The following is a 72089-nucleotide window of genomic DNA, read 5'->3' as shown; positions in this document are numbered from 1 at the left end:
TTCCTGTATAATGTTTATTTTGTTTTGTTTTTTGACTTTGTCTTTATCAAGTTAAATAAGTATCTTTCCATTTCTAGTCTGCTGAGGTTTATGTTGTTATTCTGGTTACTATGAAAGGATGTTAAATTGTTTCATGTGCTATTTTCTGTAAATATTGAGATAATAAAAAATATTTTGTCTTTTAATCTATTAACAGTAGCTTACATTAAATGTTCTAAATGTTTTGTCCTTTTTATACTTGAAACAATTAATTTTAAAAGTACTTATTGCATAATACTGTGAACAGGTATCTCGGCGGTTAGGAATGGGAATCTAGCTTACTCTTCCCAAATCTTCCAGAATAGTTTTTCAAGGGTTCAGAATATATGTAATTCTAGAAAGAGTTTTATTTTTGATTCACTAAAAATAAATAATGTATATTGAGCAGATAGCACACACTCTCTAAAATAAAAAGAAAGTCTGCTTAAATTTTTTTTCTGTATTTTGGAGAATCTCTTATAAATAAAAATATTTCCCTATCTCTAATTAGGTATCATTTATTACACAGGTTACCAAAAACCAAAACAAAATAACAAAGTACAGATAATACCAATTTTAAAAAACAAAATTGAACAGTGGATCTCAAAAGTTTTGGTTTCAGGAACTCTTGCAACTGTTAAAAATTATTGAGGATATCAAAATATTTTGATTATCTGAATTACATATATTTATATTTACTGCACTAGATGTTAAGACAGAATTTTTAGATGGTTTCTATTTTTTGTTGTTGAAGTATAGTTGATTTACAATATGTTAATTTCTGTTGTACAGCAAAGTGATTCATATATATGTGTGTGTGTGTGTGTGTGTATATATATATACACACATATACATATTCAGATTCTTTTCCATTTAAGGGGAGGGAAAAATTAGGACTATGGGTTTGACAGATGTATATATATATATATATATATATATATATATATATATATATATATACATATACATATATATATATATGTATATATATATGTATATGTATATACACACACATACATATAATAGGTAAATGACAAGGATCTACTGTATGACACAGGGCACTATATTCAATATCTTGTAATAACGTGAAATGTAAAACATATTTTAATATATTTAATTAATTTAAATATAATTTTAATAACCCAGTCTTTCTTAAACTTTCTGACCTTCCAAAGTTCTATAATGACAATGTTTTGAACATCAAATTTATTTTATAAAGTATCAACATTTTTTAATTTGATGTTTATGATTCCAGATTCTTAAAAAATTATTATTGGAGTATAATTGATTTACAATGTTGCATTAGTATCAACTTTTCTTTTAAACTAGAAGCTAACATTTTGTAGTTATACAATTTGTAAACCCTTATGTATGTTTGATTTTTAATATCAGAAATTTTATTTTACAGTGTATTTTGATTGCATTAGAATGTAGAATTCTATGGAGAAGAGAACATTGTATTATTTATAAGTTAATCTTCATAAAAATCCAAGTTCTGAAATATTGGAAGCCCTCGGTAAATATTTGTTAGTAATTGAAAATTTGATAAATGAATGAATAAGGTAACTTAGATTATCTTTCTCCCAATGACACATTTATGTCATTGATTTCAGAGTCACATTTTTCCTTTAGGATCAGATGGATGCTATAGCCGCTCTTTTGTTTGCATGTTTGTGTGTGTGTGTGTGTGTTGTGTGCATACACACATGTATTGCAGGCAACATCATGTGCTTTAGACACCCCTACAATACCATGTTTTAACCCATCAGACATCAATGGACTTCAGGGTTAGAATGAATGTTTTGGCCAACAAAGAAAAAGCAATTTATCTGAAGAGGGGCCAGAACTTGTCATGTAGTCCCTACCCTTTCCCTTAACTAGCCCTCCTGTAAATTTAACTCTACAAAATAGGCATTCTCTCTATGCTGATCTTTCTCCCAGCACTTTCCTTTTTAGGATTATCTGTCTAGAGCAAAGAGATCATTGGAAGGTAGACTTACAAATAAATACCTGAGAGGCAGTGTTCTATGTTTCCAGGAATTGGTACATATAGCCCCTGCTGTTCTAAAATAATCTGAAAATGGGACTCCCCATGTCTGCAATGATCTTCCACCTTCTCAGGCCTGATATATCTATCTGTTCTACTCTCCTCAGTGGGGAAGCAAACAAACAACAACAACAAAATAACAACTTTGGTTACAAAATTCTAATGTAGGTAGTGAACCACTGCCTGACTGAACTCTTGGGATTTTCCTGCCTGTGTACACACAATTCTCCAGGACTAGCACCAATGTGAAAAATTACATGTATTTATAATTCTCTTTCAAGTTAAGAGAAGGAATATTAAATAAAAAGTTAAAGGAATAGAATAATTGAAGCACCAGATTTTACAGTGTTTCCAGATATAGGGCTTCTCACCCATGTGAGTTAATTACTGAGAATAAAAATTAATGGTCTGCCTAATATATACACTACCAAATGTAAAATAGATAGCTAGTGGGAAGAAGCCACATAGCACAGGGAGATCAGCTCCGTGCTTTGTGACCACCTAGAGGGGTGGGATAGGGAGGGTGGGAGGGAGACGCAAGAGGGAGGGGATATGGGGATATATGTATACATAAAGCTGATTCACTTTGTTATACAGCAGAAACTAGCATAACAACGTAAAGCAATCATACTCCAATAAAGATGTTTAAAAAATAAAGTTTAAAAAAAACAAAAAAATAATGTTCTGCCTAAATGTCTCCCACATTCACTATGTTTATAAGATTTCTATTTAGTGTGACTTTTTGGTGTATATAAATGCAAGGGTTCCAGCTGAATTATTTCCCACATTAATAACATTTATAAGGGTTCACTCCAGATGAGTTCTCTCATGTCGTCTAAGGTTAGTGGTTTGACTAAACACCTTCCCACACTGATGAGATCTACTTGGTTTCTCTCCAGTATAAATTAACTTATGTTTATTCAATGATGAATAAAGGCTAAAGGCTCTTCCAAATTGGTTGCAAGCATAGGATTTCTGTTCTGTGTGAGTTAACTCATGTGGAGTTAAAGTTGAGTTCTATGTGAAATCTCCTCGTATACACTACATTCATTGGGCTCTTCTCCAATGTGAAGTCTCTGCTATTGACAAGGAAAGGAGAGGCTGTTAAAAGTTTGCTCACATAATATTCATTTATTTATTTCTCTACCTGTGAATTCTAGGTTGCTCCCTCAGTGACAGTCTCAATTTACACCCCCCCACCATGTTAGTTATACTCACATAGATTCTTACTTTGCTGAATTCACATAGATTTTCCATTTTGTAACCTCTTATTGGTATAGTTTTCTTATTAAGTATTAGGTCTTCTTTAATTTATAAACACTATATACATGAGCTACATTTAAGCAATTGTCCTTTTGAAACTCAGGGTACAGTGTGACTTCAGGGCAATATCATTCCAAAGTGTAAACTATTCAAAAATTTCTGCTGGGACAGCACTTATGTTTAAGTTTACTTTCAGTCAGGCGGTTCTGATGAATTCCTTTTCCTCCAATATCATGTTTCTAGTATGGACAACTGGAGTTCATCCTCATAAACTTACTTTTGACCTTCAAACAAATAGGTTCTTCCTGAAGTGGTCCTTTGTAAATATATTTAACGTATTGATTTTTAACACAGAGAAGAGACATAAAATGGAGGAAAATACCAATAATTGGAAACATATTATAGGATATTGACAATTAGAAAATATCTTTAAGTATAAAACAAAAGAGAAATAAAATGGGGATGATTTCTAAAGATCTTAACACTCAACCATGTTGATTTAAAAATATTTCTATTGCATGCTATTTGGACATAACTAATCTTTATGCATTTAATACCTCAGAGTGGGTAGAATCTAAGTTCTGGGTTCTCCTCTAATTTGTCTTTCATAATTAAGAAAGGAAATCTTGCGCCTTCTGGAGTCTGTGTAAGCAGTGGCCTGGCACACTCTGCCTCACTGTTCCCTGTGCCCATGCCCCTACAAACCTGTTACTTTAGGGTAGGTGCTGATTATAACAGATGAGTCAGCTGCTTGTTACAGGTAAGAGACATTCCATCTCTTCATTAGGTAATTTCCCCCTTTCTTACTCTCCTGGTTCTTTAATCACCTTGAGTTGTTTGTACCATAAAAAGAGCAAGAAAAATCTCATATCTTTATATACACCCTTTGCAACTCCATTTTTGTAGTTGGGAGATAAATATTTGAGGGGAGAGAAGCACCTTAAGGGTATAAGAACAAGTAATAAGGCCTAATTTAGAAGGTGGCCAGATCTACATTAAGAAAGATGTGAACCCCCTCCCTAATGGTGGGGAGGGGGCGGTATGTGTGTGCTTGGACTTTTTATAAAGTGTACAATAAAATAATCCATTCTCTAAAAAAAAAAATCTCTCTTCAGAGAGATTACGGTAAGGAAAATCAATAAAAGGGAGGGACTGAAAGGGTGTTTTGTGAAAGTTTAGCTCCAATATAACAACAGAACCATCCTTTTCTCTAAAGCCAAGGAATATACAGAAGTCTAGACTAATAAAAATTGATATGTTCAAAGATTTATGACACTATTGGAGGAATATTTCTATGCTGACTTCAACAAGATGTCAGAGAAACTATTCCCTCAAGGAAATCTGCAGTTGGCATTACCCCGGTTCTGGGTGAAGTTCACAGCCACATCTCTTGAAGGTTACTGATTCCTAAAAACATAGCGGACATTCTGGTTCTGGATGCCCCATCCCCCCCAAATGTCCAGAGGTGATGGCTGAAGATGACAGCCCTGGGAAAAGGCAGATGTGTGTAACAAAAGCTCAAACCCTGTTTCAGGTCAAGCCAAATGTTCCTCTGGGCTGAATTGGCATATGCCTTTCAGATTCATCACAGAGATATGCACACTCTGAGTACACAACAACCTTCATTATAAAGGAATATCACATGAGGTGTGGTGTGAGGTAACCTGGATGTTCCACAAAAGAATGTAAGTTCTAAGCTCTTGACTGGCAATTATAAAATTTGTAGTTGGGAATTTGTACCTTCTCCCCACTAATTTAAATTAAAACTACAGCTTATAAGCTGTGACTATGGGCAAGGTATTTCCCAATATAAATCTCACTATTCTCATGTATGAAATAGTTTAATAACCTCTTGACCAAGTTGAGTTATTAAATGAGCTAACAAAACACGTTGGAACATGTTTGTTCGTACATAACAAAATTTAATAAATAAAATCTACATATGTATTATTCACTAAAAAGTCAGAGAACCTTGATGCAATGCCCACTATATTGTGTGAATGAACAGACTGTATATATAACTTGGGGTCAGCAGTTGCTGCCTCTCTAACCTCAACAGATATCATCCATTCATCACCAGATGTGAGGACAGACAGGTTTAACTTCACAAGCCAATGGTCCTCGGGCTGCCGAACTGTAGGATGATCCTCAACTGACCCTTCCAGTAAGTTGAAGTGTCTCTTTGCCTCCTACATTCTCAGGGATCTCACAGCTTTGATTATCATTGTTTCTCCTGTAGCTTCATCTTGTCTCCGTGCTTACAGAGTAATAGGAGACTCTTGATGGGTTCAGGTCTTTCCAGTGCTTCAAAAAATGACCAGAATTTTCTAAATTTTACTCTACTTACTATACTCTCCCTCAATATACCAAAAAAAAAAAAAAATCCTATAAATTGCTACCAGTTTTTGAAAAAAATGTTGCCTATAAAGGGGAAAATGGGTGGTTTGGAAAAAGAAAGTTAGGGAGTATTTTGTTTATACTTTTTAGAGTTTTCAAAATGTTCAACTGCTTTGTAAGAAAACAGATTAAAATTGGGGGAAAAAAGCAAAATTGACTCAATACTGCCCTTTGGGCCCAGTCTTATAGAAGTGCTTCTTCTCTTTCTCCTGCTCCCTCAATCTTGCACAGCACAGCTCTCCCGACAGCACCTGTAATCCTGGACTGATTGAACTCACCTACTGATACACCATGTCCCCTACCAGACCTTGAACTTCTGCTCTTACTCATCTCTCCACTTGTCTCCATCACATGACAGAGCTCACTGCATCACAGACTCGGTTATGGAGTGAGTCACATCCCCATCATGACCATGGCTAAGGTGATAGAAATATAACCTCTCATGAGCCCTCTTTACAAGCACAGCTTTCATGGAGTCTGGAACACTTTCCTGTAAATGTTGGCAAGGAGACTATTGCTGCATTAGCAGTTGCCCCATCCCACAATCCTCACAGAGATGCAAGACGACAGGACTAGTGCTCAGAGCCTTGAATGGATCCTGGATACACTTAGAAGACTCAGTCCAAGAGGTGACACGTTTTTGTCCACTGGAAACATAGTTATCATTTCAGGAGAAAGAGCAAGTCCCCAGTCACTTCGGGATGCATTTCCAAGAACTTAGCTGCTAGCTGTTTCCCTCTGTATTCTCTCTCAGAGACAGTGTGTACTCTAAGCAGGCAAATCTGAGGAAATGAAGGAAGCTATGAGACTTGAGTCTTATCTACAGTTTTCAGACCTAATTGTCATGAATCTGTAAACCTTTACCTAGGAGTGAACAACCACCCCACCTGCAAACGTGGTCTAAGAGAAAAGGGGAGAAATCTTGCTTTCCAGGGTCAAAACTAAGAAGGCTTTGGATACGCCTTCTCATAAGGGGAATATTAGTGTCCCAAATTTACTTATAAGGAAATAAAAATCATAGAGTTTTTAAGATAATTAACCTATAATATTCAAAGTTGTTATTCAGTTTCTTCTGTGACCTCAAATGCTAAGAGAACCTCCAGTGCATTGACCTCACTCCCATAATCATCTATGCGAACCTATCTTCATTTTTATGCCAAGTGTAATCAAACTAAATAACTTCAACATATAATTATGAAGACCAACAATTTTCATATTTCTCTTACCTTTTATCACATCTGCTGATCAAGATTCCATTCCTGGATGACTCAAGATACCTGCTTTTTCCCTAGTTGAAACTAACTAGGATCTTAAATCTGATGAGATTCACAAATCTTCCAACATCTTTCAAACATCCCTGGCCATTGTATCGTATCTAGATAAATAAGTCATTCTATGCCTCACAAATATTTCAGGCCTTCTCCATATCTTTCCATTTTTAAACATTCTCAGCATTTCCCTCGCTCTTCACAAAAGGAATCATTTTCTGCTACATAGATAAATCAGACAATTTAAGGAAATTCTTCAGCTCACTGTCATAATATCTACAAATATTCCTAACCCATACCCATTGTTTATTCCTAAGGACATAATAAGGTTAAAGAATCTTCTCTTTCTTGACCAAGCCCAATTTCTCCAATAATACTTTTCCTCTCCTGTGTCCTTGGAAACTTCATATAATTCATTATAATTTAAGTGTTATTTACCTTGGTATTAAAATATGAACATTTTATAACCCTGAAAATATCTTTCTTGAATGATATCATCAAAAAACACTCCTCCTTATGTAGAGCTACACTGAACTCACAGCCTGACAGACTGTAAATTAAACCCATTTATATGAAGATGGACTCTCTTGCTGCAAATTCTCTTCAGTACTTCCCAGAACTGGCCACAATCCACAAAACAGTGAGGCCTCTGGCCAAAGGCATCAAGGTTGATTTTGGAGGCTTTTAGAATATTACCAGGATTAAAGGATTTCCCATACTTTTCTTACAGGTATCTGAGTGGTTAACCAATTGAGAAGGAAAAGCCTGTGTTAAGGAACTTATTCCTTGATTAGATTTATCTTGATTGGCATCCAGGTTAAAAGAGTTCTGTCTTTAGGATTATAAAACTGATGAGGTTATTGTATCTATTAAAATGGAGCCCACAGACAATTCTATGCCTGGCTTGAGAGAGAGAATAAAGCTCTGAAGTCAGGAGAGTGGAGACTGCAACTCAATAAAGACACAAACTCAGTTTTCCAATCCATTTTGTTTCTGGTAATTGCTGGAGAAAAATTTCCCCAGGAGGAACCAAAGTAGTCATCATGTCAAATAATTTTTAATCTAATGATGATCATTTTATTGATTTTTTATTAAAGACTTGGTCACAGGACATCTGAGAGCAGGTTAGGTTATTGTGTACATGGAATTTCTGTGGATATACAATTCACATGTAACAGTCAAGAGAAACCTGCCTTATGAGTCTGCAGTTGACTTTTCTGCAATTTGTCCAGTGGGGGATACAGGAAATAAATAAAGAAAAATCCAGATGAATAAGGATATAGTGAGAAATTAGACGTGTTGCCTGTAGACTATATTCAAGACAAGAGGGAGGGGAAAGTTACTTAGGTAGTAACTTCAAGAAGGAATCTCTGAGAGATTGACATATAACCTGAAACTAAAGCAGTATAAATGTAGCTAGAAGTATGTATGTGGATAACAGTGTGGAAATGAACAAAGATAATAGTGCTCACTGTAGAGATAAAATCAATGCTTGATTGTGTTTGTGTAGTTTTGAAAGGTTACGTCAAAGATTGAACCCTGAATATAGTGGAGCCACTACCTAAGATTGGAGACTAGAGGAGAAGTAGTTTTTATATGAGGAGGAAGTTACTGGCTTCAGTTGGATATACATTTCATTTTAGGTGCCTGTTTCCCATTCAGGTATAGATGATATTTCAGAAATCAAATCTAGACATGAGTTTTTAGACATCATTTTTATCATGGAGGTAACAGTGTAAGATTGAGTAATCACATGAGTCTTTTCTTCTTTTTTTCTTTTTCTTTTTTTAACATCTTTATTGAAGTATAATTGCTTTACAATGTTGTGTTAGTTTCTGCTGTATAACAAAGTGAATCAGCTATATGTATACATATATCCCCATATCCCCCCTCCTTGTGTCTCCCTACCACCATCCCTATCCCGCACTTCTAGGTGGTCACAAAGCACCGAGCTGATCTTCCTGTGGGATGCAGCTGCTTCCCACTAGCTATCTATTTTATGTTTGGTAGTGTATATATGTCAATGCTACTCTTTCACTTCATCCCAGCTTACCCTTTGCCCTCCCCATGTCCTCAAGTCCATTCTCTACATCTGCGTCTTTATTCCTCACATGAGTTTTTGAAGACAGTGTATAGTAAAAGATAAGAAGGGCTAAGATGGAGCCTTGTGTTCAAGTAGTATTGCTTGAGGAAGACCTTGCACAGGACACTGGGAAGAATTGATTAGTTTAAAGGCAGTGGGAAGTTTGCAATATCACAGAGTCCTAGGAAATATAAAGTTCCTGAATGAGGTCATAGTCCAATTTTGCTTTAGTTCCAAATTAAAAAATGAGAAATATTCATTGGATTTAATTATGAGGAGATAACTGTAATGTTATCAAGATTTATAAATATGCATATCAATATTAACAGGGAGATTACCTTTTGTAAATCAAATTGTGGGAGGGGAGTTCGGAGATTATAACTAACCTTGCACTGCTCTTTCAGTTTACTTTGGAAAGGAGGAAATACATTGGGCAGGAACTAGAGATAAATTTGTCCTGAGATTTTTTATTTCAAGAATGAAGAAACTGAAAAAGTTTAAAAGGAATGGATAGGGACGAATGGGCAGTTTGTTGGTAACTGCCATTCGTTTGTTGAGCTTCAGTTCACAATCAATAGTAAAACGTTCTCCAGAGAGCAGGAGAGAAGGGGATACATCTGAGAAAATGGACTTATCCGGGCGTAGAAATGACTTTCATTTTAAACAGGAAAGGTGTCACCAATGGGTGGAAATGTGGGAATGTTTGTAGATTTCATGGCTGAGAGCTGAAACATTTCTTCAGATTATCTAATTCATCCGCGTAGTAGGATTTGAGGCCACTGTTGAAAGTGAGGGGAAGGTTGAGGATTTTAGGGATTCAAAGAACAAGGGGAACATCTGAAGTATATACAAAGCATGGGAGAATGATTTAATTATCATGTCCTGGTAGGATACCAGATATTTTTTAAATCCATTGTGATGTATGTATGACAGATGCAGCCATAAAAGGGGAGAAATTTGTGGTCATCTGTGATCTGGGTCTTGATCATCAGGTGTGCTGAGAGGTCAGAGGGGCCTTGGAATTGTTCGTCTGGGTGAAACTGATTCATAAAACTCAGGAGAGGTGGGGCTGATTTGAGAGGTTGGGTCAGTACACTGGAGGATTCCTGTGGTGGGAGCACCTGGGCATGGGAGTCATTGTGTGAAGAGTCTGGAGGGGAAAGGTTGTGATAAGAGGGAGGATTCCATTTACTCATGTGAGAGCTGACAAATCCAGGTAAAACTTGAGTCTGGGCGCCACCTTCAATATTTAGGAATTTGAGATTCAGAAACAGGCTGAGCTAAGTTTAAATTCCATCTCCATCATTTTCTAGCCACATGATTTTCTCATATAAGCAATGAACCCAACTTATGTCACTTGTTTAAAGGTAACTAATCTGTAAGTAACAGGATTGTAGTAAAGATTAAATGAGCAAATACAGCTAAATCTCAATCATAGGTTCTCAATTAATACTCCAGAAATGTTTTCTCTTTTTAGGATTTCAGGATCAAAGGACTGTGATCCACCCCTGTTCTTGACACATTATCAGTAGGTGTCCATGCAGTAGTTGATGATTAACATTGACTTAGGTAGTACTTGACAGTTTACAAATACTTTCCTATACAAAAATCATGAAATGAAGAATGTTTCTGCCAATGATATTTAGTAGGACAGAACTCCATCTACCATTTCACTAAGGTATCTGAAAGAGTCAACTAAATTTCACCCCAAAATTAACTTCACTCTGTATTTGATGAGTTTGTCTGCCCTATGGGAATTGTGCTACCAACAGTGGACTTATGAGGTACATACTCCTGTTTCTTTACTGTGCAAAGGATTTTTAGGGCCTATTTCTCTGACAAGAGTCACTGACCCTCCAAAAAGACATGAGTCCTTGGATTGTTTCACCCTCCATTAAATAGATCAGAGTGGCCTGGTCACATGTCCAAGGCCATAGAGGGCAGAGCTAGGGTTGAGGCTCTGATGTCACCTGATGCCCACATGTGGAAGAACCAAGGTGACTGAGGGCAAGTGCATTTAGATGGTGGGGGCAGGGAGGGAGGGTGGGGGACTCTAAAGCACTGGGGTGGGTACTGGAGAACAAATGCTGGTGCATTTGACCAAGAATTATTTAATGCAACGTTTGGCAGTAGTGTCCTTGCTGTGGGGACCAGTCTCCCCAAGTGATCATTGAGAGGGTTTCTTGGGGCTTGATATAAATCCTAGGAATTTACTATTAATGAAAGAATTTTGAGCAAATAGGTCTAATCAAAGTATAACACCCTGCAATTTTTATTTTTTATGTGTAAAATGGAAATATTACTATCTTGACTATGTGAAGAGTAGCCAACACTGCCTTACTTTTGACCCTGGAGAGAAGAGAGTTCACCGTATCTGTGCATGCCTGTGGTTTGGTGGGAGAAGGGTAACTCCCAGGGGCGTGGTTGGAGATTCATGCCTGGTGTATCTAGCAATGCTTTAAAAGACTGGATTCTCATGGTTGTTTTCTCTTTCCTCAGCTTTATCTGCTCAGTTTTTCAACTGTCCCTGCACAAGAATACAGAGGAGGACAGGTGATGGCTGAGTTTGTGACAATGAAACGATGAGTGAGAGGGACACACTCACATTCCTGAATTGACCCATCTTTTGCCAAAGGGTCAGATTTCTCCTTTTGGCCTGGATCTTCCAACTACATCCAGGAAATATTAATGCCAGTTATGCTCACCACCCTGTTAGGCATATGGAAGGTCAGGGACTGATGTGGAAACAATCTTCTTCTGTCATTCACACACTTGTTCCAGACTACTTTAAGCTGTGACTTCACAGAACAGATGGTAGAGGTTTTCATTTAAAACAAAATACAATTCTTAGGCTCAGTAGAGAAAAATTCTCTAATTTACCTTGTAAATGTTACAATGGCCTTTGACATGTGGTGAATACAGGTGATAGCAGTGAGTGAAAGAAGTTTTGAGACCAGGGTGAATCCTGTGTGAAAGGTGCTGGGGTGGAGGTGGGTTTTGGGCAAGAAAGAGTAATGAGGAATTATTTACTTTCCCTAATTTTAAAAATATTAGCTTTTTAAAGACTGTATTTGAACATTTGCATAGCTACAAAAGAAGATAAATTTCCTTATAAAACTTCTTCATAATAACTCAGTTTTCCTCTGTAATCATAACCTTTGTTCAAACTTGAAAATTGAATGCAATATATGCAGACTATTATTTTCTTAATTGTGGCTGTGTATTGAGTAGAAAGGGTCTAATAGACAGAATAAAATGTAGGGTACTGGACAGCAAACAACCGACAAGGAAACTCCGAGTTCTCACTCCCCCACAGTGACATGAATAAAACAACCAGGATCTGTCAGCCCTGGGGACCCAAGAAGTGTCAACAATGATCTCTTTTCTGCTCTCATCACTGCCAGCCCTGGCAGGAGTATGGATTAGCTCCGGGAATGTGTGTGTGTGTGTGTGCAATTCTTTTTTCTTCCTGCAACACCTGGAGTTGCTAAGTGAGCCTGGATATTTCAAGTAAGCAATGGCCATGCCATACAAACAACACAGTGGACCCTCTGTCACTCTTGTGTCTTTGGGACTTGAGTGCACACAAAGTTTGTATGATGGGTCCAGGTGTGAACTTCCAGTTGTCTACTTGGCTCATACCTGCTTTGCAAGGGGAATGATTTTCCCTTGGAAAATCAGCTCAATGCTTAAAGGAGAGAAGGGCTGCACAGGTGTAAGTTTGGGCTAGCAGTCTTGTGCATGGACGATTGGGCAAACCAAGTGAATTCCCTGATATGAGGGAAGAGACTGTGGACACAGGGATCCCAGGTGTGCAGACTCAGGGTTCTTGTTGCCTGTGGGTGTCTCTGGGTCTGGGTGGAGCAGAGAGGTTGAAGGGCTGGGATGCCAGCTGCCTGTCTGGGGACTCTAATAGGAGGGGGCAGAAAAGTGGGAGGTGTGGCCCATCTTTGTTTCTGAAGACACTTGCTTTTCTGGCTCCTGCACCAGGCTATAGGGAAGACTTTATTCTTGTTTTTCAAAATTGCTTTAGCTATTCTAATTCTTTAATTTTCAATTTAAGTTTTTTTTTAAAGATAAATGCATATGTGTGTGTGTGTGTGTGTATATATATATATATATATATATGTACACATACATATATATATCTCATTTAAAAACCATCAATAAACCAAAACAGAAATTGATAGTATTGTACTGCGTGAATGTACTAGAAATTTACTTACCTAGTCCCTCTTAATAGCTATGATGTCCAAATGTTGTTATTATATTAAGTATTGCTGATATCAATATTCTTATTACAAATGTATTTATTTGCACAAATGTTCCGCATACACCACTTTGTTGTCATTTGATTTTGCCTGTGGAATATGTAAAGATCAATTGGGTGGTCATGTTTCCTTTATGTCTTTTGGACCTGGATTTTTATGCTTTGGTAAGATATTCACTCCGAAATTATAGAGTAAAATGATTCATTCATGTTTTCTACAAGTACTTTCATGCCTTCTGTTTACAGCTCACACAGACGAACCCCCTGCACAATTTTCCACGTTCGCCAAGGAATCCCGTGGGGAAACCATCTCCTACAGGGCAGCCACCCGCCCAGATCTTCCCAGAGGCGCCCCCCCTCCCTCTACAGCCAGGGTCGTGTCACGCCGGAGGTGCCGAGCCAGGAGTTGCTCCGAGGATGACGCCCCTGGACGAGCTCGGGCGTTTGAGCGGCCGGCGCTGCTGCGTCCTCGGTGGCAGAGGATCAAGATCTGTCCCGTGAACATTTGCGCCGGTTTTCAGGCGCCACGTAGCAGCTGCTTGTACATCGTCCCTTCCCTCTGGAGCTTTGACGACCTTCTCGAGGGCTGAGACTCAGCCGCCAGCCCAAGGCAGAATTCTGGAAGGCTGGTGACACTGGCGGCGACGTCCTTGTCTGACCGGGTCGTCTGCATGTCCTGCTGTCGCCCGAGATTGAACGTGCAGGGCTATGTGGTGTGAGGTCTCTGCTGAGCTCCCTGCAGAGGGGTGACATGGTCTTGAAGGGGGTGGGATGTTGACCAGTACTCCCTGGTGCCCTTCTGCCCGTGGGAACCTCTGGGGCCTGCTATGGGGTATCAGCAGAGGGTGCCCTACCCGATGTCGTCCTCCATGTGACCGTACTTTCCCCATTTTCCAAGTCTCAGCTGGAGATGGTCTTAAGTATCCTTTGTACCTGGAAGGCTCCAGGTTTAAGCCAGCCTTCCCCCATGGGTCCTGCTGCTTATGTTTCTCCCCTGAGTGGGGTCTGGTCTAGATGGCCAAAAGAAGGAGGCACTTGCAGGGTGAACTCAGGCCTCCCCACCCTTCTTCCCAGGGGATCGAGGGGAGGGGACCCGGCCTGCAGGTGACCTGGTGCATCAGTGCTGACTTGGGGACCCAGGTCGGTCCTTGTGCCATTGCAGTGTTGGTGCTGCATTCTCTGTGAGCCACTTTTTAGTTTCTCTGGATTCTGCACAAAGTGGTCACAGGGGTGGATCTGGCCTCGGTGCCGAGTCAGGGTCATGGGACACATCTCTGCTGACAAGATCCTCTCCACAGATCTGACTGGCATGTATGTGGGGGAATGCCGGTCATCCTCACTCTTCTGTTCACCTCTGCCAAGGCCTTGGGTTTCCACCACAAACACAGGTCCCCCCAAAGGCGAGTAACTTACACACATTGTCTGAGGCAAGCAAGTAGGTTGCTCAGGGCCTGGCCATAGTCCCACCTGGGGCCCATGGGTCCAAGGCACCTAACAAATGGGAAACAGGGACCGATATAGGCCATCCAGTGATGATGGGGAGGAGACTGGAACCTGGCTGCTGACTGGGGTGGGGTGCAGTTGTTGGAGGCTCTCCCAGGGAATTTGATGTCTCCCACAACGTCCTCTGAACCTACCTGTGGTTCGGGGTGAGAAACGCAATCTATGGTTGACATGGATGAGGACAAGTGCCAGTGTTGGCTGTGTGTCTTCTTAGTCCTGAGACCCAGATCTGTCCCAGTAGCTTTTTCACCCTGTGGTTGTTACCTGGCATCCTCTGCAACAAGGTCCACCAGGTAGCCAGACAACCATGTTAAGGCAAGAACAAATTTCAGTGAACTGAGAATTTTTGTTGTTGTTGTAACAGATTCACTGCAATGTAAACACTAGTGAAATAAGAAATCCTGAGATACATAGTAATGAAAATTACCATTGTTGATGAACATTACTGTAATTGTTTGTAATTGATGATAAAACTGAATAAAGTTTATCCACACAGTGGCTGATTGATTGAAAATGATCAAAGAGGAGTTATCATATTTCTAAATCTGCCTAAGAGCAGGGGAATCTGTCTCTACAACTCATGAGGTCCTGACCCACAACCTGCAGCAACCAAGCTGGAAAGCCAGACCCCAACCACTGCAGCAATAGGCCCCAAGTGTCAGGACGAGATCAATGAATGACAGTTTCCTCATTTATAATATTTTCAATTTAGAACCAAATAGGGGAAAGCCAAATCTGTTCCTCTAAGCAATCAAGTAGGCTGCCCTGCTTCCTGTCAGCCTGCCTCTAGCTTCCCCACATCACAAGCTCTGAGCAGGACATGCCTTCCTTTTTTGCCACCAGAAAGCTTTCCCACTCCTGTGTCTGCCCTGAGTCTCACCTCATGCAAATTGTGGTGGCTGACTCCCTTGTATAGAGAAGTTCAGAATAAATAGTTCTTGTTCTCATTTGGGAGGTCTTTGTTCATGTCTACAGAGCTTAGTAGAGTGAGAACCAAATAAAACTCAGTATGTATTTCTCATATTATTTAAAAAAATATTAATCACTATTTTAAAATTTGAGATATAATTTACATACCATAAAATTGTCCCTTTGAGAAATGTACAATTTAGTGATTCTATGTACAAAGATGTACAACCATCATCATTATGTGATCCAGAACATTTTATCACCTCACAAAACCTAGTACCAATTAAACTTCCCATTCCACCTTCCCCATAACCCTGGGCAACTGTATGTTTTTGTCCCTATGGTTCTGCCCACTGTGTAATCTCAAGCAAGTGGATTGTGTAGTTGTGAACATTTATGTCTGGCTTCTTACACTTAACAGTCATGTTTTTGAGGTTCATCAATGTTTTAGAGATAAAGTTCCTCAGGCTCCTGGCCCTGAAAGGAAGGAGGGAGGGGGGAGAAGAAACAGACCTTTGGTGAATTTGACCTATATATGGCCTGTTCAATTCTTTCACTATTCAGTCATTTAGGCAGCATTACATTTTTCTGAGCTCCTTTCTCTATTTGGCCCAGTGTTCTCACAGAGCTCACAGGCTGGAGATGTAATCAAAGCATCATCACAGCACTGGGGGTGGGGGTGGGGGTGGGTGGGTTGATCCCAGGTGAGGCCAGAGACAGCAAGAAGGGATGGGAATCATTAAAGTCTTCATGGAAGAGGAGACATCTATACTGGGTCTTCAAGGTCAAGCCATCATCTAGCCAGGGCTTGGAACTGAGAAGGAACCAAATACATGATGGTGAATAAGTGAATGAATGAATGGGCATCCCTCTAAAAAATCACTAGGAACGGCAGCCTTCCAAGGTCAATGCATAGAAATGTAGGACGCACTGGGAGAACAGTGGGGAGGAGCTGCAGTGTGATACCTACCTGATCCCCTGTATGGGCATCTCTGCTGCAGTAGCCTGTGTTCTGGCTGCTCAGGGAGCCCTTGTCTGTCCTCTGACCTGGGATAATACTTGTTGTTCCCAGTAATACCTGCCTGTGTGACCTCTGTGTTCCCATCTGCAATTGTTCTCACCTCAAGGGGGGTTTGTGAAGAGGAAGAGGAGGATGTTCAGCCTGTGGTTAAAAGGTGGAAGGAGAGGATGACAGGGAGTCCTGCAGCAGTGGATTCATGGGGTGGGATACATGGGAGGGGTGGGGTGGGCAGAGGCTGTGCCTTGGAGTTTGAGGATGGAGTCACTACCGGCTTCCCTCACTGATGGGGGCTGCAAGAAAAAGAGCAAAGGATGAACTCAGATTGGAGCTCAGTGACTTTAAGAATCTTGGGTAACTTGAGGTCAGAGATGTCTGGGAGGAGCTGGATGTAGAGGACAAAGGTATGACAGAGGGTGAGAGTTGGAGCTTGTAACTCAGATGAGATATGGAGGGAAGGGTGTTGAGGAAGTTTGTTATGTGGTCCTCAAGGTGAAGACACATCATGTTCATTTCACAGCCTCCTGGTGCCTAACACAGTTACAAGTCCAGGGAGGTCACTCAGTAAAAATGTGCTGACTTGACCCAAATTCACTTCTGTCTCCACTTTGAATCACTGGAACTGAATTTGCTGAATTCAGCAGATTGGTGACCCAACTCAAATGAATTAGCTAGGAAAGTGAAACCAAGGTTTAAAATAAAAACAAAACACAGATTAGGAGGAAAACTAAGAATCTGCACAAAAACTATCATTCTCTACCTGCAGCCTACTGTGGCCTCAGCACATTTGTACTTGCTGTTCTCTCAGTCTGGAACACTCTGCCCTCTTCATTGGTTGCCTGCTAACCACCTTCAGGAATTTGCTCAAATATCCTTCCTGACTTTATTTTTCCCCATGGTACACATCACCACCTCATTTTGTGCATACTTTATTCATTTATTTTCCTCTGTCTCCAATATGCATCTCTCAGCTGAATGAGAATGGGGACCTCCCTCCTCCTGCTTCATCCACTGCTGGGCCCTGGGCACTGGAACAGACCTGGCACACAGTAGAGCCTCAGTGAATGTGTACTGGGTAAGTTAACACTGTGTAGTGAGGACAGTTGCATGTCATTGAGCATTGTCCTAGGTCTAGAGTGAAGGGGTCAGAAGGACAACCTGCTGAAGGTCTTGGTCTCTTGTTCTTGGCCAAAAAAGTGGGTCGGTTATTGCAAGGTTACTTTCCTTTAGGGGATAGTAGGATCTATCATGCAGGTTACTTAACTAGTGCTGATGAGAAGGTTCCTGATTGACTGGCTCAAAATTCCATTTCTGATGGAGCCAAAACTGTATTCAGGTTGTCTCAGTTTGGTGACATGAAGCTTACCATAAGCATCTCCATTTGGGGCCTGTTTTCTTGTTTTTAATGGTCCCTTGAGGGCAGTAGCAAGCTTTATCATCGTTGGGTCCTTCTGTTAAGCACAGTGACTGCCATGTACATTCCAAAATGCTGATTGAGTATCCACTATGTCCTAGGGAACAGGGATTCAACTATGACACATCACAGTCCATGACATTCCAGAGGCACAGAGACATACCCAACAAGGAAAACACTGCAAAGAACATTTCATGTAGTGACATATGTTGTTCATTTGCTGTTTATCAAGTCTCTACTATAAGCCCGACACTGACCTAGGTTGTAGGCACTGAAAAAAAAATAAAACAGGCAAAAACAAGTACCAAAAAAACCCCCCAAAACTGCTACTGCTCCTGTGGATCTCACACTATGAAAGGAAAACAAACAATAAACATAAAACAACATGTTAGAAGGGCTTCGTGGTATGGAGAAAAGAGCAGGGCTCAGGGAAATCAGGAGAGAGGGAATGAGGATGGAGTAGGTCTAGAGAGGACACTGGTGGGAGAGGAGATCTGCAGTCCTGTGAGGACTTTGTCTGTGGGTGGGGGGAACCATAGTCAGGTTCCAAATAGGGGAAGAGGCCCTGAATGCTATGAAGGAGCAAGGTGGGTATGGCTGGGGAGACTTAGTGCAGTGGAGGATGTTAGTTTACATTGCATAGGCAGAGAAGGTGTCTCTGTGGAGGTGACATTTAAGCTGAGCCCTTGTTTGAACCAAGTTTCTAGCTTCTGTAAACTTCTTGCCTTAATTTCTGCTTACATGCTTATGCCAGGCACACATTGCTCTGGACAACACTATAACATGTGCAAGTCACTTTGCTTTGGCCTCCTGCTTCCACCTTACCCCCTCCTTGGGTAGAGTTGACTTCCTTGGGTATATGTGACTGCCATATACATTCCAAGATGCCGATTGAGCATCTACTATGTCCTAGGGAACAGGGATTCAGCTATGACACATCAGTCCCTGACATTCCAGAGGCACAGAGACATACTCAACAAGGAAAGCACAACAAAGAATATTTCAGGTAATGATAAGAGCAAAGTACCAGATGGGTGCAGCAGGGTGTCAGGCAGATGTTTCAAACCTCAAGAGGAAGGTAAAAACAGGCACACATCTATATTCAACCCACCAAATAATGTTACAGGGAAGAAAATATCTACATTTAAATAAAATTACATTTTTTATTTTACATTAAATTAAAAAAAAAAAAACTTCTCCTTAGAGAAGAAAATTCTCCTTAGAATTTTCCATTAGTTGGAATCTCCATAAACATTCCATCCAAAATTGAAAGTAACATATTGTTTTGCATATATAATTAGCAAGGACTCAGAAAAATTGCTAAAGTCAAGGTGGTGATGATACAGTGTAGTTGGCATTCTTAGATGCTACTCTTGGAAAAATGTGGGTGAAACCATTTTTTTGGGAGCATCACTTAGCAATATGCAGTAAAAAACTAATATGTTGGGGGGCGGAATCAAGATGGCATACTAGGAGGATACGGAGTTCACGTCTCCTCACAATCAGGGCACCTACTAGGCACCAGTGCGGGACCACGGACACCTAAGGGGATAGGAGGAACCCCCAGTGACTGGGTAGGATGTGGGGCATGGGGGGAGTGAATGGGGAGGAGAAGTGGAGGAAGAACGGGACTGGCACCCCTGAAGGGTGGCTGGGGTAGGGGAAGGGATCCCACGCCCAAAAGGGGGGTCATTGGGAGGGCAGAGGATCAAAAGGGAGCGTGGCCATGTTTCCCCTGCCCACTTGGGCCCCCAGGAACCTGCTGAGATCCTGGGCTTGATCCTCTGCTCACCGAGGCCCCTTCCAGCCATGCGGGTCCTGAGGGAGTGGGAGGGAGGGAAGGGGGAACAAAAATAAAGGCCAGATCTCCAGGACCCACAGTCCTGAGGGGTAGCTGGGGGAAGGGAGGAGTTCCTACACCCAGCGGGACCTACTCACGGTTAGGGGTCCAGCAGCGACGGGGGAGACCCTTGGAGACACAGTGGGGGAGGGGCACGAAGGAACGGAAGGGAACTCGGCCAGTGCTTTCCCTGTCAACTTAGGCACCGGGGAGCCTGCTGGGCTCCTGGGCTTAATCCTTTGCCCTTGGAGCCTTCCTTCTAAAGTGCAGAGCCCAAGCGCTGCCCCTATACCCCCACCCAGGGCCCTACCTCTACACTCAGAGACCCCCCTCCAATGAGCTGAGCCTAAACCCCACCCACACACCCTCACTCAGGGCCCTCGCTCCAAACTCCGGAACCCCACACTCCAGAGGCCCTCCTTTCGATGTGCTGCCTCTCCCCTTCCACACAGGTCCTAAGCAGAGGCCCTGCCCCACACTCAACTAACGAACAAATCCCTTCACTGCCCCTCACTCGGCAGTTGATCCCAACAGTCCATTGTTCACAAGTCCAAGAAGAGACTGGCAGTCCATTGTACAGGTCTCAGATCCTAGTGCAGACCCGCTAGTCCTAAGAGAACTGAAACTCTTCCTAGAGTTAAAACACCACATTGACTAAGACTGCATGGAACCTGCTTCATGCTTACCTCTGTGATGAGAAAAACTGAACTTTGCTTGAGGCTAGTGGTCACATGTGGTTGGGCCATTCACTAACGATTAATGAGGGATGAGCACCTAGCAAGGAATTGCAACTTTGAGGTTTCTTTCATGGAAATTCACTTGTCCTCACAAAGGCAATTCTGCAATGAAGAGAAGATGTGCAACAACAGTGTTTATCAGGTAGCAATGAGCCTGCAACTCTCTACATTCCAATAAGTAAAGTAAAATTTCCCATTAAGCCTCAATTTCCAACGTGACCACACAGCATATTTCCCTGCCAATTCTGACTCTCTATTGGACATCCACGGGACCCACTGGACCCTTTAATGAGTAAATATTGCAATGCAGGGAGTCGTGATTGTGGTGAAAAGATTACCAAGGTCATGGTATAGTGGGGCCTAGGTGACACTGCATCTCTCGAATACCTAGCAGTTAAGGGAATCTCTGTATTTTTTTAGGCTGGACCTAAAGACTAGTTGCCACTTGAGGTAGAGAGACATCACATATGAGTATCAGAAGGAATGGCAGGCCAGGGTTTTTTCAGTGCAGCTGAGGTTTCCTCAGTTAAGCAGACCCGCTTTGGACGAAGGAAGACATAGAACGGTGATAATTGAGTTGTTTTCAAGCTGTCACAATCTAGCTGTTTAGCGAATGAAGCCTTTCACTACCCATCACTCGGCATATAGTTGTTCCCAACCTTCCATTGCTCACACGTCCCAGAAGAGACTGGTGGTCCATCGTGTACATCTCGGATCCTAGTGCACACCCGCGAGTCCTAAGAGACGAGGAATGCTTCCTAGAATTAAAGCACCACTTTGCATTGAACCTGCTGCATGCCTACCTCTGTGACGAGAAAAACAGAACGTCATCTTGAGGCTAGTGGTCACATGTGGTTGGCCCATTCACTAACGATTGCTGAGGGATGAGCACCTAGCAAGGAATTGCAACCCAATGTTTCTTTCATGAATACTCGCTTGTCCTCACAAAGTCAATTGTAAATGAAGAGAGATAGGCAACTACAGTGTTTATCAGGTAACATTTAGGTGGCAAATCCCTACATTCCAATGAGGAAAATAAACGTCCCATCAAGCCTTAATTTCCAACGTGATTGCACATCATATTACCCCGCAGTTTCTGACTACCTATTGGACATTCATGGGACCCAATAGACCCTTTAGTGAGTAAACTTGTGATGCAGGGAGTCGTGATTGTGGTAAAAGGATTACAAGGTCATAGTTTAGTGAGGCTTAGGTGACAATGTATCTCCCAAATACCTATCAGTTAAGGGAAACCCTGTAATTTTTGAAGCTGGACCTAAAGTCTAGTTGCCACTTGAGGTAGACAGACTTCATGTATGAATTCCCAGAAGCAGTGGTAGGCCAATTGTATTATTCAGTGCAGCTCAGGTTTCCTCAGAAAAGCAGACATCATTTGCATGTAGGAATGCATAGAACGGTGATAACTGAGTTGATTTCAAGCGGTCACATTCTAGGTGTTTAACCAACGAAGTCCTTCATTGCTCATCCCTTGGCCTATAGTGGTTGCAACAGTCCATTTTTCACTACTACCAGAAGATACAGGCAGTTCTTTTGTACGTTTCGGATCCTAGTGCAGATCCCTGACTTCTAAGAGACCTGAAATGCTTTCTAGAGTTCAAGAACCACATTGACTAAGGCTGCATGGAACCTGTTGCATGCCTACCTCTCTCATGAGAAAACCTGAACGTTAGCTTGAGGCTAGTGGTCATATGTGGTTGGCCCATTCACTGAAGATTGCTGAAGAATGAGCACCTACTAAGGAATTGCAACCTTGAGATTTCTTTCATTGAAACTCACTTGTGCTCACTAAGACAATTGTGCTATGGAAGAGAAGATTGCAACAACAGTGTTTATCAGGTAGAATTGAACCCTCAACTGTCTTCATTCCAATGTGGAAAATAAACTTTCCCATGAAGCTTCAATTTCCAATGTGCCCACACAGCATATTTCCCTGCCATTTCTGACTCTTTATTGCATATCCACTGGACCCTTTAATTAGTAAACATTGCGATGCAGGGAGTCGTGATTTCAGTGAAAGTGTTACTAAGGTCATGGCCTAGTGAGCCCTAAGTGACTCTGTATGTCCGGAATACCTGGCAGTTAAGGGAATCCCTGAAATTTTTGAGAATTGACCTAAAGAGTAGTTTCCGCTTGAGGTTGAGTGATGTCACTTATGAGTCCCCCAAAGAATGGCAGGCCAGTGTTTTTTCAGTGCAGCTCATGTTTCCTCAGGGAAGCACACCCTCTTTGGATGAAGGAGGACATAGATGGAGATAACTGAGTTGTTTCATGCTGAAACATTCCAGCTGTTTAATGAACGAAGCCCTTCCTGCCCTTCATTGGCATATAGTTGTTCCCAAATGTCCATTGTTCACAAGTCCCAGAAGAGACTGGAGGTCTATTGTGTACATCTTGGATCCTAGTGCAGACCCACGAGTCCTAAGAGACCAAAAATGCTTCCTACAGTTAAAGCACCATGTTGACAAAGGCTGCATTGAACCTGCTGCACAACTTCCTCTGTGACAAGAAAACTGAATGTTGGCTTGAAGCTAGTGGTCACATGTGGTTGACCTGTTCACTGAAGATTGCTGAAGAATGAGCACCTAGCAAGGAGTACCTAGCAAAGAAACACAAGATTTCTTTCATGGAAACTCACTTGTCCTCACAAAGGCAATTCTGCAATGAAGAGAAGATGGGCAACTACAGTATTTATCAGGTAGCATTGAGGCCGCAACCCTTTACATGCGAATGAGGAACGTAAAATTTCCCTTCAAGCCTCATTATCCAACGTGACCACACAGCATATTACCCTGCACTTTCTGACTACCTATTAGATATTCACAGGACCCACTAGACCCTTAAATGAGTAAACTTTTCAATGCAGGGAGTCGTGATTGTGGTGCAATGATTACAAGGTCATGACCTAATGAGGCCTAGGTGACAATGTATCTCCCGAATACCTAGCAGTTAAGGGAAATCCTGTAATTTTTGAGTCTGGATCTAAAGCCTAGTAGCCACTTGAGGTAGACAGATGTCACGTATGAGTTCGCAGAGGCAGAGATAGGCCATTGTATTTTTCGTGCCTCTCAGGTTTCCACAAAAAGCAGACACGCTTTGCATGAAGGAATGCATAGAACGTGATACTCTGTTGTTTTCAAGCTGTCGCAATCTAGGTGTTTAACCAATGAAGCCCTTAAGTACCCTTCACTCGGAATATAGTTGTTCCCAATGGTCCATTGCTCACAAGTCCCAGAAGAGACTGGCGGTCCATTGGGTACATCTCAGATCCTAATGCAGACTCACTAATCCTAAGCGATTGAAATGCTTCCTAGAGTTAAAGCACCACATTGACTAAGGCTCCATGGAACCTGCTGCATGCCTACATCTGTGATGAGAAAAACTGAAGTTTGCTTAAGTCCAATGGTCACACGTGGTTGGGCCATTCTCTAATGATTGCTGAGGGATGAGCACCTTGCAAGGGAATGCAACATTGAGATTTCTTTCATGGAAACTCACTGTGCTCACAGAGCCAATTTTCCAATGAAGAGAAGATGTGCAACAACAGTGTTTATCATGTAGCATTTGGCCCGCAACTCTCTACATCCCAGTGAAGAAAATAAAATTTCCCATTAAGCCTCTATTTCCAACGTGACCACACAGCATATTTCCCCGCCATTTCTGACTCTATTGAAGATCGATGGGACTACACTGGACTCTATACTGAGTAAACATTGTGGTGCAGGGAGTCATGATTGCAGTGAAAGGATTACAAATGTCATGGCCTAGGTGACTCTGTATCTCTGGAATACCTGGCAGTTAAGGGAATCCCTGTAATTTTTGAGGCTTGACCTAACGACTAGTTGCCGCTTGAGGTAGAGAGACGTCAGGTATGAATCTCAGAAGGAATAGCAGACCAGGGTTTTTTCAGTGCAGCTCAGGTTTATACAGGGAAGCAGACCAGCTTTGGACAAAGTAACACATAGATCGGTGATAACTGAGTTGTTTCAAGCTGTTGAATTCTAGCTGTTTAACCAATGAAGTCCTTCAATACCCTTCATAGGCATATAGTTGTTCCCAACAGTCCATGTTTACAAGTCCCAGAAGAGACAGGCCGTCCACTGTGTACGTCTCGGATCCTAGTGCAGACCCGCGAGTCCTAAGAGACCAGAAATACTTCCTAGAGTTAAAGCACCACTCTGACAAAGGCTGAAAAGAACCTGCTGCATGCCTACCTCTGTGACGAGAAAAACTGAAAGTTAGCTTGTGCCTAGTGGTCACATGTGGTTGGCCTGTTCACTAACGATTTCTGAGGGTTTCCACAGAAAAGCAGATACGCTTTGCATGAAGGAATGCATAGAACCGTGAAAACAGTGTTGTTTTCAAACTGTCACAATCTAGGTGTTTAACCACGAAGCCCTTCATTGCACATCACTTGGCATATCGTTGTTCCATACGGTCCATTGCTCACAACTCCCAGAAGACACAGGCGGTCCTTTTTGTAAGTTTCGGATCCTAGTGCAGACCCTCAAGTCCTAAGAGATATGAAATGCTTCCTAGAGTTCAAGAACCACATTGACTAAGGCTGCAATGAACCTGTTACATGCCTACCTCTGTCATGAGAAAACCTAAACGTTAGTTTGAGGTCACATGTGGTTGGCCCATTCACTGAAGATTGCTGAAGGATGAGCACTGACCAAGGAATTGCAACCTCCAGATTCCTTTCTGGAAACTCACTTGTCTTCACAAAGGCAATTGTGGTATGAAAAGAAGATGTCCAACAACAGTGTTTATCACATAGAGTGGAGCCCGCAACCCTCTACATCCCAATGAGGAAAATAAAATTTCCCATCAAGCCTCAGTTTCCAGTGTGACCACACAGCATATTTCCCTGCCGTTTCTGACTCTCTATTGGACATCCAGGGGACCCACTGGACTCTATGATGAGTAAACATTGCGATGCAGGGAGTCGTGATTGTGGTGAAAGGATTACTAAGGTGATGGTTAGTGAGGCCTATGTGAGTTTGTATCTCCTGAATACTTGGCAGTTAAGGGAATCCCTGTATTTTTTCAGGCTTGACCTAAAAACTAGTTGTTGCTTGAGATAGAGAGACATCACGTATGAGTAACACATAAAATGGCAGGCCAGAGTTTTTTTAGTGCAGCAGCGGTTTCCTCAGGTAAGCAGACACACTTTGGACAAAGGAGTGTATAGCACGGAGTAGCTGAGTTGTTTCAATTTGTCGCATTCTACCTGTTTAATGAACGAAGCCCTTCACTGCCATTCACTTGGCATATAGTTCCCAACTGTCCATTGTTCACAACTACCAGAAAATACTGGCAGTCCTTTCTGTACGTTTCGGATCCTAGGGCAGACCCACGAGACCTAAGAGACCTGAAGTGCTTCCTAGAGGTCAAGACCACATTTTCTAAGGCTGAATGGAACTGGTTGTATGCCTACCTCGGTCATGAGAAAAGCTGAATGTTAGCTTGTGCTTAGTCGTCCCATGAAGTTGGCCCATTCACTGAATATTGCTGAAGAATGAGCACCTAGCAAGGAATTGCAACCTCGTGGTTTCTTTCATGGAAACTCACTTATCCTCACAAAAAAAAAAAAATGTGCAATGAAGAAAAGGGCAACAACAGTGTTTATCAGGTAGAATTTGGCCAAAACTATCTACATCCCAATGAGGAAAATAAACTTTCCCATGAAGACTCAATTTCCAACGTGACCACACAGCATATTTCCCTGCCGTTTCTGACTCTCTATTGGACATCCACTGGATACAATGGATTCTTTAATCAGTAAACATTGCGATGCAGGGGGTCGTGATTGTGGTGAAAGGATTACTAAGTTCATGGCCTGGTGAGGCCAGGTGACTCTGTATCTCCCGAATACCTGGCAGTTAAGGGAATCCCTGTATTTTGTGAGTCTTGACCTAAAGACTACTTGCCGCTTGAGGTAGAGAGACGTCACGTAGGAGTAACCCAAAATATGGCCGGTGAGTGTTTTTTCAGTGCAGCCGAAGTTTCCTCAGGGAAGCATACCCTTTTTGCATGAAGGACTGCAAAGAATGGTGATAACTGAGTTGTTTCAAGCTGTCGCATTCTAGCTGTTTAACGAACGAAGCCCTTCACTGCCCTTCACTCAGCACATACTTGTTCCCAAAGGTCCATTGTGCACATTTCCCAGAAGAGATTACCGGTCCATTGTGTATGTCTCAAGTCCTAGCGCAGACCTGTGATTCCTAACAGACTAAAAATGCTTCTTAGAATTAAAGCACCACTTTGACAAAGGCTGCACTGAACCTGCTGCATGCCTACCTCTGTGATGAGAAAAAAAGAACGTTTTCTTCACGGTAGTGGTCACATGTGGTTGGCCCATTCACTAACGATTGCTGAGGGATGAGCACCTAGCAAGGAATTGCAACCCAAGGTTTCTTTCATGGAAACTCACTTGCATTCACAAAGGCAATTCTGCAATGAAGAGAAGATGGGCAACAACAGTGTTTGTCAGGTAGCATTGAGGCTGCAACACTCTACATGCCAATGAGGAATGTAAAATTTCCCATCAAGCCTCAATTTCCAACGTGTCCACACAGCATATTACCCTGCACTTTCTAACTACCTATTGGACATTCACAGGACCCCCCTACACCATTTAGTGAGTAAACTTTGCAACGCAGGGAATCGTGATTTTGATGAAACGATTACCAAGGTCATGGCCTGGTATAGCCTAGGGAACAGTGTATCTCCTGAATACCTAGCAGTTAAGGGGAACCCTGTAATTTTTGAGTTTGGACCTAAAGCCTACTAGCCAATTGAGGTAGATAGACGTCACATATGTGTTCCCAGAAGAAGTGGAAGGTCCATTCTATTTTTCGTGCCACTCAGTTTTCCTCAGAAAAGCAAACCCGGTTTCAATGAAGGATTGCATAGAATTGTGATAACTGTGTCGTTTCCAAGCTGTTGCAATCTAGGTGTTTAACCAACAAAGCCCTTCACTGACCATCACTCGGAATATAGTTGTTCCAGTGGTGCATTGCTCACAAAACCCAGAAGAGACTTCTGGTCCATGATGTACATCTTGGATCCTAGGGCAGACCCTGGCTTCCTAGGAGACCTGACACGTTTCCTAGAGTTAAAGCACCACTTTGACAAAAGTGGCATGGAACCTGCTGCATGCCTACCTCTGTGATGAGAAAAACTGTACTTTAGCTTGAAGCTAGTGGTCACATGAGGTAGGCCCGTTCACTCACAATTGCTGAGGGATGAGTGTCAAACAAGGTATTGCAACCCGAGGTTTCTTTCATGGAAACTCACTTGCACTCACAAAGGAAATTCTGCAATGAAGAGAAGATGTGCAACTACAGTGTTTATCAGATAGCACTGAGGCTGCAACACTCTACATTCCAATGAGGAAAGTAAACTTTTCCATCAAGCCTCAATATACATCATTACCACACAGCATATTATGCTGCAGTTTCTGACTACCGATTGGACATTTACGGAACATACTAGACCCTTTAGTGAGTAAACTTTGCCATGCAGGGAGTTGTGATTGTGGAGAAAATATTACAGTTTCATGGCCTAGTGAGACCTAAGTGACAATGTGTCTCTCGAATACCAAGCAGTTAAGGGAAACCCTGCAATTTTTGAGTCTGGACCTAAATCCTGGTAGCCGCTTGAGGTAATCAGATGTCACTTATCTGTTCCCAGAAGAAGTGGTAGGCCCATTGTAGTTTATGTTCTGCTTAGGTTTCTTAAGAAAAGCACACACAGTCTGTATGAAGGAATGCATAGAACAGTGATAACTGTTGTTTTCAAGCTGTCACAATCTAGGTGTTTAATCAATGAACACTTCACTGCCCTTCAGTCGGAATATAGTTGTTCCCAATGGTCCATAGCTCACAAGTCCACCAAGAGACTGGCAGTACATCGTGTGAGTCTCAGATCCTCATGCAGTCCCGCTAGTCCTAAGAGACCAAAATGCTTCCTAGAGTTAAAGAACTACAATGACTAAGGCTGCATGGATCCTGTTGTATGCCTACCTCTGTCATGAGAAAACCTGAACGTTAGCTTGCGGCTAGTGGTCACATGTGCTTGGCCCATTCACTGAAGATTGCTGAAGGATGAGCACCTGCCAAGGAATGGCAACCTTGAGGTTTCTTTCATAGAAACTCACTTGTCCTCACAAAGGCAATTGTGCTATGAAGAGAAGATGTGCAACAACAGTGTTTATCAGGTAGAAATGAGCCCGCACTCTCTACATCCCAATGAGGAAAGTAAAATTTCCCATCAATTCTGTTTAAAAAGTGACCACACAGCATATTTTCCTGCCATGTCTGACTCTCTATTGGACATCCATGGGACACACTGTACTCTAAGATGAGTTAACATTGTGATGCAGGTAGTCGTGATTACGGTGAAAGGATTACTAGGTCATGGCCTACTGAGCCTTAGGTGACTCTGTGTCTCCCATATACCTGGCAGATAAGGGAATCCCTGTACTTTTGAGGCTTGACATAAAAACTAGTTACCGCTTGAGGTAGAGTGATGTCACGTAGGCATCCCCCAAGGAATGGAAGGCCAGGGTGTTTTCCAGTGCAACTGAGGTTTCCTCAGGGAAGGAGACCCACTTTGGAAGAAGGAGCACATAGAACGGAAATAGTTGTTTCAAGTTGCTGCATTCTAGCTGTTTAACAAATGAGATCGTTCACTGCCCTTCAGTCGGTATATACTTATTCCCAACCGTCTATTGCTAACAAGTCCCAAAAGAGACTGCCGGTCCATTGTCTACGTCTCGAATCCTAGTGCAGACCCAAGCATCCTAAGAGACCAGAAATGCTTCCTAGAGTTAAAGCACCACTCTGACAAAGGCTGCATTGAACCTGCTGCATGCCTACCTCTGTGACGAGAAAAACAGGACGTTATAATGAGGTTGGTGGTCACATGTGTTTGGCCAATTCACTAACGAATGCTGAGGGATGAGCACCTAGCAAGGAATTGCAATCCAAGGTTTCTTTCATCTATACTCACTTGTCCTCACAAAGGCTAATCGGCAATGAAGAAAAGATGGGCAACTACAGTGTTAATCAGGTAATATTAAGGCCGCAACTCTCTACATTCCAATGAGGAAAATAAACTCAATTTCCATTGTGACTGCACAGCATATTACCCTTCAGGTTCTGACTACCTATTAGACGTTCTCTAGAACACTGGACCCCTTAGTGAGTGACCTTTGCAATGAAGGGTGCCGGGACTGTAGTGAAAGGATTGCAAGGTCATGGCTCAGTGAGGCCTAGGTGACAATGTATCTCCCAAATACATTGCACTTAAAGAAAACCCCGTAAATTTTGAAGCTGGACCTAAAGTCTACTGGCTGCTTGAGATACACAGATATCATGTATGAGTTTCCAGAAGCAAGGGTAGGCCAATCGTATTTTTCAGTTCAGCTCAGGTTTCCTCAGAAAAGCAGACACGCTTTGCATGAGGAATGCATAGAACAGTGATAACTGTGTTGTTTTTATGCTGTCGCAATCTAGGTGTTTAAACAACGAAGCTCTTCACTTCCCATCAGTTGGCATTTAGTTGTACCCAAAGGTCTGTTGCACACAAATTCCAGAAGACACAGGCGGTCCTTTTTTACGTTTCAGACCCTAGTGCAGACCCGTGAGTCCTAAGAGACCTGAAATGCTTCCTAGAGTTCAAGAAGCACATTGACTAAGGCTGCATGTATTCTGTTGCACACCCACCTCTGTCATGAGACAACCTGAACGTTAGCTTGAGGCTAGGGGTCAAATGTAGTTGGCCCATTCACTGAAGATTGCTGAAGGATGAGCAACTACCAAGGAATTGCAGTCTTGAAGTTTCTTTCTTGGAAAATCACTTGCCCTCACAAAGACGATTGGGCAATGAAGACAAGATGGGAAACAACAGTGTTTAGCAGGTAACATTGAGGCTGCAACACTCCACTCTCTAATGAGCAAACTAAACTTCCCCAGGATCCTCAATTTCCAGCATGACCATGCAGCATATACCCCTCTCCTTTCTGACTCTCTATTGCACATCCAGTGGACCCACTGGACCATGGCATTAGTAACCATTGCCATGCTGGGAGTCGTGATTGTGGTGTAAGGATATCAAGGTGAGGGCTTAGTGAGGTCTAGGTGACAATGTATCTCCCCAAAACCTAGCAGTTAAGGGAAGCCCTGTAATTTTTGAAGCTGGACCTGAAGTGTAGTTGCCATTTGAGGTAGACAAACTTCACGAATTAGTTCCCAGAAAAATGGTAGGCTAATTATATTTTTCAGTGCAGCTCAGGTTTCCGCAAGAATGCACACATGCTTTTCATGAAGGAAGGCATGGAACATTGATAAGTGTGTTGCTTTCAAGCTATCGCAATCTGGTGTCGAACCGATGAAGCCCTTCACTGCCCATCAGTTGGCATATAGTTGTTCCCAATGGTAGATTGCTCACAAGTCCCCAAAGACACAGGCGGTCCTTTTAGTTCATTTCAGAACCTAGTGCAGACCCGTGAGGCCTAAGAGCCCTGATTGCTTCCTAGAGTTCAAAAACCACGTTGACAAAGGCTCCATGGAAGCTGTTGCATGCCTATCTAGATCATGAGAAAATCAGAACGTTAGCTTGAGGCTAGTGTTAACATGTGGTTGGCCCATTCCCTGAAGATTACTGAAGGATGAGCACCTACAAAGGAATGGCAACCTCCACGTTTCTTTCCTAGAAACTAACTTGTCATCACAAGGGCAATGGTGCTATGAAGAGAAGTGCAACAACAGTGTTTCTCAGGGAAAATTGAGCCCGCCACTCTCTAAATCCCAATGAGGAAAATAAAGTTTCCCTTCAAACCTTATTTTTAAATGGGACCACAGAGCATTTACCCTGCTGTTTCTGTCTCTCTATTGCACCTTCAAGGGACGCACTGGACTCTATGATGAGTAAACATTGTGTTGCAGGGCCTCGTGATTGCAGAGAAAGGATTACTAAAGTCATGGCCTAGTGAGGTGTAGGTGACTCTGTTACTCCCGAATACCAGGTAGCTATGGGAATCTGTGTATTTTTAGAGGCTTCACCTAAAAACTACTTGCCGTTTGAGGTAGGGAGACGTCACGTGTGAGTATGCCAAAATATGGGAGGCCAGGGTTTTTTGAGTGCAGCTGAGGTTTCCTCAGGGAAGCACATGCACTGTGACGAGGGAGCACATAGAACGGAGACACTTGAGTTGTTTCAACTTGCCGCATTCTAGAGGTTTAACAAAAGAAGCCTTTCACTGCCCTTCATTCGGCATATATTTGTCCTCCACTGAACATTGCTCACAAGTCCCGGAAGAGACTAGCAGTCCCTCGTGTACATCTTGGATCTTACTGCGGACCTGCATGTCCTAAAACACCAGAAATGTTTCCTAATTTAAAGCACCACTTTGACAAACACGGCATTGAACCTGCTGCCTACTTACCTCTGTGACGAGAAAAAGAGAACGCTAGCGTGAGGGCAGTCATCCCACGTGGTTGGCCTATTCACTATCAATTTTGAGGGAGGAGCACCTAGCAGGAATTGAAAGCCAAGTTTTGTTTCATGAAAAATAACTTGTCCTCAAAAATACCATTGTGCAATGAAAAGAAGATGGGCAGCAACAGTTTTTGCCAGGTAACACTGAGGCCACAACTCTCAACTTTCCAATGTGGAAAATAAACAATCCCAGGAAGCTTCAATTTCCAGTGGGACCACACAGCATATTCCCCTGTCGTTTGTGACTCTCTATTGCAGATCCAGTGGACACAATGGACCATGACATTAGTAACCATTGCCATGCTGGGAGTCATGAGTGTGGTGTAAGGATATCAAGGTCATGGCTTACAGAGGCATACGTGACAATGTATCTCCCCAATACCTATCAGTTAAGGGAAACCCTGTAATTTTTGAAGCTGGACCTGAAGTGTAGTTGCCACGTGAGGTAGACAGACTTCATGGATTAGTTCCCAGAAGCAATGGTAAGCTCATTGTATTTTTCAGTGCAGCTCAGGTTTCCTCAAGAAGCAGACCCCCTTTGCATGATGGACAGCATGGAACGTTGATAACTGTATTGCTTTCAAGCTATCACAATCTAGGTGTCTAACCGACGAAACCCGTCACTGCCCATCACTCAGCATATAGTTTTTCCCAAAGGTAGATTGCTCACAACTCCCCGAAGTCACAGGCGGTCCTTTGAATACATTTCAGAACCTAGTGCAGACCTACGTGTCCTAAGAGACCTGATTGCTTCCTAGAGTTGAAGAACCACAGGGACTAAAGCTGCATGGAATCTGTTGCATGCCTACCTCTGTCATGAGAAAACTTAAACTTTAGCATAAGGGTAGGGGTCAAATGTGCTTTGCCCATTCATTGAAGATTTCTGAAGGGTGAACAGCTACCAAGGAATTGCAACCTTGAGGTTTCTTTCTTGGAAAATCACTTGTCTTCACATAGACCATTGTGCAATGAAGAGAAGATGGGCAACATCAGTGTTTTGTACGTAACGTTGAGGCCGCAAACCTCCACTCTCTAATGAGCAAAATAAACTTCCCCAGGAACCTGAATTTCCAGTCGTGACCATGCAGCATATACCCCTCTCGCTTCTGATTCTCTATTGCACATCCAGTGGACCCACTGGACCATGACATTAGTAACCATTGCCATGCTGGGAGTCGTGATTGTGGTGTAAGGATATCAAGGTGAGGGCTTAGTGAGGCCTAGGTGACAATGTATCTCCTGAATACCTATCAGGTAAGAAAAGCCCTGTAATATTTGAAGCTGGACCTGAAGTGTAGTTACCGCATGAGGTAGGCAAACTTCACAGATTAGTTCCCAGAAGCAATGGTAGGTTAACTGTATTTTTCAGTGCAGCTCAGGTTTCTGCAAGAATGCAGACATGCTTTGCATGAAGGAAGGCATGGAATGTTGATAAGTGTGTTGCTTTCAAGGTATCACAATCTGGTGTCTAACCGACGAAGCCATTCACTGTCTATCACTTGACATATAGTTGTTCCCAATGGTAGATTGCTCACAAGTCCCCGAAGACACAGGCGGTCCTTTTAGTATGTTTTGGAACCTAGTGCAGACCCACGAGTCCTAAGAGACCTGATATGCTTCCTAGATTTCAAGAACCACAAGGACTAAGGCTGCATGGAATCCGTTGCATGCCTACCTCTGTCATGAGAAAACCTGAATGTTAGCTGTGGCTAGGGGTCCAACGTGGTTGGCCAATTCACTGAAGATTTCTGAAGGATGAGCAACTACCAAGAAATTGCAACCTTGAAGTTTCTGTCTTGGAAAACCACTTGTCCTCACAAAGGCCATTAGATAATGAAGAGAAGATGGGGAACAACAGTGTTTAGTGGGGAAATTTGGGGCCGCTAAGCTCTACTTTCTAATGAGCAAAATAAACTTCCCCGGGGCCTCAATTTCCAGCGTGACCATGCAGCATATACCCCTGTCTTTTCTGACTCTCTATTGCACATCTGGTGGACCCACTGGACCATGACATTATTAACCGTTGCCATGTGGGAGTCGTGATTGTGGTGAAAGGATACCAAGGTCATGGGTGAGTGAGGCCTAGGTGACAATGTATCTCCCCAATAACTAGCAGTTAAGGGAAACCCGGTCATTTCTGAAGCTGGAACTGAAGAATAGTTGCCGCTGGAGATAGACAGACATCACGTATGAGTTCCCAGAAGCATGGTAGGCCAATTGTATTTTTCAGTGCATCTCTGGTTCCTCAACAATGCAGACATGCTTTGCATGAAGGAAGGCTGGGAACGTGGATAACTGTGTTTTCTCAAGCTATCGCAATCTAGGCTTCTAATCAACAAAGCCCTTCAGTGCCCATCACTCCTTATATTATTGTTCTCAACCGTCCATTGCTCACATTCCCAGAAGACACAGGCGGTCGTTTTTGTACGTTTTGGATCCTAGTGCAGACGCGCAGGTCCTAAGAGATCTGACATGTTTCATAGAGTTCAAAAACCACGTTGACAAAGGCTCCATGGAAGCTGTTGCATGCCTACCTCTGTTATGGAAAATCTGAACGTTAGCTTGCGGCTAGTGGTCCCATGTGGTTGGCCCACTCCCTGAAGATTACTGAAGGATGAGCACCTACCAAGGAATGGCAACCTTCAAATTTCTTTCCTAGAAACTCACTTGCCATCACAAAGGCAATTGTGCTATGATGAGAAGATGTGCAACAACAGTGTTTCTCAGGGAGAAATGAGCCCGCCACTCTCTAAAGCCTAATGAGGAAAATAAAGTTTCCCCTCAAGACATATTTTCAAAAGGGAACAAAGGGCATTGACTCTGCTGTTTCTGTCTCTCTATTGCACCTCCAAGGGACACACTGGACTCTATGATGAGTAAACATTGCATTGCAGGGCTTCGTGATTGCAGAGAAATGATTACTAAACTCATGGCCTAGTGAGGGCTAGGTGTCTCTGTTACTCCCGAATACCTGGCAGTTATGGGACTCTGTGTATTTTTAGAGGCTTCACCTAAAAACTACTTGCCGTTTGAGGTACCGAAATGTCATGTGTGAGTACACCAAAATATGGCGGGCCATTGTTTTCTGAAGGTAGCTGAGGTTTCCTCAGCGAAGCAGACGCACTTTGATGAAGGAGCGCATAGAACAGAGATACTTGAGTTGTTTCAACTTGCCGCATTCTAGCGGTTTAACAAAAGAAGCCCTTCACTGCCCTTCTTTTGACATATTGTTGTCCTCACTTGAACATTGCTCACAAGTCCCAGAGGAGCCTAGCAATCCCTCGTGTACATCTTGGATCCTAGTGTGGACCTGCGTATCCTAAGACACCAGAAATTCTTCCTACACTTAAAGCACAGCTTTGAAAAATGCTGCATTGAACCTGCTGCCTGCCTACCTCTGTGAAGAGAAAAACAGAACGTTACCTTGAGGCTAATCATCCCATGTGGTTGACCTATTCACTAACAATTGCTGAGGGATGAGCACCTAGCTAGAATTGAAAGCCAAGTTTTTTTTCATAGAAATAACTTGTCCTCACAAAGACCATTGTGCAATGAAGAGAAGATGGGCAACAACAGTGTTTACCAGGTAACACTGAGGCCATAAATCTCCACTTTCCAAAGAGGGAAATAAACATTCCCAGGAAGCTACTATTTCCAGTGGCACCACGCAGCATATTCCCCTGTCGTTTCTGACTCTCTATTTTACATCCAGTGGACACAATGGATCATGACATTAGTAACCATTGTCATGCTGAGAGTCATGATTGTGGTGTAAGGATATCAAGGTCATGGCTTAGTGAGGCCTAGGTGACAATGTATCTCCCCAACACCTAGCAGTTAAGGGAAAACCTGTAATCTTTGAAGCTGAACCTGAAGTGTAGTTGCCATGTGAGGTAGACAGACTTCAAGGAATAGTTCCAAGAAGAAATGGTAGGCTCATTGTATTTTTCAAGCCAGCTCAGGTTTCCTGAGGAATGCAGACACGCTTTGCATGAAGGGAGGCATGGAACGTTGATAACTGTGTTGCTTTCAAGCTATTGCAATCTAGGTGTCTAACCAATGAAGTGCGTCACTGCCCATCACTCGGCATATAGTTGTTCCCAAAGGTGGAATGCCCACAACACCCTGAAGACACAGGCAGTCCTTTTAGTACGTTTTGCAACCTAGTGCAGACCCGCGAGGACTAAGAGACCTGACTGATTCCTAGAGTTGAAGAACCACAGGATCTAAGGCTGCATGGAAACTGTTGCATGCCTGCCACTTTCATGAGAAAACCTGAAAGTTAGCGTTAGGCTAGAGGTCCCATTTGGTTGGCCCATGCCCTGAATATTACCGAATGATGAGCACCTACCAAGGAATGGCAACCTCCAAGTTGCTTTCCTAGAAACTCACGTGTCATCACAAAGGCAATTGTGCTATGAAGAGAAGGTGTGCAACATCAGTGTTTATCAGGGAGAACTGAGCTCGCAACTCTCTAAATCCCAATGAGGAAAATAAAGTTTCCCTTCAAGGCTTATGTTCAAAAGGAACCACAGAGAGTTTACTCTGCTCTTTCTTCACTCTATTGCACCTCCAAAGTGCGCATAGAAAGGAGATACTTGAGTTGTTTCAACTTGCCGCACTCTAGTGGTTGAACAAAAGACGCCTTTCACTGCCCTTCTTTCGGCATATAGTTGTCCTCAAATGAACATGGCTCATAAGTCCCAGAAGAGACTGGCAGTCCCTCATGTACATCTTGCATCCTAGTGAGGACCCGCGTGTCCTAAGACACCAGAAATGCTTCCTAATCTTAAAGCACCGCTTTGACAAAAGCTGCATTGGACCTGCTATCTGCCTACCTCTGTGTTGAGAAAAACAGAACCTTAGCTTGAGGCCAGTCGTCCCATGTGGTTGGCCTATTCACTAACAACTGCTGAAGGAGGAGCACCTAGCAGGAATTGAAAGGCAACGTTTGTTTCATGGAAAATCACTTGTCCTGAAAACGCAATTCTGCAGTGGAGAGACGATGGGCAACTACACTGTTTATCAGCAAACACTGAGGCCGCAAGTGTCGACATTCCAATGTGGAAAATAAATTTCCCATGAAGACTCAGTCTCCAATGGGAGAGCACAGCATCTTATGCTGCAGTTTCTGAGTACTTATTGGACATTCAAGTTAGCCACTAGACCCTTTCGTGAGTAAACTTTGCAATACAGGGAGTCGTGATTGTGGTGAAAGTATTACAGGGTCATCGGTGAGTGAGGCCTGGGTGTACAATGTATCTCCGGAATACCTAGCTTTCAAGGGAAACCCTGTAATTTTTCAGGCTGCACTTAAATTCCACTGGCTGCTTGGGGGTAGATCCCATCACGTGTGAGTTCCCAGAAGGAGGGGTAGGATTATATTATTCTTTGTGTGCTCACGGAGAGGCAGAACAGCAGACACGTCTGGCATGAAGGATTGAAGAGAACGCTGATAGCTGGGTGTTTTCAAGCTGTCGCAATCTAGGTGTTTATCCAACGAAACCCTACACTGCCCGTGACTCTGCCCCGAGCTCTTCCAAAAGGTGCATTGCTCACAACTCCCCGAACACAGAGGCCGTCCTTCTTGCACGTTTCTCATCCTAGTGCAGACACACCAGTACTCTGAGACCTGGACTGATTCCTAGAGCTCAAGAACCACACTGAATAAGGCTACATGGATTCAGCTGCATGCCAACCTGTGGCATGATACAAGAGGTACGTTAGCTTGAGGCTAGTAGTCAAATGGGTTCGCCAATTCACTGAAGATTTCCGAAGAATGAGCACCTACCAAAGAATGGCAATCCTCAAGTTTCCTTCCTAGAAACTCACTTGTCATCACAAAGGCAATTGTGCTATGAAGAGAATATGTGCAACTACAGTGTTTCTCAGAAGAATTTAACCGGCAACTCTCAAGATCCCAATGAAGAAAATAAAGATTCCTTTTGAGCCGTACGTTCAAAAGAGACCACAGAGCTTAGACCCTGCTGTTTCTTTCTTTAATTTGTACCTCCCAGGTGCTTTAGAAGGGAGACACTTGAGTTGTTTCAACTTACTAGATTCTAGAGGTTTAACAAAAGAAGCACTTCACCTTCCATGACTCAGCGTCTACCTCTTCCCAACGGTGCACTGCTCACAAATCCCCAAACACACAGGCCATCCTTCTTGTACGTTTCTCATCCTAGTGCAGACACACCAGTTCTGTGAGACCTGGAATGATTCCTAGAGCTCAAGAACCACACTGAATAAGGCTACATGTATTCAGCTGCATGCCAACCTGTGGCATGATACAAGAGGTAGGTTAGCTTGAGGTTAGTGGTCAAATGGGTTCGCCAATTCACTGAAGATTTCCGAAGAATGAGCACCTACCAAAGAATAACAATCCTCAAGTTTCCTTCCTAGAAACTCAATTGTCATCAAAAAGGCAATTGTGCTATGAAGAGAACATGTGCAACTACAGTGTTTCTCAGAAGAATTTAACCAGTAACTCTCAAGATCCCAATGAAGAAAATAAAGGTTCCTTTGAGCCTTATTTCAAAAGAGACCACAGAGCATAGACCCTGCTGTTTCTTTCTTTAGTTTGTACCTCCAAGGTGCTTTAGAAGGGAGACACTTGAGTTGTTTCAACTTACTAGAGTCTAGAGGTTTAACAAAAGAAGCACTTCACCTTCCATGACTCAGCATCTAGCTCTTCCCAACGGTGCACTACTCACAAATTCCCAAACACACAGGCCAACCTTCTTGTACGTTTCTCATCCTAGTGCAGACACATCAGTACTATGAGACCTGGAATGATTCCTAGAGCTCAAGAACCACACTGAATAACGCTACATGGATTCTGCTGCCTACAACCTGCAGCATGATAGAAGAGGAACGTTAGCTTGAGGCTAGTGTTCAATGGGGTCGCCCATTCACTACAGATTACGGAAGCATGAGCAGCTACCAAAGAATTGCAACCTCCATATTTCTTTCCTAGAAACTCACTTGTCATCACAAAGAGAATTGTGCTATGAAGAGAATATGCGCAACTAAAGAGCTTCTCAGGGGGAATTGAGCCCACAACTCTCTAAATCCCAAAGAGGAAATTAAAGTTTCCCTTCAAGCCTTATTTTCAAAAGGGTCCTCAGAGCCTTAACCCTGCTCGTTCTTTCTCTATTTTGTACCTTAAAGGGGCTTTAGAAGGGAGACACTTCCGTTGTTTCAACTTGCCACAATCTAGAGGTTTAAACAAATAAGCCCTTCACTGCCCCTGACTCGGCATCTAGGTGTTCCCAACGCTGCATTGCTCACCACGGGTGAAACACACAGGCCGTCCTTCTAGTACGTTTCTCATCTTCGTGCAGACCCGCCAACACAAGACATGGAATGCTTTCTAGAACTCAAGAACCACACTGAATAACGCTACATGGATTCTGCTGCATGCCAACCTGTGGCCTGATACAAGAGGAACGTTAGCTTGAGGCTAGTGCCAAATGGGGTCGCCAATTCACTACAGATTAGTGAAGGATGAGCAGCTACCAAAGAATGGCAACCTCCAACTTTCTTTGCTAGCAACTCACTTGTCATCTCTAAGCCAATTGTGCTATGAAGAGAACATGTGCAAGTAAAGAGTTTCTCAGGGTGAACTGAGCTCACAACTCTCTAAATGCCAATGAGGAAAATAAAGTTTCCCTTCAGCCTTATATTCAAAATGGCACACAGAGCCCTGACTCTCAGGTTTCTTTCTCTATTTAGTACCTCCAACGTTCTTTAGATGGTAGATACTTGAGTTGTTTCAAGTTGCCACATTCTACAGGTTTCACAAAAGAAGCCAATCACTTCCCATGACTCGGCATCTAGCTGTTCCCAAGGGCGCACTGCTCACAATTCCCCAAATACACAGGCGGTCCTTCTTGTACGTTTCTCATCCTAGAGCATATCCGAAAGTACTAAGAGACCTGGAATGCTTCCTAGAGCTCCAGAACCACACTGAATAAGGCTACAAGGATTCTGCTGCATGCCAACAAGTGGCATGATACAAGAGGAACGTTAGCTTGAGGCTAGTGGTCAAACGGGATGGCCAATTCACTGAAGATTACAAAAGGACGAGCAGCAGCCAAAAATGGCAAACTCCGAGTTTCTTTCCTAGAAACTCACTTGTCATCACAAAGGCAATTGTGCTATGAAGGGAACTCGTGCAACTACAGTGTTTCTCAGGGAGAATTGAGAACCCAACTCTCTAAATCCCAATGAGGAAAATGAAGTTTCCCTTCAAGACTGATTTTCAAAGGGGCCAGCAGAGCATTGACCTTGCTGATTCTTTCTCTACTTTGTACATCCAAGGTGCTTTAGAAGGGAGATACATGAGTTCTTTCAACTTGCAAAAATGTAAAGGTTTAACCAAAGAAGCCCTTCACAGCCTCTGATTCGGCATCTAGCTCTTCCCAACGCTGCATTGGTCACAAAGGCCCAAACACACAGGCCGTCCTTGTAGTATGTTGCTCATCCTAGTGTTGACCCGCCAGTTCTAAGAGACCTGGAATTCTACCTAGAGCTCAAGAACCATAATGAATAACGCTACATGGATTCTGCTGCCTACAACCTGCAGCATGATAGAAGAGGAACGTTAGCTTGAGGCTAGTGTTCAATGGGGTCGCCCATTCACTACAGATTACGGAAGGATGAACAGCTACCAAAGAATGGCAACCTCCATATTTCTTTCCTAGAAACTCACTTGTCATCACAAAGGCAATTGTGCTATGAAGAGAACATGTGCAACTATAGAGTTTCTCAGGGGGAATTGAGCCCACAACTCTCTAAATCCCAATGAGGAAAATGAAGTTTCCCTTCAAGCCTTATTTTCAAAAGGGTCCTCAGAGCCTTAAGCCTGCTCGTTCTTTCTCTATTTTGTACCTTAAAGGGGCTTTAGAAGGGAGCTACTTCCATTGTTTCAACTTGCCACAATCTAGAGGTTTAACCAAATAAGCCCTTCACAGCCCCTGACTCGGCATCTAGCTTTTCCCAAGGCTGCATTGCTCACAAAGGCCCAAACACACAGGCCGTCCTTCTAGTACATTTCTCATCCTCGTGCAGACCCGCCAGTACTAGACCTGGAATGCTTCCTAGAGCTCAAGAACCACACTGAATAACGCTACGTGGATTCTGGTGCATGCCAACTTGTGGCATGATACAAGAGGAACGTTAGTTTGAGGCTACTGTTCAATGGGGTCACCCATTCACTAAAGATTACTGAAGGATGAGAAGCTACCAAAGAATGGCAACATCCAACTTTCTTTCCTAGCAACTCACTTGGCATCACTAAGCTAATTGTGCTATGAAGAGAACATGTGCAAGTAAAGAGTTTCTCACGGTGAACTGAGCCCACAACTCTCTAAATGCCAATGAGGAAAATAAAGTTTCCCTTCAGCCTTATATTCAAAATGGCCCGCAGAGCCCTGACTCTCATGTTTCTTTCTCTATTTACTACCTCCACCGTGCTTTAGAAGGGAGATACTTGAGTTGTTTCAAGTTGCCACATTCTACAGGTTTCACAAAAGAAGCCCTTCACCTCCCATGTCTCGGCATCTAGCTGTTCCCAAGGGTGCACTGCTCACAACTCCCCAAACACACAGGCCGTCCTTCTTGTACATTTCTCATCCTAGAGCAGATCCGAAAGTACTACAAGACCTGGAATGCTTCCTAGGGCTCAAGAACCACACTGAATAACGCTACATGGATTCTGCTGCATGCCAACCTGTGGCCTGATACAAGAGGAACATTAGATTTAGGTTAGTGTTCAATGCGGTCGCCAATTCACTACAGATTACTGAAGGATGAGCAGCTACCAAAGAATGGCAACCTCCAAGTTTCTTTCCTAACCACTCACTTGTCATCACTAAGCCAATTGTGCTATGAAGTGAACATGTGCAAGTAAAGAGTTTCTCAGGGAGAAATGAGCCCACAACTCTCTAAATGCCAATGAGGAAAATAAAGTTTCCCTTCAGCCTTATATTCAAAATGGCCCGCAGAGACCTGACTCTCATGTGTCTTTCCCTATTTAGTACCTCCAACGTGCTTTAGAAGGGAGATACTTGAGTTTTTCAAATTACTACTTTCTGGAGTCTTGGAAAAGGAGCCAATCACTTGCCATGACTCGGCATCTAGCTGTTCCCAGTGGTGCAGTGCTTACAACTCACGAAAGACAGAAGCCATCCTTCCTGTAGTTTTCTCATGCTAGTACAGACGCGCCTGTACTAAGAGACCTGGAATGCTTCCTAGAGCTGAAGAACCACACTGAATAATGCTACATGGATTCTGCTGCCTGCAACCTGAGGCATGAACCAAGGGGAACTTTAGCTTGAGGCTAGTGTTCAATGGGCTCGCCAATTCAGTACAGATTATGGAAGGATGAGCAGCTACCAAAGAATGGCAACCTTCATATTTCTTTCCTGGAAACTCACTTGTCATCACAAAGGCAATTGTGCTTTGAAGAGAATATGTGCAACTAAAGAGTTTCTCAGTGGGAATTGAGCCCACAACTCTCTAAATCCCAAAGAGGGTAATAAAGTTTCCTTTTAAGCCTTATTTTCAAAACGGTCCTCAGAGCCTTAACCCTGCTCGTTCTTTCTCTATTTTGTACCTTAAAGGGGCTTTAGAAGGGAGATCCTTCCGTTGTTTCAACTTGCCACAATCTAGTGGTTTTTCCAAATAAGCCCTTCACTGCCCCTGACTCGGCATCTAGCTGTTCCCAACGCTGCATTGCTCACAGAGGCCCAAAAACACAGGCCGTCCTCCTAGTACATTTCTCATCCTCGTGCAGACCCGCCAGTACTAGGAGACCGGGAATGCTTCCTAGAGCTCAAGAACCACACTGAATAACGCTACGTGGATTCTGCTGCATGCCAACTTGTGGCATGATACAAGAGGAACGTTAGCTTGAGGCTACTGTTCAATGGGGTCACCCATTCACTAAAGATTACTGAAGGATGAGAAGCTACCAAAGAATGGCAACATCCAACTTTCTTTCCTAGCAACTCACTTGGCATCACTAAGCTAATTGTGCTATGAAGAGAACATGTGCAAGTAAAGAGTTTCTCAGGGTGAACTGAGCCCACAACTCTCTAAATGCCAATGAGAAAAATAAAGTTTCCCTTCAGCCTTATATTCAAAATGGCCCGCAGAGCCCTGACTCTCATGTTTCTTTCTCTATTTTCTACCTGCACCGTGCTTTAGAAGGGAGATACTTGAGTTGTTTCAAGTTGCCACATTCTACATGTTTCACAAAAGAAGCCCTTCACCTCCCATGTCTCGGCATCCAGCTGTTCCCAAGGGTGCACTGGTCACAACTCCCCAAACACACAGGCCGTCCTTCTTGTACGTTTCTCATCCTAGAGCAGATCCGAAAGTACTACAAGACCTGGAATGCTTCCTAGAGCTCAAGAACCACACTGAATAACGCTACATGGATTCTGCTGCATGCCAACCTGTGGCCTGATACAAGAGGAACATTAGCTTGAGGTTAGTGTTCAGTGCGGTCGCCAATTCACTACAGATTACTGAAGGATGAGAAGCTACCAAAGAATGGCAACCTCCCAATTCCTTTCCTAGCAACTCACTTGTCATCAGTAAGCCAATTGCGCTATGAAGAGAACATGTGCAAGTAAAGAGTTTCTCAGGGAGAACTGAGCCCACAACTCTCTAAATGCCATTGAGGAAAATAAAGTTTCCCTTCAGCCTTATATTCAAAATGGCCCGCAGAGCCCTGACTCTCATGTTTCTTTCTCTATTTAGTACCTCCACCGTGCTTTAGAAGGGAGATACATGAGTTGTTTCAAGTTGCCACATTCTACAGGGTTTCACAAAAGAAGCTCTTCACCTCCCATGTCTCGGCATCTAGCTGTTCCCAAGGGTGCACTGCTCACAACTCCCCAAAAACACACAGGCCGTCCTCCTTGTACGTTTCTCATCCTAGAGCATATCCGAAAGTACTACAAGACCTGGAATGTTTCCTAGAGTTCCAGAACCACACTGAATAAGGCTACAAGGATTCTGCTGCATGCCAACAAGTGGCATGATACAAGAGGAACGTTAGCTTGAGGCTAGTGGTTAAACGGGATGGCCAATTCACTGAAGATTACCAAAGGACGAGCACCAGCAAAGAATGGCAAACTCCGAGTTTCTTTCCTAGAAACTCACTTGTCATCACAAAGGCAATTGTGCTATGAAGGGAACTCGTGCAACTACAGTGTTTCTCAGGGAGAATTGAGCCCCCAACTCTCTAAATCCCAATGAGGAAAATGAAGTTTCCCTTCAAGACTGATTTTCAAAGGGGCCAGCAGAGCATTGACCTTGCTGATTCTTTCTCTACTTTGTACCTCCAAGGTGCTTTAGAAGGGAGATACATGAGTTCTTTCAACTTGCAGAAATGTAGAGGTTTAACCAAAGAAGCCCTTCACAGCCTCTGATTCGGCATCTAGTTCTTCCCAACGCTGCATTGCTGAAAAAGTCCCAAACACACAGGCCGTCCTTCTAGTACGTTGCTCATCCTAGTGTTGACCCGCCAGTACTAAGAGACCTGGAATGCTATCTAGAGCTCAGGAACCACAATGAATAACGCTACATGGATTCTGCTGCCTACAACCTGCAGCATGATACAATAGGAACGTTAGCTTGAGGCTAGTGTTCAGTGGGGACGCCCATTCACTACAGATTACGGAAGGATGAGCAGCTGCCAAGGAATGGCCACCTCTAAATTTCTTTCCTAGAAACTCACTTGTCATCACAAAGGCAGTTGTGCTATGAAGAGAATATGTGCAACTAAAGAGTTTCTCAGAGGGAATTGAGCCCACAACTCTCTAAATCCCAAAGAGGAAAATAAAGTTTCCCTTCAAGCCTTATTTTCAAAAGGGTCCTCAGAGCCTTAAGCCTGCTCGTTCTTTCTCTATTTTGTACCTTAAAGGGGCTTTAGAAGGGAGATACTTCCGTTATTTCAACTTGCCACAATCTAGAGGTTTAACAATATAAGCCCTTCACTCCCCCTGACTCGGCATCTAGCTTTTCCCAAGGCTGCATTGCTCACAAAGGCCCAAACACACACGCCGTCCTTCTAGTACATTTCTCATCCTCGTGCAGACCCGCCAGTACTAGAACGGGAATGCTTCCTAGAGCTCAAGAACCACACTGAATAACGCTACATGGATTCTGCTGCATTCCAACCTGTGGCATGATACAAGAGGAACGTTAGCTTGAGGCTAGTGGTCAAAGGGGTCACCATTCATTACAGATTACTGAAGGATGAGCAGCTACCAAAGAATGGCAACCTCCAACTTTCTTTCCTAGCAACTCACTTGTCATCACTAAGCCAATTGTGCTATGAAGAGAACATGTGCAAGTAAAGAGTTTCTCAGGGAGAAATGAGCCCACAACTCTCTAAATGCCAATGAGGAAAATAAAGTTTCCCTTCAGCCTTATATTCAAAATGGCCCGCAGAGACCTGACTCTCATGTGTCTTTCCCTATTTAGTACCTCCAACGTGCTTTAGAAGGGAGATACTTGAGTTTTTCAACTTACTACTTTCTGGAGTCTTGGAAAAGAAGCCAATCACTTGCCATGACTCGGCATCTAGCTGTTCCCAGTGGTGCAGTGCTTACAACTCACGAAAGACACAAGCCATCCTTCCTGTAGTTTTCTCATGCTAGTACAGACGCGCCTGTACTAAGAGACCTGGAATGCTTCCTAGAGCTGAAGAACCACACTGAATAATGCTACATGGATTCTGCTGCCTGCAACCTGAGGCATGAACCAAGGGGAACTTTAGCTTGAGGCTAGTGTTCAATGGGCTCGCCAATTCAGTACAGATTATGGAAGGATGAGCAGCTACCAAAGAATGGCAACCTTCATATTTCTTTCCTGGAAACTCACTTGTCATCACAAAGGCAATTGTGCTTTGAAGAGAATATGTGCAACTAAAGAGTTTCTCAGTGGGAATTGAGCCCACAACTCTCTAAATCCCAAAGAGGGTAATAAAGTTTCCTTTTAAGCCTTATTTTCAAAACGGTCCTCAGAGCCTTAACCCTGCTCGTTCTTTCTCTATTTTGTACCTTAAAGGGGCTTTAGAAGGGAGATCCTTCCGTTGTTTCAACTTGCCACAATCTAGTGGTTTTTCCAAATAAGCCCTTCACTGCCCCTGACTCGGCATCTAGCTGTTCCCAACGCTGCATTGCTCACAGAGGCCCAAAAACACAGGCCGTCCTCCTAGTACATTTCTCATCCTCGTGCAGACCCGCCAGTACTGGGAGACCGGGAATGATTCCTAGAGCTCAAGAACCACACTGAATAACGCTACGTGGATTCTGCTGCATGCCAACTTGTGGCATGATACAAGAGGAACGTTAGCTTGAGGCTACTGTTCAATGGGGTCACCCATTCACTAAAGATTACTGAAGGATGAGAAGCTACCAAAGAATGGCAACATCCAACTTTCTTTCCTAGCAACTCACTTGGCATCACTAAGCTAATTGTGCTATGAAGAGAACATGTGCAAGTAAAGAGTTTCTCAGGGTGAACTGAGCCCACAACTCTCTAAATGCCAATGAGAAAAATAAAGTTTCCCTTCAGCCTTATATTCAAAATGGCCCGCAGAGCCCTGACTCTCATGTTTCTTTCTCTATTTTCTACCTCCACCGTGCTTTAGAAGGGAGATACTTGAGTTGTTTCAAGTTGCCACATTCTACATGTTTCACAAAAGAAGCCCTTCACCTCCCATGTCTCGGCATCCAGCTGTTCCCAAGGGTGCACTGGTCACAACTCCCCAAACACACAGGCCGTCCTTCTTGTACGTTTCTCATCCTAGAGCAGATCCGAAAGTACTACAAGACCTGGAATGCTTCCTAGAGCTCAAGAACCACACTGAATAACGCTACATGGATTCTGCTGCATGCCAACCTGTGGCCTGATACAAGAGGAACATTAGCTTGAGGTTAGTGTTCAGTGCGGTCGCCAATTCACTACAGATTACTGAAGGATGAGAAGCTACCAAAGAATGGCAACCTCCAAATTCCTTTCCTAGCAACTCACTTGTCATCAGTAAGCCAATTGCGCTATGAAGAGAACATGTGCAAGTAAAGAGTTTCTCAGGGAAAACTGAGCCCACAACTCTCTAAATGCCATTGAGGAAAATAAAGTTTCCCTTCAGCCTTATATTCAAAATGGCCCGCAGAGCCCTGACTCTCATGTTTCTTTCTCTATTTAGTACCTCCACCGTGCTTTAGAAGGGAGATACATGAGTTGTTTCAAGTTGCCACATTCTACAGGGTTTCACAAAAGAAGCTCTTCACCTCCCATGTCTCGGCATCTAGCTGTTCCCAAGGGTGCACTGCTCACAACTCCCCAAAAACACACAGGCCGTCCTCCTTGTACGTTTCTCATCCTAGAGCATATCCGAAAGTACTACAAGACCTGGAATGTTTCCTAGAGTTCCAGAACCACACTGAATAAGGCTACAAGGATTCTGCTGCATGCCAACAAGTGGCATGATACAAGAGGAACGTTAGCTTGAGGCTAGTGGTTAAACGGGATGGCCAATTCACTGAAGATTACCAAAGGACGAGCACCAGCAAAGAATGGCAAACTCCGAGTTTCTTTCCTAGAAACTCACTTGTCATCACAAAGGCAATTGTGCTATGAAGGGAACTCGTGCAACTACAGTGTTTCTCAGGGAGAATTGAGCCCCCAACTCTCTAAATCCCAATGAGGAAAATGAAGTTTCCCTTCAAGACTGATTTTCAAAGGGGCCAGCAGAGCATTGACCTTGCTGATTCTTTCTCTACTTTGTACCTCCAAGGTGCTTTAGAAGGGAGATACATGAGTTCTTTCAACTTGCAGAAATGTAGAGGTTTAACCAAAGAAGCCCTTCACAGCCTCTGATTCGGCATCTAGTTCTTCCCAACGCTGCATTGCTGAAAAAGTCCCAAACACACAGGCCGTCCTTCTAGTACGTTGCTCATCCTAGTGTTGACCCGCCAGTACTAAGAGACCTGGAATGCTATCTAGAGCTCAGGAACCACAATGAATAACGCTACATGGATTCTGCTGCCTACAACCTGCAGCATGATACAATAGGAACGTTAGCTTGAGGCTAGTGTTCAGTGGGGACGCCCATTCACTACAGATTACGGAAGGATGAGCAGCTGCCAAGGAATGGCCACCTCTAAATTTCTTTCCTAGAAACTCACTTGTCATCACAAAGGCAGTTGTGCTATGAAGAGAATATGTGCAACTAAAGAGTTTCTCAGAGGGAATTGAGCCCACAACTCTCTAAATCCCAAAGAGGAAAATAAAGTTTCCCTTCAAGCCTTATTTTCAAAAGGGTCCTCAGAGCCTTAAGCCTGCTCGTTCTTTCTCTATTTTGTACCTTAAAGGGGCTTTAGAAGGGAGATACTTCCGTTATTTCAACTTGCCACAATCTAGAGGTTTAACAATATAAGCCCTTCACTCCCCCTGACTCGGCATCTAGCTTTTCCCAAGGCTGCATTGCTCACAAAGGCCCAAACACACACGCCGTCCTTCTAGTACATTTCTCATCCTCGTGCAGACCCGCCAGTACTAGAACGGGAATGCTTCCTAGAGCTCAAGAACCACACTGAATAACGCTACATGGATTCTGCTGCATTCCAACCTGTGGCATGATACAAGAGGAACGTTAGCTTGAGGCTAGTGGTCAAAGGGGTCACCATTCATTACAGATTACTGAAGGATGAGCAGCTACCAAAGAATGGCAACCTCCAACTTTCTTTCCTAGCAACTCACTTGTCATCACTAAGCCAATTGTGCTATGAAGAGAACATGTGCAAGTAAAGAGTTTCTCAGGGAGAAATGAGCCCACAACTCTCTAAATGCCAATGAGGAAAATAAAGTTTCCCTTCAGCCTTATATTCAAAATGGCCCGCAGAGACCTGACTCTCATGTGTCTTTCCCTATTTAGTACCTCCAACGTGCTTTAGAAGGGAGATACTTGAGTTTTTCAACTTACTACTTTCTGGAGTCTTGGAAAAGAAGCCAATCACTTGCCATGACTCGGCATCTAGCTGTTCCCAGTGGTGCAGTGCTTACAACTCACGAAAGACACAAGCCATCCTTCCTGTAGTTTTCTCATGCTAGTACAGACGCGCCTGTACTAAGAGACCTGGAATGCTTCCTAGAGCTGAAGAACCACACTGAATAATGCTACATGGATTCTGCTGCCTGCAACCTGAGGCATGAACCAAGGGGAACTTTAGCTTGAGGCTAGTGTTCAATGGGCTCGCCAATTCAGTACAGATTATGGAAGGATGAGCAGCTACCAAAGAATGGCAACCTTCATATTTCTTTCCTGGAAACTCACTTGTCATCACAAAGGCAATTGTGCTTTGAAGAGAATATGTGCAACTAAAGAGTTTCTCAGTGGGAATTGAGCCCACAACTCTCTAAATCCCAAAGAGGGTAATAAAGTTTCCTTTTAAGCCTTATTTTCAAAACGGTCCTCAGAGCCTTAACCCTGCTCGTTCTTTCTCTATTTTGTACCTTAAAGGGGCTTTAGAAGGGAGATCCTTCCGTTGTTTCAACTTGCCACAATCTAGTGGTTTTTCCAAATAAGCCCTTCACTGCCCCTGACTCGGCATCTAGCTGTTCCCAACGCTGCATTGCTCACAGAGGCCCAAAAACACAGGCCGTCCTCCTAGTACATTTCTCATCCTCGTGCAGACCCGCCAGTACTGGGAGACCGGGAATGATTCCTAGAGCTCAAGAACCACACTGAATAACGCTACGTGGATTCTGCTGCATGCCAACTTGTGGCATGATACAAGAGGAACGTTAGCTTGAGGCTACTGTTCAATGGGGTCACCCATTCACTAAAGATTACTGAAGGATGAGAAGCTACCAAAGAATGGCAACCTCCAACTTTCTTTCCTAGCAACTCACTTGGCATCACTAAGCTAATTGTGCTATGAAGAGAACATGTGCAAGTAAAGAGTTTCTCAGGGTGAACTGAGCCCACAACTCTCTAAATGCCAATGAGAAAAATAAAGTTTCCCTTCAGCCTTATATTCAAAATGGCCCGCAGAGCCCTGACTCTCATGTTTCTTTCTCTATTTTCTACCTCCACCGTGCTTTAGAAGGGAGATACTTGAGTTGTTTCAAGTTGCCACATTCTACATGTTTCACAAAAGAAGCCCTTCACCTCCCATGTCTCGGCATCCAGCTGTTCCCAAGGGTGCACTGGTCACAACTCCCCAAAAACACAGGCCGTCCTTCTTGTACGTTTCTCATCCTAGAGCAGATCCGAAAGTACTACAAGACCTGGAATGCTTCCTAGAGCTCAAGAACCAAACTGAATAACGCTACTTGGATTCTGCTGCATGCCAACCTGTGGCCTGATACAAGAGGAACATTAGCTTGAGGTTAGTGTTCAGTGCGGTCGCCAATTCACTACAGATTACTGAAGGATGAGAAGCTACCAAAGAATGGCAACCTCCAAATTTCTTTCCTAGCAACTCACTTGTCATCAGTAAGCCAATTGCGCTATGAAGAGAACATGTGCAAGTAAAGAGTTTCTCAGGGAGAACTGAGCCCACAACTCTCTAAATGCCATTGAGGAAAATAAAGTTTCCCTTCAGCCTTATATTCAAAATGGCCCGCAGAGCCCTGACTCTCATGTTTCTTTCTCTATTTAGTACCTCCACCGTGCTTTAGAAGGGAGATACATGAGTTGTTTCAAGTTGCCACATTCTACAGGGTTTCAAAAAGAAGCCCTTCACCTCCCATGTCTCGGCATCTAGCTGTTCCCAAGGGTGCACTGCTCACAACTCCCCAAAAACACACAGGCCGTCCTCCTTGTACGTTTCTCATCCTAGAGCATATCCGAAAGTACTACAAGACCTGGAATGTTTCCTAGAGTTCCAGAACCAAACTGAATAAGGCTACAAGGATTCTGCTGCATGCCAACAAGTGGCATGATACAAGAGGAACGTTAGCTTGAGGCTAGTGGTTAAACGGGATGGCCAATTCACTGAAGATTACCAAAGGACGAGCACCAGCAAAGAATGGCAAACTCCGAGTTTCTTTCCTAGAAACTCACTTGTCATCACAAAGGCAATTGTGCTATGAAGGGAACTCGTGCAACTACAGTGTTTCTCAGGGAGAATTGAGCCCCCAACTCTCTAAATCCCAATGAGGAAAATGAAGTTTCCCTTCAAGACTGATTTTCAAAGGGGCCAGCAGAGCATTGACCTTGCTGATTCTTTCTCTACTTTGTACCTCCAAGGTGCTTTAGAAGGGAGATACATGAGTTCTTTCAACTTGCAGAAATGTAGAGGTTTAACCAAAGAAGCCCTTCACAGCCTCTGATTCGGCATCTAGTTCTTCCCAACGCTGCATTGCTGAAAAAGTCCCAAACACACAGGCCGTCCTTCTAGTACGTTGCTCATCCTAGTGTTGACCCGCCAGTACTAAGAGAACTGGAATGCTATCTAGAGCTCAGGAACCACAATGAATAAAGCTACATGGATTCTGCTGCCTACAACCTGCAGCATGATACAATAGGAACGTTAGCTTGAGGCTAGTATTCAGTGGGGTCGCCCATTCACTACAGATTATGGAAGGATGAGCAGCTGCCAAAGAATGGCCACCTCTAAATTTCTTTCCTAGAAACTCACTTGTCATCACAAAGGCAGTTGTGCTATGAAGAGAATATGTGCAACTAAAGAGTTTCTCAGAGGGACTTGAGTCCACAACTCTCTAAATCCCAAAGAGGAAAATAAAGTTTCCCTTCAAGCCTTATTTTCAAAAGGGTCCTCAGAGCCTTAAGCCTGCTCGTTCTTTCTCTATTTTGTACCTTAAAGGGGCTTTAGAAGGGAGATACTTCCATTATTTCAACTTGCCACAATCTAGAGGTTTCACAATATAAGCCCTTCACTCCCCCTGACTCGGCATCTAGCTTTTCCCAAGGCTGCATTGCTCACAAAGGCCCAAACACACACGCCGTCCTTCTAGTACATTTCTCATCCTCGTGCAGACCCGCCAGTACTAGAACGGGAATGCTTCCTAGAGCTCAAGAACCACACTGAATAACGCTACATGGATTCTGCTGCATTCCAACCTGTGGCATGATACAAGAGGAACGTTAGCTTGAGGCTAGTGGTCAAAGCGGTCGCCCATTCACTACAGATTACTGAAGGATGAGCAGCTACCAAAGAATGGCAACCTCCAACTTTCTTTCCTAGCAACTCACTTGTCATCACTAAGCCAATTGTGCTATGAAGAGAACATGTGCAAGTAAAGAGTTTCTCAGGGAGAACTGAGCCCACAACTCTCTAAATGCCAATGAGGAAAATAAAGTTTGCCTTCAGCCTTATATTCAAAATGGCCCGCAGTGCCCTGACTCTCATGTTTCCTTCTCTATTTACTACATCCACCGTGCTTTAGATGGGAGATACTTGAGTTGTTTCAAGTTGCCACATGCTACAGTTTTCACAAAAGAAGCCCTTCACCTCCCATGTCTCTGCAGCTAGCTGTTCCCAAGGGTGCACTGCTCACAACTCCCCAAACACACAGGCCGTCCTTCTTGTACGTTTCTCATCCTAGAGCAGATCCGAAAGTACTACAAGACCTGGGATGCTTCCTAGAGCTCAAGAACCAAACTGAATAACGCTACATGGATTCTGCTGCATGCCAACCTGTGGCATGATACAAGAGGAACGTTAGCTTGAGGCTACTGTTCAATGGGGTCACCCATTCACTAAAGATTACTGAAGGATGAGAAGCTACCAAAGAATGGCAATCTCCAACTTTCTTTCCTAGCAACTCACTTGGCATCACTAAGCTAATTGTGCTGTGAAGAGAACATGTGCATGTAAAGAGTTTCTAAGGGTGAACTGAGCCCACAACTCTGTAAATGCCAATGAGGAAAATAAAGTTTCCCTTCAGCCTTATATTCAAAATGGCCCACAGAGCCCTGACTCTCATGTTTCTTTCTCTATTTATTACCTCAACCGTGCTTTAGGAGGGAGATACTTGAGTTGTTTCAAGTTGCCACATTCTACAGGTTTCCCAAAAGAAGCCCTTCTCCTCCCATGTCTCGGCATCTAGCTGTTCCCAAGGGTGCACTGCTCACAAATCCCCAAACACACAGGCCATCCTTCTTCTACGTTTCTCATCCTAGAGCAGATCCGAAAGTACTACAAGACCTGGAATGCTTCCTAGAGCTCAAGAACCACACTGAATAACGCTACATGGATTCTGCTGCCTGCAACCTGAGGCATGAACCAAGGGGAACTTTAGCTTGAGGCTAGTGTTCAATGGGCTCAACAATTCACTACAGATTACGGAAGGATGAGCAGCTACCAAAGAATGGCAACCTCCATATTTCTTTCCTGGAAACTCACTTGTCATATCTAAGCCAATTGTGCTATGAAGAGAATATGGGCAACTAAAGAGTTTCTTAAAGGGAATTGAGCCCACAACTCTCTAAATCCGAAAGAGGGTAATAAAGTTTCCTTTCACCCGTATTTTCAAAAGGGTCCTCAGAGCCTTAACCCTGCTCGTTTTTTCTCTATTTTGTACCTTAAAGGTGCTATAGAAGGGAGATACTTCCGTTGTTTCAACTTGCCATAATCTAGAGGTTTAACCAAATAAGCCCTTCACTGCGCCTGACTCAGCATCTAGCTGTTCCCAACGCTGCATTGCTCACAAAGGCCCAAACAGACAGGCCGTTCTTCTAGTACATTTCTCATCCTCGTGCAGTCCCGCCAGTACTAGGAGACCGGGAATGTTTCCTAGAGCTCAAGAACCACACTGAATAACGCTACGTGGATTCTGCTGCATGCCAACCTGTGGCATGATACAAGAGGAACGTTAGCTTGAGGCTAGTGTTCAATGGGGTCGCCAATTCACTACAGATTACTGAAGGATGAGCAGCTACCAAAGAATGGCAACCTCCAACTTTCTTTGCTAGCAACTCACTTGTCATCTCTAAGCCAATTGTGCTATGAAGAGAACATGTGCAAGTAAAAAGTTTCTCAGGGTGAACTGAGCTCACAACTCTCTAAATGCCAATGTGGAAAATAAAGTTTCCCTTCAGCCTTATATTCAAAATGGCACACAGAGCCCTGACTCTCAGGTTTCTTTCTCTATTTAGTACATCCAACGTGCTTTAGATGGTAGATACTTGAGTTGTTTCAAGTTGCCACATTCTACAGGTTTCACAAAAGAAGCCAATTACTTCCCTTGACTCGGCATCTAGCTGTTCCCACGGGTGCACTGCTCACAATTCCCCAAACACACAGGCCGTCCTTCTTGTACATTTCTCATCCGAGAGCATATCGGAAAGTACTAAGAGACGTGGAACGCTTCCTAGAGCTCCAGAACCACACTGAATAAGGCTACAAGGATTCTGCTGCATGCCAACAAGTGGCATGATACAAGAGGAACGTTAGCTTGAGGCTAGTGGTCAAACGGGATGGCCAATTCACTGAAGATTACCAAAGGACGAGCACCAGCAAAGAATGGCAAACTCCGAGTTTCTTTCCTAGAAACTCACTTGTCATCACAAAGGCAATTGTGCTATGAAAGGGACTCGTGCAACTACAGTGTTTCTCAGGGAGAATTGAGCCCCCAACTCTCTAAATCCCAATGAGTAAAATGAAGTTTCCCTTGAAGACTGATTTTCAAAGGGGCCAGCAGAGCATTGACCTTGCTGATTCTTTCTCTACTTTGTACCTCCAAGGTGCTTTAGAAGGGAGATACATGAGTTCTTTCAACTTGCAAAAATGTAGAGGTTTAACCAAACAAGCCCTTCACAGCCTCTGATTCGGCATCTAGCTCTTCCCAACGCTGCATTGCTCACAAAGGCCCAAACACACAGGCCGTCCTTCTACTACGTTGCTCATCCTAGTGTTGACCCGGCAGTTCTAAGAGACCTGGAATTCTACCTAGAGCTCAAGAACCATAATGAATAACGCTACATGGATTCTGCTGCCTACAACCTGCAGCATGATAGAAGAGGAACGTTAGCTTGAAGCTAGTGTTCAGTGGGGTCACCCATTCACTACAGATTACGGAAGGATGAACATCTACCAAAGAATGGCAACCTCCATATTTCTTTCCTAGAAACTCACTTGTCATCACAAAGGCAATTGTGCTATGAAGAGAATATGTGCAACTAAAGAGTTTCTACGGGGAATTGAGCCCACAACTCTCTAAATCCCAAAGAGGAAAATAAAGTTTCTTTTCAAGCCTTATTTACAAAAGGGTCCTCAGAGCCTTAACCCTGGTCGTTGTTTCTCTATTTTGTACCTTAAAGGTGCTTTAGAAGGGAGCTACTTCCATTGTTTCAACTTGCCACAATATAGACGTTTAACCAAAAAAGCCCTTCACTGCCCCTGACTCGGCATCTAGCTTTTCCCAAGGCTGCATTGCTCACAAAGGCCCAAACACACAGGCCCTCCTTCCACTACATTTCTCATCCTCGTGCAGACCGGCCAGTACGACACCTTGAATGCTTCCTAGAGCGCAAGAACCACACTGAATAACGCTACGTGGATTCTGCTGCATGCCAACTTGTGGCATGATACAAGAGGAACGTTAGCTTGAGGCTACTGTTCAATGGATTCACCCATTCACTACAGATTACTGAAGGATGAGAAGCTACCAAAGAATGGCAACCTCCAACTTTCTTTCCTAGCAACTCACTTGGCATCACTAAGCTAATTGTGCTATGAAGAGAACATGTGCAAGTAAAGAGTTTCTCAGGGTGAACTGAGCCCACAACTCTCTAAATGCCAATGAGGAAAATAAAGTTTCCCTTCAGCCTTATATTCAAATTGGCCCGCAGAGCCCTGACTCTCATGTTTCTTTCTCTATTTAGTACCTCCACCGTGCTTTAGAAGGGAGATACTTGAGTTGTTTCAATTTGCCACATTCTACAGGTTTCACAAAAGAAGCCCTTCACCTCCCATGTCTCGGCATCTAGCTGTTCCAAAGGGTGCACTGCTCACAACTCCCCAAACACACAGGCCGTCCTTCTTGTACGTTTCTCATCCTAGAGCAGATCCGAAAGTACTACAAGACTTGGAATGCTTCCTAGAGCTCAAGAACCACACTGAATAACGCTACATGGATTCTGCTGCATGCCAACCTGTGGCCTGATACAAGAGGATCATTAGCTTGAGGTTAGTGTTCATTGCGGTCGCCAATTCAATACAGATTACTGAAGGATGAGCAGCTACCAAAGAATGGCAACCTCCAAGTTTCTTTCCTAGCAACTCACTTGTCATCACTAAGCCAATTGTGCTATGAAGAGAACATGTGCAACTAAAGAGATTCTCAGGGAGAACTGAGCCCACAACTCTCTAAATGCCAATGAGGAAAATAAAGTTTCCCTTCAGCCTTATATTCAAAATGGCTGGCAGAGACCTGACTCTCATGTGTCTTTCTCTATTTAGTACCTCCAACGTGCTTTAGAAAGGAGATACTTGACTTGATTCAACTTACTACTTTCTGGAGTCTGAGAAAAGAAGCCAATCACTTGCCATGACTCAGCATCTATTGTTCCCAGTGGTGCACTGCTCACAACTCACCAAACACACAGGCCATCCTTCCTGTAGTTTTCTCATGCTAGTACAGACCCGCCTGTACTAAGAGACCTGGAATGCTTCCTAGAGCTCAAGAACCACACTGAATAACGCTACATGGATTCTGCTGCCTGCAACCTGAGGCATGAACCAAGGGGTATTTTAGCTTGAGGCTAGTGTTCAATCGGCTCGCCAATTCACTTCAGATTATGGAAGGATGAGCAGCTACCAAAGAATGGCCACCTCCAAATTTCTCTCCTAGAAACTCACTTGTTATCACAAAGGCAAATGTGCTATGAAGAGAACATGTGCAACTAAAGAGTTTCTCAGGGGGAATTGAGCCCACAACTCTCTCAATCCCAAAGAGGAAAATAAAGTTTCCTTTCAAGCCTTATTTTCAAAAGAGACCTCAGAGCCTTAACCATGCTCGTTCTTTCTCATTTTGTACCTTAAAGGTGCTTTAGAAGGGAGATACTTCCGTTGTTTCAACTTGCCACAATCTAGAGGTTTAACCAAGTAAGCCCTTCACTGCCCCTGACTCGGCATCTAGCTGTTCCCAACACTGCATTGCTCACAAAGGCCCAAACACACAGGCCGTCCTTCTATTACATCTCTCATCCTCGTGCAGACCCGCCAGTACTAGAACGGGAATGCTTCCTAGAGCTCAAGAACCACACTGAATAACGCTACATGAATTCTGCTGCATTCCAACCTGTGGCATGATACAAGAGGAACGTTAGCTTGAGGCTAGTGGTCAAAGGGCTCGCCCATTCACTACAGATTGCTGAAGGATGAGAAGCTACCAAATAATGGCAACCTCCAACTTTCTTTCCTAGCAACTCACTTGGCATCACTAAGCTAATTGTGCTGTGAAGAGAACATGTGCAAGTAAAGAGTTTCTCAGGGTGAACTGAGACCACAACTCTCTAAATGCCAATGAGGAAAATAAAGTTTCCCTTTAGCCTTATATTCAAAATGGCCCGCAGAGCCCTGACTCTCATGTGTCTTTCTCTATTTAGTACCTCCAACGTGCTTTAGAAGGGAGATACTTGAGTTGTTTCAAGTTGCCCCATTCTACAGGTTTCACAAAAGAAGCCCTTCACCTCCCATGTCTCGGCATCTAGCTGTTCCCAAGGGTGCACTGCTCACAACTCCCCAAACACACAGGCCGTCCTTCTTGTACGTTTCTCAACCTAGTGCAGATCCGAAAGTACTACAAGACCTGGAATGCTTCCTAGAGCTCAAGAACCACACTGAATAACGCTACAGGGATTCTGCTGCATGCCAACCTGTGGACTGATACAAGAGGGTCATTAGCTTGAGGTTAGTGTTCAATGCGGTCGCCAATTCACTACAGATTACTGAAGGGATGAGCAGCTACCAAAGAATGGCAAACACCAAGTTTCTTTCCTAGCAACTCACTTGTATCACTAAGCCTATTGCGCTATGAAGAGAACATGTGCAAGTAAAGAGTTTCTCAGGGAGAACTGAGCCCACAACTCTCTAAATGCCAATGAGGAAAATAAAGTTTCCCTTCAGCCTTATATTCAAAATGGCACACAGAGCCCTGACTCTCAGGTTTCTTTCTCTATTTAGTACCTCCAACGTGCTTTAGATGGTAGATAGTTGAGTTGTTTCAAGTTGCCACATTCTACAGGTTTCACAAATGAAGCCGATCACTTCCCATGACTCGGCGTCTAGCTGTTCCCAAGGGTGCACTGCTCACAATTCCCCAAACACACAGGCCGTCCTTCTTTTACGTTTCTCCTCCTAGAGCATATCCGAAAGTAGTAAGAGACCTGGAATGCTTCCTAGAGATCCAGAACCACACTGAATAAGGCTACAAGGATTCTGCTGCATGCCAACAAATGGCATGATACAAGAGGAACGTTAGCTTTAGGCTAGTGGTCAAACGGGATGGCCAATTCACTGAAGATTACCAAAGGACGAGCACCAGCAAAGAATGGCAAACTCCGAGTTTCTTTCCTAGAAACACACTTGTCATCACAAAGGCAATTGTGCTATGAAGGGAACTCGTGCAACTACAGTGTTTCTCAGGGAGAATTGAGCCCCCAACTCTCTAAATCCCAATGAGGAAAATGAAGTTTCCCTTGAAGACTGATTTTCAAAGGGGCCAGCAGAGCATTGACCTTGCTGATTCTTTCTCTACTTTGTACCTCCAAGGTGCTTTAGAAGGGAGATACATGAGTTCTTTCAACTTGCAAAAACGTAGAGGTTTAACCAAAGAAGCCCTTCACAGCCTCTGATTCGGCATCTAGCTCTTCCCAACGCTGCATTGCTCACAAAGGCCCAAACACACAGGCCGTCCTTCTAGTACGTTGCTCATCCTAGTGTTGACCCGCCAGTTCTAAGAGACCTGGAATTCTACCTAGAGCTCAAGAACCATAATGAATAACGCTACGTGGATTCTGCTGCATGCCAACTTGTGGCATGATACAAGAGGAACGTTAGCTTGAGGCTACTGTTCAATGGATTCACCCATTCACTACAGATTACTGAAGGATGAGAAGCTACCAAAGAATGGCAACATCCAACTTTCTTTCCTAGCAACTCACTTGGCATCACTAAGCTAATTGTGCTATGAAGAGAACATCTGCAAGTAAAGAGTTTCTCAGGGTGAACTGAGCCCACGACTCTCTAAATGCCAATGAGGAAAATAAAGTTTCCCTTCAGCTTTATATTCAAAATGGCCCGCAGAGACCTGACTCTCATGTTTCATTCTCTATTTAGTACTTCCACCGTGCTTTAGAAGGGAGATACTTGAGTTGTTCCAAGCTGCCACATTCTACAGGTTTCACAAGAGAAGCCCTTCACCTCCCATGTCTCGGCATCTAGCTGTTCCCAAGGGTGCACTGCCCACAACTCCCCAAACACACAGGCCGTCCTTCTTGTACGTTTCTCATCCTAGAGCAGATCCAAAAGTACTACAAGACCTGGAATGCTTCCTAGAGATAAAGAACCACACTGAATAACGCTACATGGATTCTGCTGCATGCCAACCTGTGGCCTGATACAAGAGGAATATTAGCTTGAGGGTAGTGTTCAATGCGGTCGCCAATTCACTACAGATTACTGAAGGATGAGCAGCTACCAAAGAATGGCAAACTCCAAGTTTCTTTCCTAGCAACGCACTTGTCATCACTAAGCCAATTGTGCTATGAAGAGAACATGTGCAACTAAAGAGTTTCTCAGAGGGAATTGAGCCCACAACTCTCTAAATCCCAAAGAGGAAAATAAAGTTTCCCTTCAAGCCTTATTTTCAAAAGGGTCCTCAGAGCCTTAACCCTGCTCGTTCTTTCTCTATTTTGTACCTTAAAGGTGCTTTAGAAGGGAGATACTTCGGTTGTTTCAACTTGCCACAATCTAGAGGTTTAACAATATAAGCCCTTCACTTCCCCTGATTCGGCATCTAGCTTTTCCCAAGTCTGCATTGCTCACAAAGGCCCAAACACACAGGCCGTCCTTCTACTACATTTCTCATCCTCGTGCAAACCCGCCAGTACTAGAACTGGAATGCTTCCTAGAGCTCAAGAACCACACTGAATAACGCTACATGGATTCTGCTGCATGCCAACGTGTGGCATGATACAAGAAGAACGTTAGCTTGAGGCTAGTGGTCAATGGGGTCGCCCATTGTCTACAGATTAGTGAAGGATGGGCAGCTACCAAAGAGTGGCAAACTCCGAGTTTCCTTCCTAGCAACTCACTTGTCATCACTAAGCCAATTGTGCTATGAAGAGAACATGTGCACGTAAAGAGTTTCTCAGGGAGAACTGAGCCCACAACTCTCTAAATGCCAATGAGGAAAATAAAGTTTGCCTTCAGCCTTATATTCAAAATGGCCCACAGAGCCCTGACTCTCATATTTCCTTCTCTATTTACTACCTCCACCGTGCTTTAGAAGGGAGATACTTGAGTTGTTTTAAGTTGCCACATGCTACAGGTTTCACAAAAGAAGCCCTTCACCTCCCATGTCTCGGCAGCTAGCTGTTCCCAAGGGTGCACTGCTCACAATTCCCCAAAAACACAGGCCATCCTTCTTGTACGTTTCTCATCCTAGAGCAGATCCGAAAGTACTACAAGACCTGGAATGCTTCCTAGAGCTAAAGAAACACACTGAAGAACGCTACATGGATTCTGCTGCATGCCAAGCTGTGGCCTGATACAAGAGGAACATTAGCTTGAGGTTAGTGTTCAATGAGGTCGCCAATTCTCTACAGATTACTGAAGGATGAGCAGCTACCAAAGAATGGCAACCTCCAAGTTTCTTTCCTAGCAACTCACTTGTCACCACTAAGCCAATTGTGCTATGAAGGGAAGCTATGCAAGTAAAGAGTTTCTCAGGGAGACCTGAGCCCACAACTCTCTAAATGCCAATGAGGAAAATAAAGATTCCCTTCAGCATTATATTCAAAATGTCCCGCAGAGCCCTGACTCTCATGTGTCTTTCTCTATTTAGTACCTCCAACGTGCTTTAGAAGGGAGATACTTGAGCTGTTTCAACTTACTACTTTCGGGAGTGTAAGAAAAGAAGCCAATCACTTGCCATGACTCGGTATCTAGGTCTTCCCAGTGGTGCACTGCTCACAACTCACCAAACACACAGGCCATCCTTCCTGTAGTTGTCTCATCGTAGTACAGACCCCCCTGTACTAAGAGACCTGGAATGCTTCCTAGAGCTCAAGAACCAACCTGAATAACGCTACATGGATTCTGCTGCCTGAAACCTGCGGCATGATACAAGGGGAACTCTAGCTTGAGGCTAGTGTTCAATGGTCTCGCCAATGCACTACAGATTATGGAAGGATGAGAAGCTACCAAAGAATGGAAACCTCCAAATTTCTTTCCTAGAAACTCTCTTGTCATCACAAAGGCAATTGTGCTATGAAGAGAACATGTGCAACTAAAGAGTTTCTCAGGGGGAATTGAGCCCACAACTCTCTAAATCCCAAAGAGGAAAATAAAGTTTCCCTTCAAGCCTTATTTTCAAAAGGGTCCTCAGAGCCTTAACCCTGCTCGTTCTTTCTCTATTTTGTACCTTAAAGGGGCTTTAGAAGGGAGATCCTTCCGTTGCTTCAACTTGCCACAATCTAGTGGTTTTTCCAAATAAGCCCTTCACTGCCCCTGACTCGGCATCTAGCAGTTCTCAGTGCTGCATTGCTCACAAAGGCCCAAACACACAGGCCGTCCTTCTACTACGTTTCTCATCCTCGTGCAGACCGGCCAGTACTAGGAGACCTGGAAGCTTCTTAGAGCTCAAGAACCACACTGAATAACGCTACATGGATTCTGCTGCATGCCCACCTGTGGCATGACACAAGAGGAACGTTAGCTTGAGGCTACTGGTCAAACGGGGTCGCCAATTCACTGATGATTACCAAAGGACGAGCACCAGCAAAGAATGGCAAACTCCGAGTTTCTTTCCTAGCAACTCACTTGTCATCACTAAGCCAATTGTGCTATGAAGAGAACATGTGCAAGTAAAGAGTTTCTCAGGGAGAACTGAGCCCACAACTCTCTAAATGCCAATGAGGAAAATAAAGTTTCCCTTCAGCATTATATTTAAAATGGCCCGCACAGCCCTGACTCTCATGTGTCTTTCTCTATTTAGTACCAACAACGTGCTTTAGAAGGGAGATACTTGAGTTGTTTCAAGTTGCCACATTCTACAGGTTTCACAAAAGAAGCCCTTCACCTCCCATGTCTCGGCATCTAGCTGTTCCCACCGGTGCACTGCTCACAACTCCCCAAACAAACAGGCCATCCTTTTTGTACGTTTCTCATCCAAGAGCAGATCCGCCAGTACTAAGAGACCTGGAGTGCTTCCTAGAGCTCCAGAACCACACTGAATAACGCTACAAGGATTCTGCTGCATGCCAACAAGTGGCATGATACAAGAGGAACGTTAGCTTGAGGCTAGTGGTCAAACGGGATGGCCAAATCACTGAAGATTACCAAAGGACTAGCAGCAGCAAAGAATGGCAAACTCCGGGGGGAGGAGAGAAGATGGCGGAAGAGTAAGACGCGGAGAACACCTTCCTTCCCACAGATACAGTAGAAATACATCTACACGTGGAACTGCTCCTACAGAACACCCACTGAACGCTGGCAGAAAACGTCCGACCTCCAAAAAGGCAAGAAACTCCCCCCGTACTTGGGTAGGGCAAAAGAAAAAAGAAATAACAGAGACAAAAGAATAGGGACGGCACCTGCACCAGTGGGAGGGAGCTGTGAAGGAGGAAAGATTTCCACGCACTAGGAAGCCCCTTTGCGGGCAGAAACTGTGGGTGGCAGAGGGGGGAAGCTTTGGAGCCACGGAGGAGAGCGCAGCCACAGGGGTGCGGAGGGCAAACGGAGAGGCTCCCGCACGGAGGAGCGGTGCCGACCAGCACTCACCAGCCCGAGAGGCTTGTCTGCTCCCCCGCCGGGGCGCGCAGGGCTGGGAGCTGAGGCTCGGGCTTCGGTCGGATCGCAGGGAGAGGACAGGGATTGGCGGCGTGAACACAGCCTGAAGGGGTTAGCGCACCACGGCTAGTCGGGAGGGAGTCCGAGAAAAAGTCTGCAGCTGCCGAAGAGGCAAGAGACTTTTTCTTCCCTCTTTGTTTCCTGGTGCGCGAGGAGAGGGGATTCAGAGCGCCGCCTAAATGAACTTCAGAGACGGGCGCAAGCCGCAGCTAACAGCGCAGATCCCACAGCAACAGGGGCGCAGAGGAAAAAGCGGAGAGACTCCCGCACAGAGGCTCGGCGCTGAGCAGCGCTCACCAGCCCGAGAGGCTTGTCTGCTCCCCCGCCGGGGCAGGCGGGGCTGGGAGCTGAGGCTTGGCTTCGGTTGGATCGCAGGGAGAGGACTGGGGCTGGCGGCGTGAACACAGCCTGAAGGGGTTAGCGCACCACAGCTGGCTGGGAGGGAGACCGGGAAAAGGTCTGCAGCTGCCGAAGAGGCAAGAGACTTTTTCTTGCCTCTTTGTTTCGCTGCGCGCAAGGAGAGGGGATTCAGAGCACCGCCTAAACGAACTCCAGAGAAGGGCGCGAGCCGCGGCGATCAGCGCGGACCCCAGAGACGGGCGTGAGACGCTGGGGCTGCTGCTGCCGCCTCCAAAAAGCCTGTGTGTGAGCACAGGTCACTCTCCACACCGCCCCTCCCGGGAGCCGGTGCAGCCCGCCACTGCCAGGGTCCCGTGATCCCCGGACAAATTCCCCGGGAGAACGCACTGCGCGCCTCAGGATGGTGCAACGTCACGCCGGCCTCTGCTGCTGCAGGCTCGCCCCGCCTCCTCCGTACCCCTCCCTCCCCGCGGCCTGAGTGAGCCAGCGCCCCCGAAGCAGCTGCTCCTTTAACCCCGTTCTGTCTGGGCGGGGAATAGATGCCCTCAGGCGACCTACACGCAGAGGCGGGTCCAAATCCAAAGCTGAACCCCAGGAGCTGTGTGAACAGGGAAGAGAAGGGGAAATCTCTCCCAGCAGCCTCAGAAGCAGCGGATTAAAACTCCACAAACAACTTGATGTGCCTGCATCTGTTGAATACCTGAATAGACAACGAATCATCCCAAATTCAGGAGGTGGACTTTGGGAGCAGGATATATTAATTTTTCCCCTGTTCCTTTTTTTTTGTGAGTGTATATGTATATGCCTCTGGGTGAGACTTTGTCTGTATAGCTTTGCTTTACAATAGCTTTATTTTACTTCACTATATTATAGCCTCTTTCTTTCTTTCTTTCTTTCTATTTTTTCTCCCTTTTACTCTGAGCCGTGTGGACGAAAGGCTCTTGGTGCTCCAGCCAGGCATCAGGGCCGTGCCTCTGAGGTGGGAGAGCCAACTTCAGGACACTGGTCCACAAGAGACCTCCCAGCTCCATGTAATACCAAACGGTAAAAATCTCTCAGAGATCTCCATCTCAACATCAAGACCCAGCATCACTCAATGACCAGCAAGCTACAGTGCTGAACACCCTATGCCAAACAACTAGCAAGACAGGAACACAACCCCATCCATTAGCAGAGAGGCTGCCTAAAAAATCATAATAAGGCCACAGACACCCCAAAATACACCACCAGACGTGGATGTGCCCAACAGAAAGACAAGATCCAGCCTCATCCACCAGAGCTCAGGCACTAGTTCCCTACACCAGGAAGCCTACACAACCCACTGAACCAACCTTAGCCACTGGGGACAGATACCAAAAACAACGGGAACTACAAACCTGCAGCCTGTGAAAAGGAGACCCCAAACACAGTAAGATAAGCAAAATGAGACGACAGAAAAACACACAGCAGATGAAGGAGCAGGGTCAAAACACTCCAGATTTAACAAATGAAGAGGAAATAGGTAGTCTACCTGAAAAAGAATTCAGAATAATGATAGTAAGGATGATCCAAAATCTTGGAAATAGAATAGACAAAATGCAAGAAACATTTAACAAGGATGTAGAAGAACTAAAGAGGAACCAAGCAATGATGAAAAACACAATAAATGAAATTAAAAATACTCTAGATGGGATCAATAGCAGAATAACTGAGGCAGAAGAAAGGATAAGTGACCTGGAAGATAAAATGGTGGAAATAACTACTGCAGAGCAGGATAAAGAAAAAAGAATGAAAAGAACTGAGGACAGTCTCAGAGACCTCTGGGACAACATTAAACGCACCAACATTCGAATTATAGGGGTCCCAGAAGAAGAAGAGAAAAAGAAAGGGACTGAGAAAATATTTGAAGAGATTATAGTTGAAAACTTCCCTAATATGGGAAAGGAAATAGTTAATCAAGTCCTGGAAGCAAAGAGAGTCCCATACAGGATAAACCCAAGGAGAAACACGCCAAGACACATATTAATCAAACTGTCAAAAATTAAATATAAGGAAAACATATTAAAGGCAGCAAGGGAAAAAAAACAAATAACACACAAGGGAATCCCCATAAGGTTAACATCTGATCTTTCAGCAGAAACTCTGCAAGCCAGAAGGGAGTGGCAGGATATACTTAAAGTGATGAAGGAGAAAAACCTACAACCAAGATTACTCTACCCAGCAAGGATCTCATTCAGATTCGATGGAGAAATTAAAACCTTTACAGACAAGCAAAAGCTGAGAGAGTTCAGCACCACCAAACCAGCTTTACAACAAACGCTAAAGGAACTTCTCTAGGCAAGAAACACAAGAGAAGGAAAACACCTACAATAACAAACCCAAAACATTTAAGAAAATGGGAATAGGAACATACATATCGATAATTACCTTGAATGTAAATGGATTAAATGCTCCCACCAAAAGACACAGGCTGGCTGAATGGATACAAAAACAAGACCCATATATATGCTGTCTACAAGAGACCCACTTCAGACCTAGAGACACATACAGACTGAAAGTGAGGGGATGGAAAAAGATATTCCATGCAAATGGAAATCAAAAGAAAGCTGGAGTAGCAATTCTCATATCAGACAAAATAGACTTTAAAATAAAGACTATTACAAGAGACAAAGAAGGACACTATATAATGATCAAGGGATCGATCCAAGAGGAAGCTATAACAATTGTAAATATTTATGCACCCAACATAGGAGCACCTCAATACATAAGGCAAATACTAACAGCGATAAAAGGGGAAATCGACAACAACACAATCATAGTAGGGGACTTTAACACCCCACTTTCACCAATGGACAGATCATCCAAAATGAAAATAAATAAGGAAACACAAGCTTTAAATGATACATTAAACAAGATGGACTTAATTGATATTTATAGGACATTCTACCCCAAAAAAACAGAATACACATTTTTCTCAAGTGCTCATGGAACATTCTCCAGGATAGATCATATCTTGGGTCATAAATCAAGCCTTGGTAAATTTAAGAAAATTGAAATCGTATCAAGTATCTTTTCTGACCACAACGCTATGAGACTAGATATCAATTACAGGAAAAGATCTGTAAAAAATACAAACACATGGAGGCTACACAATACAGTACTTAATAACGAAGTGATTACTGAAGAAATCAAAGGGGAAATCAAAAAATACCTAGAAACAAATGACAATGGAGAAACGACGACCCAAAACCTATGGGACGCAGCAAAAGCAGTGCTAAGAGGGAAGTTTATAGCAATACAAGCCTACCTCAAGAAACAGGAAACATCTCGAATAAACAACCTAACCTTGCACCTGAAGGAATTAGAGAAAGAAGAACAAAAAAACCCCAAAGCCAGCAGAAGGAAAGAAATTATAAAGATCAGGTCAGAAATAAATGAAAAAGAAATGAAGGAAACAATAGCAAAAATCAATGAAACTAAAAGCTGGTTCTTTGAGAAGATAAACAAAATTGATAAACCATTAGCCAGACTCATCAAGAGAAAAAGGGAGAAGACTCAGATCAATAGAATTAGAAATGAAAAAGGAGAAGTAACCACTGACACTGCAGAAATACAAAAGATCATGAGAGATTACTACAAGCAACTCTATGCCAATAAAATGGATAACCTGGAAGAAATGGACAGATTCTTAGAAATGCACAAACTGCCGAGACTGAACCAGGAAGAAATAGAAAATATGAACAGACCAATCACAAGCAATGAAATTGAAACTGTGATTAAAAACCTTCCAACAAACAAAAGCCCAGGACCAGATGGCTTCACAGGTGAATTCTATCAAACATTTAGAGAAGAGCTAACACCTATCCTTCTCAAACTCTTCCAAAATATTGCAGAGGGAGGAACACTCCCCAACTCATTCTACGAGGCCACCATCACCCTGATACCAAAACCAGACAAAGATGTCACAAAGAAAGAAAACTACAGGCCAATATCACTGATGAACATAGATGCAAAAATCCTCAACAAAATACTAGCAAACAGAATCCAACAGCACATTAAAAGGATCATACACCATGATCAAGTGGGGTTTATCCCAGGAATGCAAGGATTCTTCAATATACGCAAATCAATCAATGTGATACACCATATTAACAAATTGAAGGAGAAAAACCATATGATCATCTCAATAGATGCAGAGAAAGCTTTTGACAAAATTCAACACCCATTTATGATAAAAGCCCTGCAGAAAGTAGGCATAGAGGGAACTTTCCTCAACATAATAAAGGCCATATATGACAAACCCACAGCCAACATTGTCCTCAATGGTGAAAAACTGAAACCATTTCCACTAAGATCAGGAACAAGACAAGGTTGCCCACTCTCACCACTATTATTCAACATAGTTTTGGAAGTGTTAGCCACAGCAATCAGAGAAGACAAAGAAATAAAAGGAATCCAAATCGGAAAAGAAGAAGTAAAGCTGTCACTATTTGCAGATGACATGATACTATACATAGAGAATCCTAAAGATGCTACCAGAAAACTCCTAGAGCTAATCAATGAATTTGGTAAAGTAGCAGGATACAAAATTAATGCACAGAAATCTCTTGCATTTCTATACACTAATGACGAAAAATCTGAAAGTGAAATTAAGAAAACACTCCCATTTACCATTGCAACAAAAAGAATAAAATATCTAGGAATAAACCTACCTAAGGAGACAAAAGACCTGTATGCAGAAAATTATAAGACACTGATGAAAGAAATTAAAGATGATACAAATAGATGGAGAGATATACCATGTTCCTGGATTGGAAGAATCAACATTGTGAAAATGACTCTACTACCCAAAGCAATCTACAGATTCAATGCAATCCCTATCAAACTACCACTGGCATATTTCACAGAACTAGAACAAAAAATTTCACAATTTGTATAGAAACACAAAAGACCCCGAATAGCCAAAGCAATCTTGAGAACGAAAAATGGAGCTGGGGGAATCAGGCTTCCTGACTTCAGACTATATTACAAAGCTTCAGTAATCAAGACAGTTTGGTACTGGCACAAAAACAGAAATATAGATCAATGGAACAGGATAGAAAGCCCAGGGATAAACCCACACACATATGGTCACCTTATCTTTGATAAAGGAGGCAAGAATATACAGTGGAGAAAAGACAGCCTCTTCAATAAGTGGTGCTGGGAAAATTGGACAGGTACATGTAAAAGTATGAAATTAGAACACTCCCTTACACCATGCACAAAAATAAACTCAAAATGGATTAAAGACCTAAGTGTAAGGGCAGACACTATCAAACTCTTAGAGGAAAACATAGGCAGAACACTCTATGACATACATCACAGCAAGATTCTTTTTGACCCAGCTCCCAGAGAAATGGAAATAAGAACACAAATAAACAAATGGGACCTAATGAAACTTAAAAGCTTTTGCACAGCAAAGGAAACCACAAACAAGACCAAAAGACAACCATCAGAATGGGAGAAAATATTTGCAAATGAAGCAACTGACAAAGGATTAATCTCCAAGATTTACAAGCAGCTCATGCAGCTCAATAACAAAAAAACCAACAACCCAATCCAAAAATGGGCAGAAGACCTAAATAGACATTTCTCCAAAGAAGATATACAGATGGCCTACAGACACATGAAAGAATGCTCAACATCATTAATCATTAGAGAAATGCAAATCAAAACTACAATGAGATATCATCTCACACCGGTCAGAATGGCCATCATCAAAAAATCTAGAAACAATAAATGCTGGAGAGGGTGTGGAGGAAAGGGAACACTCTTGCACTGTTGGTGGGAATATAAATTGATACAGCCACTATGGAGAACAGTATGGAGGTTCCTGAAAAAACTACAAATAGAACTACCATACGACCCAGCAATCCCGCTACTGGGCATATACCCTGAGAAAACCATAGGTCAAAAAGAGTCATGTACCAAAATGTTCATAGCAGCTCTATTTACAATAGCCAGGACATGGAAGCAACCTAAATGTCCATCGACAGATGAATGGATAAAGAAAATGTGGCGCATATATACAATGGAATATTACTCAGCCATAAAAAGAAATGAAATGGAGGTATTTGTAATGAGGTGGATGGAGTTAGAGTCTGTCATACAGAGTGAAGTAAGTCAGAAAGAGAAAAACAAGTACAGTATGCTAACACATATATACGGAATCTAAGGAAAAAAAAAAAAAGGCCATGAAGAACCTAGTGGCAAGACGGGAATAAAGACACAGACCTACTAGAGAATGGACTTGAGGATATGGGGAGGGGGTGGGGTGAGATGTGACAGGGTAAGAGAGTGTCATGGACATATATGCACTACCAAATGTAAAATAGATAACTAGTGGGAAGCAGCCGCATAGCACAGGGAGATCAGCTCGGTGCTTTGTGACCACCTAGAGGGGTGGGATGGGGAGGGTCGGAGGGAGGGAGATGGAAGAGGGAAGAGAAATGGGAACATATTGTATATGTATAACTGATTCACTTTGTTATAAAGCAGAAGCTAACACACTATTGTAAGGCAATTATACTTCAATAAAGATGTTTAAAAAAAAAAAAAAAAAAAAAAAAAAAAAGAATGGCAAACTCCGAGTTTCTTTCCTAAAAACTCACTTGTCATCACAAAGGCAGTTGTGCTATGAAGGGAACTCGTGCACCTACAGTGTTTCTCAGGGAGAATTGAGCCCCCAACTCTCTAAATCCCAATGAGGAAAATGAAGTTTCCCTTCAAGACTGATTTTCAAAGGGGCCAGCAGAGCATTGACCTTGCTGATTCTTTCTCTACTTTGTACCTCCAAGGTGCTTTAGAAGGGAGATACATGAGTTCTTTCAACTTGCAGAAATGTAGAGGTTTAACCAAAGAAGCCCTTCACAGCCTCTGATTCGGCATCTAGTTCTTCCCAACGCTGCATTGCTGAAAAAGTCCCAAACACACAGGCCGTCCTTCTAGTACGTTGCTCATCCTAGTGTTGACCCGCCAGTACTAAGAGACCTGGAATGCTATCTAGAGCTCAGGAACCACAATGAATAACGCTACATGGATTCTGCTGCCTACAACCTGCAGCATGATACAATAGGAACGTTAGCTTGAGGCTAGTGTTCAGTGGGGACGCCCATTCACTACAGATTACGGAAGGATGAGCAGCTGCCAAGGAATGGCCACCTCTAAATTTCTTTCCTAGAAACTCACTTGTCATCACAAAGGCAGTTGTGCTATGAAGAGAACATGTGCAACTACTGTGTTTCTCACGTAGAATTGAGCCCGCAACTCTCTAAATCCCAATGAGGAAGACAAAGTTTCCGTTCAGGCCTTATATACAAAAGGGCCCACAGAGCATTGACTCTGCTGTTTCTTTCTCTACGTTGTACTTCCGAGGTGCTTTATACGGGAGATACTTGAGTTGTTTCAACTTACTACTTTCTGGAGACTAAGAAAAGAAGCCAATCACTTCCCGAGACTCGGCATCTAGCTGTTCCCAGTGGTGCACTGCTCACAACTCCCCAAACACACAGGCCATCCTTCCTGTAGTTTTCTCATCCTAGTACAGACCCTCCTGTACTAAGAGACCTGGAATGCTTCCTAGAGCTCAAGAACCAACCTGAATAACGCTACATGGATTCTGCTGCCTGCAACCTGCGGCATGAAACAAGGGGAACTTTAGCTTGAGGCTAGTGTTCAATGGGCTCGCCAATTCACTACAGATTACGGAAGGATGAGCAGCTACCTAAGAATGGCAACCTCCATATTTCTTCCCTAGAAACTCACTTATCACAAAGGCATTTGTGCTATGAAGAGAACATGTGCAACTAAAGAGTTTCTCAGGGGGAATTGAGACCACAAGTCTCTAAATCCCAAAGAGGAAAATAAGGTTTCTCTTCAAGCCTTATTTTCAAAAAGGTCCTCAGTGCCCTAACCCTGCTAGGTCTTTATTTTGTACATTAAAGTTGCTGTAGAAGGGAGATACTTCCGTTGTTTCAACTTGCCACAATCTAGAGGTTTTACCAAATAAGCCCTTCACTGCTCCTGACTCGGCATCTAGCTGTTCCCAACGCTGCATTGTTCACAAAGGCCCAAACACACAGGCCGTCCTTCTAGTACGTTTCTCATCCTCGTTCAGTCCCGCCAGTACTAAGAGACCTAGAATGCTTCCTAGAGCTCAAGAACCACACTGAAAAACGCTACATGGATACTGCAGCCTGCCAACCTGTGGCATGATACAAGAGGAACGTTAGCTTGAGGCTATTGTTCAATGGGGTCGCCAATTCACTACAGATTACTGAAGGATGATCAGCTATCAAAGAATGGCAAGATCCAAGTTTCTTTCCTAGCAACTCACTTGTCATCACTAA

Source organism: Eschrichtius robustus, chromosome 12 (genome assembly GCF_028021215.1).
Source record: "Eschrichtius robustus isolate mEscRob2 chromosome 12, mEscRob2.pri, whole genome shotgun sequence".
NCBI classification, from domain to species: domain Eukaryota; kingdom Metazoa; phylum Chordata; class Mammalia; order Artiodactyla; family Eschrichtiidae; genus Eschrichtius; species Eschrichtius robustus.
Note: the sequence above shows the minus strand (reverse complement) of the source record.